This window comes from Ruditapes philippinarum, unplaced genomic scaffold, assembly GCF_026571515.1.
Source record: "Ruditapes philippinarum isolate M1 unplaced genomic scaffold, ASM2657151v2 ctg1223_1_1_1_1, whole genome shotgun sequence".
Taxonomy (NCBI): Eukaryota; Metazoa; Mollusca; class Bivalvia; order Venerida; family Veneridae; genus Ruditapes; species Ruditapes philippinarum.
Genome location: NW_026862375.1, coordinates 29667 through 101755, shown reverse-complemented (window position 1 = coordinate 101755; position 72089 = coordinate 29667). Strand labels below are relative to the sequence as shown.

Sequence of the window (72089 nt, the reverse complement as noted above, 5' to 3'; positions counted from 1 at the left end):
CGCTCTTTAGAAATTAATCGATCGACATTTAGATACAATATAAAGTATTACTAATAGTATACGATACTTAACCATCAAATCATGTATAATCATTTGAATCAAGCGGTTAAATTAAGCGTTCTTTCGTTTGATTTGCAAATAATATCGGAGAAAAGAATGAATATATCTACGGAAAAAGACGGTACACACGGTTATGAAAACTTTCCTGTTCCTTCTGGTACAGAGAATTTAGCAACACTGAAAATTTTTCGTTATTTCCTTCACAAAGTTCTCCAAAATTTACTCTCGCTGCGTCTTAGCCTTGTTCTAATACATTGTTAGCCTTGTTATACAACATAAACAAGCTCATGGTAAATTACATTTCGCTTTTGAGCAGCAAGCTATAATTTCAGCTCGTATAATTTAAGTTATAACCGTCTGTTGTTTGTTTGATTTTGGATACTTTCCATGTTCTTGAACCTCGCAAAACATATAGTTTGTCTACAGACGCACTATGTTCTTTTCCGTAGATTTATTTTTTCCCTCTTGAATTGTGATTTATTAAGTTACTTCTTTTATGTAATTGCCTTTAAATTTATAAAATTTAGATCATATTGATCAATGGTAATTTAATGTAGTCTACTTATATATCTAGTTTACATATTATTATAGTGGTTTGACAACAATTTTAATATAAGAGCTCAACAATTATTCCACACGGATTCCGTTTAATAAAACATCTAAGCGTATTTGTGAACTTTGGCATTTGACATGTCAATTGTTATGTACAACAATAAAGTCAAATAAGATTTTTTTTAATAAACGAGATTTATTGATGAAATAGTTTTAAAGATCTAATATTTCGAAAGAAATGGGAAAAAATTATGAAGATTTGAGAAGAATATTTAGATATGTCATGAAAACGGAAGGTAATTGTTTATGATATTTTCTAACCATGTTTATGTTCCCTCACGATACGTTATCCAAGATTCATGCGTCAGATAAATTGCTACATAAAATTTATTTTCTCCAAGCGACTCCATTGAGAGTTTATTTGTTTTGTTGTTGTTGTTTTTGTTGTTGTTGTTTTTTGTTGTTTTTTTTATGAAGGGACTAGAAATATGTCATCGTGATTTTTGCACCGTTTGATGAAGGCAGGGACCAATAATTTGTGCGCAGAGTTTTGTGTCATTCCCTAGCTACGTTTTTCCTAAAAAAATCATTTATTGTGCAAAGTGTTCCAAAATTAAACGCTTGTTTTCCTAAATCGGCTTAAAATCGAAAAAAAAAACTTTCTTTCATCCGTTTTCAGAAAATATTTCCGTTTGTTAGAATTTCAAATTTAATGTTTGTACATTTATGGACCTTTTAACATATTAATGAGATTTCTGTCGTATGGAAGGATGGAAAGTATTTGAGACTGTTAGTTTGTCTGTGAGATGTGGTATTCAATAACAAATTTCTGATTTAGTGTAATATCAAGTTTCTGATTGAAACCTTAAATACTGGGTGTTATGTCATTATCTTTTTAACCAACCAGCATAAAGAACATAATCGTATTTTTTTATAAATGTTTTTTTTCATTTTATATAATTCTTCGATGGCATGTTAAACAAAAATAAACTTTTTTCTTTGTGAATTAATTATTTAACTTAGGCGTAATAATTTCAAAATAATTATGAAGTAAGACGCAAACATTATTTCTAAAATGATGAAAACAACACTATCATGAAAATGTCAACAATGATAAATGTGATCATTTTACTATGTACATAAAAACTTACAGTCTGTTTTACGATAATTAGAAAAATATGGGAAACGAAGATTCTAAATTAGATGTCAGGTTTTGTCCAAGTGTAAAAACTCAACTTGTAGTAAAATCCATGCTCAATAGTGTCTGCCTTAAAATGATCTTTGTTTTTATAATGCATCTGGTACCTAGAGGAACCTCATATGCCAGAGATAGACAACATGTTAATTGGTCTTTTGACAGCTTATCTGTGATAAAGAAGCTTCATAACCTCTGATCCCCTTTCATAATCCCATTTTGTTTAGTTCTGTCCATTGTTTTCTCGTTAAGGGCACAAGCATTTTGTTATTTGGAGACCATACGATGCTTTACATGGAATGTCACTAAAGTTGTACAATGAAGGTTCCATTATCACCGCTGTATAAACACATATGCAGGTGTTTCTAAATTAAAAATTTTACCATTACATGTTTAAATGATGAATTCTGCTTTCCAGTAATGTCCATAAACAGGCTCAATCAAACCGAGCCTGCAATATTTTAAATTTTGTCGTTTTGGGCGTACTTTAAGCATTCCGCTTATCTCTATTTCAGTGGAAAAAAAAAAGATAAACAAGATCAGCAAGGAAAGGCGGCGTTCAATGAACGCAACCCCAACACGACCCAGCAACAAAAACCAGTGGCAAGGAGCCCAGGCGGACCCCAAACAAAAACAGGACAGGGCAACTTTCGACCTTTGATCTAGCCAGATAGCTGTATAGTTTTAAATTAGTGTCCATCATAAGGGAAAATTTTGTTTCAGAGTGTTAAATGAGAATGACATTTTTTACAAAATAGACCGGATTTTAAACCATTTTCTCCGTAAGGGTAAAAGTACGAGTTATCAGTACTTTACAGTTTTACAAGACTCTTTTGTTGAAATAATTCAAGTAGCATAAGATATTTTCCATCTCTTACCATTTAACCTATTAATCATATAGAGCATTCACCGTAAGTAATACATGTTATCAAAGGTTTCGTCTTACCAGTCACGTGAACACGTGGGTGGTATATATTATTTTTCGCAACTGGTCAGTTATGAAATGCTTTTAGAAGGTATAAATAAAGAAAGAAATAATTCTAACAGGTATACCAGTATCTGTTTATCGAGCAACATCACAGTTATCGTTAAAATCTGATTATTGGTTATGTCAGGCGTATAATTATGTTGCCCTTATCATATCAGTTTAGTCTTTACTGCCGATTTGTTTTCTGTTATAATAAATATGTGACCAGAAATTATGAAACATCTGTATAAAAGCTCGTCTATTGAAGCTAGGCCAATATATACTGAATATACAAATTAATAGTACAATAATATCATACAAAGTTCTAGGTCAAGGTATCAAAGCATGTACTTTATCTGTACTTTATCTACAGAGACAGCTGTGTTTGTCATACAGTGGCTCTTTAATTTTTATACATAAAGAATGATATGACTTTCTATAATAAACCATTATATTTAATAGAAAGAGCATCGAGCGTAGACCCTGAGTATTAATCAGAATGCCGAGTGTTTTGATGTTCTTTCTCTTCTGTATCATAGTCAAACATAAAAACACGCGTTCCCTGTTGTCACAATATATGAAACCCCAGAAAAAAAGGAAGCAATGAACGAGCATTTGAATATGATATTTCTATCGCTATCCCTTTCTCTGCCGTCAAAATAAGTAAACCCCAACAGAAATGAGCCAATCAATGGGCATGCTCTGGAGTGTGGGTAACTAATGCCTGCACTCCGGTTAACGCACTGTGCGTGTATATGTATAAGATTTAACTTTGACCCTTTTTTTTAAACAGAAAGGTCCCCAAACTATGATACAACGTGCGTATTATTGCACATTTATTACCCCCTTTGTCCTTATTCATTGCTCATTTTAGGGCGGACACCACTTTGTCTATTTGGGTTATTTGTACCTTTATAAAAATTACTTTACACAGGGATGTAAAATAATGGTTATGTTTTACAGATCATGTTGTATCATTTTTTGGTCTTGTTTTGGTATATAAACAAATTCATTATGTGTTGAAGAGTTTAGAGAATATACATGACCCGCTTACAACGGTTAAATTGATTATATTGCAAACACCTGCTTACATCACTTTATATGCACGGCCGTGTGATACCGTAAAGTGGCTCACGTATGTGAAAAAAAAATATGTATATTACCGTTCTGATTGTTATTGGCGTCATGAGTCCGCATAAAATCGTGTAGACCACCGTCGTCCTCATTCAATAGAATATTTCTCGAGTCCAAAAAAACTTTATAAAATTCACCACTTGTCTATAATTGTTTATAATTGAAATATGATTAACACTTCAAAGAGAATCCTCCGCGATTACGTCGGATCAAACGTTTCTCATTTTTCACTCGACAAATTCACTGCCCATATACATGCAAAGTATCATAAAATGAATCATTAGTCGCTCAAAAATGCAAATTTTATGTCATATGACGCTTCAGTTCGAGAAATAGAGGCCAGGCATGGAGGGTATTGAGGAAGCAGGAGGGTTTCAAAAGGAGGAGGTAAAATCGGACAAATCCGTGTTATTTGTGCCGTGTGGCGGCTGTGGAAAGTCTCCCCGTACATTTAATCAAAGATGTTATATTTTCGATCCTTGAAGATCGTTCAGCACGACATTATTGTTGTGCTTGTGGTATTTTTAGTTTCAACTTTTCGGCATTTTCTAGTTGGGTGGTTCCAATATTCCTACTTGAATAATGTTGAATCACCCTTAGGATATGTTGCCTGCTTTTTAAATTGTCTTTAGACGTCTTATCTGTGATACGCAGGCTTCATAACCTCTGATCCCCTTTCAAAATTCCATTTTATTTAGTTTCGCCCATTGTTTTCTCGTTTAGGGCACACGCTTTTTATTACTTGGGGACCATACGCCGCTTTTCATGGAATGGCACGGAAGTGTCACATTGAAGGTTCCATGATAACCGCCGTATGAACACATCTGCGGATGTTTCTAAATTCAAAATTTTTACCATTTCATGTTTAAATGTTGAATTCTGCTTAAGCCGGTGCTAGGGGGCGTGGACGGTAACTTGCACTTTCCAGTACCGTCCATGAACAGGCTCAATCAAACCGAGCCTGCAACATTTTCAATTTTGCCGTGTTGGGCTTTCTTTAGGGATTCTGTATTTATCTATATTATTAGCTGGAGCCTTATCGTGATGAAGGAAAACACTAAACAAATCCAGGTTTGGTATCTTCTTATGTAACGGTTGCAACAAATTACGCACGTTGCAGAACCGGAAAACGTCCTTGAATAAGTCTCTAAATGTTTTATATCTCATTTTCATTAACACTGTTATTATCATTATTTCTTATAATTGTTGGTGGTGAAGGTGCATAATACTCTGCGTTTACACTCTGTGCCTTTGGTACCGGGTGTTGTAAGACCATGTGTCGCCTGTCTTCGGTTCCAGGTCATGTATGTATCAATAATCAAAGTGACCATCGGAAATTTCTATAACATCGTTCAGAATGGATCGGTAATGCTCAATTTTCAAATAAAGTGGGGCAATACTTTACAATTAGATAGTTTTTATTTAATTGAACCATACACATTTTCATTGTCAATGTTTTTTGTCAAGCACAATTAAAGACATACTATGCTCATTCTTGAGTAAAATATTCTAATCCCAGAAATGTATTGAAATTCAAGACATTCTTACTGAATATGTCTAATTTGAATAAAAGAATGAATAAACGTATGTACGGGAAGCTGCGTTCCTTATTACAGATCAAGTAAAGTTGGCCTTTTCTTTAAACAAACTGCCAGTTTTTTAATGGCACTATATATTCATATTGTGAGACCCTTAGTGTGTAGAATTTTAAACATAACATATATACTTTGCATGAAGTCAGAGAATGTTGATTTTATGTTTATAAAGAGACTTTGTATCTATTATCAATATTTTATGATATCAAATATGAGCATAATATTCAATATATATAATAAATTGTATTTTGTTAAATAATTGTAATTTTTAAAAAATTGTGCCTTTTCTGCAAAAATAACTCCAAATATTTTCGAATTCAACAAATCTTCAACAGCTGCAAAAAGACCTCTCGCATGCTTCTCTTTAAAGAAGCAAACTTGTTGAGCATTTCTATATAGCTTTGATACAAACGTATTTAGATTGAAAGATATCCTTCAGTTTTCAGATATTATCAATGAAGTAAGATAAATGTGCATAATAAAATAATAGAAAATTTGATCATGAACTTGCAAGTTGTAGTTGATTCGCAAATAAAAAATGAAATAAAACCTAGTGGGCAAATTTGGAAACCTGTACCCGTTTGATAATGTCAGACCACAAGATGTCGTGGCACATACTTGCAAATTCATTTAAACAATTTTGTTTAGGATAAAAAGTAATTGCTACATAGAGTATAAAATGACTGTCCAAATCTTGTATATTAACTGAGCGTAACCGAATGTAAGTATCAAATGTTTGTATTTTATAATATAATGACGGTTTATCCACCCTTTAAGACACTAAATGCAGCCAGCTTTCGCTGCCCAGGACATGTCAACAGTGATAATTTACCTATTTACAATATAAAAAAGGAGGAGGTAGCTCTGACAAATACTGTTATGCGGCCTGGCTTTCATCCGTCACTCTCTGTTCTAGTGACTCATGCACCCTATCACTTGTCGTCCTTGCCTACTTTGTAGGGTCACTTCCCTCGGCTTCAGTTAGGACACCGGCAGCTGAGTTGTAGGTTGCGACAGATGTCTAACTCACCAGCGACGAAGGGATAGTTTGGTTTCATGAACCTTCCCTATATGTACAACAACAGCGCTCGAATCTTAAATTGTCCTTTGTGATAAATAAGCCAAGTTTTAAATCTTCTGTTGCCCTGTGCCTTTTCTGCGACGTGACGGTGCATGCACCAATGGGAAGGGAAAAGTAAGCGTAACCAGTAATTAGTTTGATTATTAAAATGTATATGATACAAAGAAAAACAATAAAAAATTGTCCACTCTTTTTAAGAATTGAACATTATTGATATTTTGTTAACAATACGTATTTAAAGAATTTCCCGTTGGTCACGTGGATTATTGATTATTGTTTCAAAGTAAAATATAAAATTGAATGCAATTGTGGTAAAATGTCAAGTTCTTTTGATTTTCACACGTCCATTGACCATTTACACTTAAATGTGCATCGTGCCACTTCAATAAAAAATGGCTTGTATTAGAGTAATTAAAATCGTTCAGTATTTTATCAATAAGTATTTTATGTTTGCTGATTAATTACTTTATGGATGTTAATTAATCTATGGAATTTTAATCAAGAATATTAAATAACTACAAGTTTTAATTTGCAGTGGGTGGATAGATTGATCAACTAATTGAAACATATTCAAACAGCCGTCTAACACTTAAAATAGAGTTGGAATTTTACAAGATTGAAAAGAAATACGATATGTCTGATTGAGAGGTCGTAAAAATTGAAACCGATCGTTGAGAAAACGCATTTGTTCAATATGATACGGCAGAATTAGTAAATTAAAACAGACCAGTCAATAAATATGCATTTATGAATCAAAAACAAATTAATTGATGGAATGGATTTTAAATAGCTGCACAATAGTTTATTACAGTGGAGAAGGCGGTTTGTTTATTACCAATTGCATCTAAAAGCTATTTCAACTGTTTTAGAACAAACAGGGAGAACAATGAGAGTAAAGAATCTAGAGATTATCTTTTAATTTTGTATAAATATGTAAAATGGATTTGAAATACAGCTTTGTTTGTAGAATTGTTTGTTGATGGTATAATGTTTAGATTATGTCATCAGACCAGTTGCTTGAATGAAAAACGATCAAAGGAAGTAATTATATTTAAACCTAAAATAAACATACGGGAATATTCTATTATTGCCGCTTTAAAACAACAGTATCTGATATCTTTGGGGTTTTTTTTTCATTCTGGCTATCAGATTTCTCCTTTTATTGGAAGGATGTTGTTGCTGTTGTTGTGCTATTTTCGAAATGTAGTTATTTGATTTTTCAGGGTTTTTTTCTCTCTTTTTTCTTGCAGCTTTGGTCTGGTCTACATAATGTTTATAAAACGTATTGTTGCTTAGTTCTTAACAATTTAATTATTTGCATATTTACCTTAATGGGGTTAAAATTTATTAGTAAAGGTGAACATCCGGATATTTATATCTTTTCTTAATAAGATTAATATTTTATGTATTTGAAGAAACAATTTAATACTGTGGTCATCATGAGACTTCTTTCCTTTGTTAGAACTAATTTACACACTTTATGCTCCAACTCAATATAAAGGTGATGATGCACCCTTACCCATTAAAGGGTTAAACTAATCCGTATACATTTAATGTGAATAACCTTGAATAACTTTCAAAATCATAATGCACGGCATAATGCAGGGGCGCCTGAGGTCTTCTTCGACCAATAAAGCCATGCTGGAGATGGTGCGACGTAAAACCAAATTACATTTGCAAAAACATATGCTTCCAATACTACTTTCCATTGTATTTCCAAATTTATTCACACCATTTAAAACCAAACATTGCTTATAAGTTATCATATATTCTATTAAAATGATATTTTTATTCCTAATTTTCTACCATAATTGTATCATTTGTACATACCTGTTAACTAACATAGAATAGATATCTTCTTTATTCACAATATACTACATTTTTTAGGGGATCGAACGTATAGCGGTTAGCTTTTTTGGCGAGATGCGGGAAAATTGCAGCGGAAAGTGACAAATAACATAGGTAGAAGCATGTTTGTTGCAAATATTTGTTATATGTTGTATTTTTGTTTGCATAATATTATTTATGCAGAGCAGAATATATAATTGTATCTAAAGGTAAAAAAGAACATATTTCATAATAAAGAGAAAAATATTGAGTATTTGTAACTTCAAATGCAAAATGGCAAACTTATCGAATGAATACAATATCAGATGTATTGGAACATATATTTGATTAGTTATAGCACCAGCAGGTTAACTATTGAAAGCTATAATAAATGCAAGAAAAGTTTTGACTTTATATTACGCATATGTCTAAATATATTCTTATTGTTTTCGAACTGTACATATAAATTAATTATATAACAATTGTGGTTCCTAATGATGAGTTTTCATGACCGTCTGATCTCTGTCGTTTGTGCAATAGCAATTAGTTACTAGTCTGGAGAAAAACAGTTTCAGTTAATGAACGATCAACTATATTATACGTCTATACGTATGGTTACAGCACTCAAAAATAGATACAAAGGAATGCCAACTCTGATTAAGGGAGAGGTCCTCCCTGCTCTGAAACGAAATAGTATTAAATTGATTTTTTGAAGGACTATTTAAATAGACATGTGGTTTCAAGTTAGTAAAGATAGGTGCAGTGTGCGGAAGAAAGCTTAACTTTTGGCACAGCTTAAGAAATTATCCTTTATTTCATACTGAAGATTTGTGACACATCCTGCAATATATGAACACCAATGTAATATCAACATTATCAACATAAAAATGAGAAAAAGTGTTCAGTATTTTTTGTATTCTTTACACCAGGTTTTATGGATTTGCAATAAAAAAAAAACACTGTCAGTTGTGTACAACATATGACTTACAAAAAGCAAGCTGTTTGAAAAACTAATGTCATCATCTGACCGACCTTACTCCGATTGTTTGATATAAAATTTACAGAGATTCAAAGATTCATCTCCCTTGCTACTTTTATTTCTTTATCGTTTGTCCTTTTAGATTTAATATACTTTCCATATTTGAGTCTACACTTCACTACCATCATATCCATCCATAAATAAACCTTAACACAAAGTGACATACACAATGCCGATACCACGTGGTATTTCACCATTCAATAAAGAATACAACAAACATTACGATTGTTTGGTTGCATACATTAAGAGAGGACTGGCATTTGCATTTGTCACAAATTATACTTGTTTTTCAATGTGCCTCCAGCTTTGAACTTGTTTGACTCACTCTTCACCTCTTGTAACCGGTTTATTCCGCTCGTGTGGCGTATGAAGGAAACCGGTCAAACATATCATTCCAAGGTAATATCTAATAGGCAACTTTTCCCTTGACCTTATATATCACACCAAAGGTGTCTGATAAAAAAACATGTACATGTATGTATCAATTAAATATAGAAGCAGTATACCAAGGCCACATATGCTTTTATAGTCTGTCCCATCAAATTTGAATATTTCATTATTTATTTAAAATAATAGTAATATCATTTAAATTTATGTCATGTTAACCCTGACGTCAATATCTCAAGGCATGTCTTTCATTTTTTTCATAAAGTCAGTCGTAATATGGTCAAAATGTTAAAATTATATTTTTCCCGTTGACAAACGTTGTAACCTGACGTGACGTCCATTTCAAAATGGCGGCGGCCATATAGACGTCATTTAGGGTTCGTCTCACAATTAGCGTGAAATGTAATCGGTAGTTATAAACGAATATTATTCTTATTTACTTACTGCTCAATAGCTAATTGTTATCATTAAAATGAAAAATGACAACAAAGTTGGTGTCAAAAAGGCAATTTTACTAGCAAACCATTAATTAAAATAATCAAAATCATTTGAAGTGAAAATATCAGTAAGCTTTATAAATTCTAGCGCACAAAGATTTAATTAATTACCATGATCTACTGTCGTATTATATATTTTTAAGAGAAAAAGAACAATGAAGTGATTTGATTAGATAGCTTTTCAATCAAGCGCGTATCTTGAATACCGCAACGCGTCGTAGGGGAGCGGGAACACTAGCTAGGAGACTATAAAAAATGGTTCTTCGCTAATTAACGTTTAATTTACATAATTCTGTAGTTGTCGGAATTCTGTCCATAAGTGTGTATCACGTCTATTCAAAAATAGATAAATTGACCAGGTTCGATGCGATACAAAAAATGTTATCCTTTTTATTTCGGGTGCGATGTTCGTGCGCTAAAAGTTTCCGTAGGTTTCAACTTGAACAAGAAATCGCCAACAAATATATAACAAATCTGACAAAAATATAAAGAAAGGAAAACTGATTCATTATACATTCAGTATTGGTTTGCTTGTTGAGTGTCTACTTTAACTAACCCCCTCGCTAACGAGAGAATACAGACTCGCGTTCGTTATAAGAATATAATATCATGCTTTCTAGTGTAAGCAATCAAACGTAGGCCTATACTTTAAATAAGCTCGTAAATACAGATATAACTTTCCGTCTCACAATTCAACAAAATGTCCAGAAATACCGGTTGTGATTTGATATTAATAACAGTAAGTTTGAATTTGAGCGTTCAATAAGCGACAATTTAAGTGTTTTTTTGTAGACTCAAAGTGTTACAAATAATTATTTTGATAATATGAAGGGGATATCGAGTCAAAGAGAATCACCGAGTGACGTTCTTAATAATTTTAGCCTTCATAAAATTTGAAAATATTCAGTGAAAAAATAATAGATCTAACATACTTTTCGCGGGAGAAAAATACCGCGTATTGTATATTTTATATATAGCTAAAAGAGTAAGATTTACAGAAGTCTTGAATAACAAGATAATATGTACGGAAATTATTTCTGAGAAATATATAAAATAGTTTAAAAACATAAAATCAAAATGAATGTTATATGTAATTAATGGAAGAAGTATTGTTCTGTTGTAGATTCTTGTAATTAAGTGTGTTTAAAATTATTTTTAAATGTTATCAAAAGTTTTATATTATTAATATATTAATTGAAGGTGTAATTTTTACAGTTAAGTTGCAAAATCTGGGTATACACAAATTATTTTAAATGCCATCAAATTTATCTCAACGCTTAAAACTATCTGTTTGAGGTTACATATGCCTAACCACCCTCTGTCAATGCCGCAACTGGAATCATCCATAAAAAGCGCGAGGCATTTTTGTTACGTTATATATTTCGTAAACTGTTGTTGACATAATAAAGTTTTTTTCATCAGGAATCCATAAGCATTGTGATGTTGACAACTAAAAGTTATGGGCCGTTCTTGAATTATGGATTTGGGACATGCTGAATTACGATGTGTTTCATTTACATATTTCAATTGCTAACCCAGATAACTCCACAAATTAAACAATGTTTTAATAATAAACCAGATTATCAGTTTAAAAAATCTGGATCATCAAAAGTGTAGGAGAGTCATGTCATTCAGGATTTTTGAAGTACAAAAGTGGGATCTACGGAACTGGATAGAAACTGGCAATGAAGGAATCTTCAGAATGCGAATTTGTCGTGACGTTTGTAAAGTTCATAGGGATTCTATTCAGCTAAAAAGTAAGTGCAATTTCTAGATCTACTCCATGTGACTCGGTGTTCTTGTTGCTTATTTTTCATTTTTTAAAGTTTTCCATCATGCATTGCAACTAAACTGTTACATCTTGTAGATCCAGCTTTGTAAAATAATCATGAAACCAACCCGAGAACCTCATGTATATTTTAGAAACATGACACGTGCTTTCTCCCGTTCATCTTCAAATTAAGAGTAATTCGGCAATGGCTACGGAAAATAAACAACAGAGATTTACCATAGAGAAATCGAAATTTGCTTTCACAAGAAAAGTAGACACTTTAGAGTAAAATCCAGACAAATCTCGGGGGTGACTTTTTTTTAGTTTACAAAAAAGTTTTGTTTTTTATTCACTGTCGTTTTGTTAATTCATACCAGGCAATCATACCAGGCAAAAGTTCATTTCCATTTTTAATGGGACAGACTATAGGTGATATTTTCATTTAATACGTCATTTCAACCCCTGCAGTACACATTCTACAAATGTCACACATAGTGCGATTCCGACAGATATTAATTAAAGAAAACGTGATCAACGTGCTATGGAAAAAAACAGTTTCGTCACATACAATGACGACAAATAGATCTTCGTCACCTATACATATCTATATATATTTTATTTTTTATGAATATCAGTATGCATGCCGCCTTTCGTATAGTTTGAAAATAGCTGTTATAAATGTGCTCGTTCGTCCTTAAATAATTCATGTAGGTACTAATTAGGTCTTCTTCGAAATGTAAAGGTGAAATGTTGTCATATGATCCTTAAGGTGACGGAATAGCAGGGTGAGAAGATAATTGTCGAAAATTTGATTGATGTAAATTTAATAGATTGTCTTTCTGTGAGTCATGCAGTAAATTCTTTATAATCCGTAAGAATATTCATTCCTGCATACATTTCCGTTGTATGTTTGATACATTCCGTTTTGATGGAGAACGATTTTTTAATTGTAAAACCATTTTAATAAGACGAAGCAACATTGACAGATTAGCGTTTGTATTCATTTTACATGCTTTATTCATTTGATTATAAAAGCTCTTTGAATTGTATTTGAAAAGCATTTTTCAAGAGACTGGTGATTAATCAAACATGTTCTGTGTACCATTTGAAGATGTAATTATGATATGATAATTCATAATACCAAAAGTCACTGTTTGTGACCATTTAAGTTTTACTGTGTTCTTTATGACATGTATATATTGTATGAAGAATATCCCAATAAAATGTCAAAATTCCGTTTAACTTTAATTACAAACTATGGAAGGAACAAAAATATAATAAGTTTGTTTTTTTAATTTGTAACTTTATTTTCTGATTTTACATACAAACATTATAACATATCTTGAAATTCACAAAGACATACAATAGTATATAAATGCATATAAATTCACAAGGACATTACATAATTATAGTATTTTCTAAATGTATATGAACAAACATTAGACATTTTCGGATACTTCTTTATAATTTACATTTAACATTTGACCTATTCTCTATTTTACTATAAATGAATATAGCAATGTTTTTTTTTGAGCTCGTAAAATCAAAAATGAACATTGATTTTCTTATAAACAAACTATTCTCTGAAATTGTTACAGTCTAAGTCTAAGTTCGATTGAATATTCAATATCACCTTTTCTAAGTATATAGGAAATTTAACATGTTCTGAGACCTTGTTACAAATTCACAAGTACATACAATAAATTATAATCATATACAATTCTTAGTCATTATAAAAGACATTTATTAGTTTATGTATCTATTACTTATACAGAACTAAGAAAACAAAGATGGCTAGATAGAATATTACATCCATTTACTGGAAAGGAAAAAACAACAACAATAATATGCCTTCTGAACAGTCATGAATAATGACTAATGTCTTTGTTAAAATTATTATAGTATATATACCTTGTTATAATGATTTGCCTGTAATTCCAGATTGAAATTTTTTTTTTTATATACAAAAGAGTTATCTAAAATATGAAAAAACATATGCGTTAAGGGGTCAATTTAAATCTTAGAATTATCTACATGAACTCAAGCAGAATGACACTATTCTTGCATGGTCCTAACAATATTAGATGTTCAATGCATAGTTCTAACAAAATCATATGAATGTTTAAAGTTTGAAGAAAAAAAAAATAAGAAAAATAAAGGTTCAAGAGTGTCAGGTGGATGTTTTTTATCTAGCTTGTTGAACAAAAAAAAAACATTTAAAAGATGGAGCAAACCAAAAATCAAGCAAACCATGATTTAAACAAAAATCACAGCATTAAGTTATACATTAATTAAACACATATATAAAGTAAACAAATATACTACCTGTCCTGTGTCGGTGTAAGTGATGCTAGTGGGGCCCAAATTATATTAAACTTATTTAAATTAAAAGTTTGGACAGCGACCAAATGTTCTGCTTTAAAATATGAAAAGAAATGCTTTTTAAAAGTTGAAAAATCAGGTACTGTCATTTTCATCTTACTCTGATATATATAGTATTTAGCAAGTATGATTAACTGGTTTATCACTGATTTATTTGTTTTATTACCAAGAATGATATCAAGTTTAGACCAATTAACATTTACCGAAGGGGAAGATTGGTTCAGCCATGTCTTTAAATTTTGCCAAAATATATTCACAAAATTACAGTCAAAAAACAGGTGTGGTATAGTTTCACTCACTGTGTGACAAAAAGTGCACAAGTCATCTTGTCGTAAACCCATCTTAAACAAAAGTTGATTGGTGCCTAATATTCTGTGATTTATCCTATATTGAAACCATTGTAATTTAGTTTCATTTAAAATTTTAAAAGGTAACTTATATATATTTTTCCAGTCTAAATGATTGGTGTTAAGATCTCTTAACCATTTTGATTTAGAAACAATATTAGTGGATTTATATACAAGTGTATCATAGAATATTCTGCAACCCTTTACTGATGTATTCATCATCTTAATAAATAAAGGTTGTAATGGATTTACTTCTTTTATTGATTTATGGGAAATTCTTAAGGAATCTAAATATGATCTAAAAGAATGTATGATATTATTATATTGTAAAAAGTTTGTGGTAAAGAAATATTTGTTTTGAAATTCCTGTAGAGTATAAAAGCTGCCATTTTCATTCATAAAATCATTTATAAATATTATTCCTCTGTTAAGGTAAGATTTATCAATGAAGGATTTTCCACTTATCTTAAACTTATGATTGTACCAAACAGGTAGAGATAAAAATTCCTTCCATGACTTTATATTTAAAGATTCCATATAGGAAACATAGCCAGACCAAACATCTTTCCAGAATATATTTTTGATGTCCTTTATTTTATATTTTACAAAATCAGAACCAAATTTATCATATGATTTAATAAAAGGGCATATAGCTTCAACTAAAGATAAGTATTTACCTTTACTATTATAAAGTCTCCTGAGCCATGTAAGTTTTAAGGCTGGTAAGAAGGATGTAAGATCTACCATTCTTATTCCCCCATCTTCATAATTTTGAGTTATTACAATTCTTTTTATTTTATCAGGATTATTGTTCCATAAAAATTTATAAAATAAGTTTTGTATCTCTTTAATCAAATTGTCTGTAGGACTAGGAAGACCCATTATTAAATGGTTTAATTTTGGAAGTGCTAAAGTTTTAATTACTGTATTTTTCCCCAATGGTGTAAGAATTCTTTTTGACCAAATAGAAAATAAAGTTTTGATTTCTTCGATTTTTGAATTATAGTTAACTTTAATAATTTCATCCAGATTCAGTGTAAATATTACCCCTAAGAGTTTAAAAGATTTTTTTTCCCATTTTAAATTTAGTTGTGGACATAGTTCCATGTTATTATTTTTCCTAGATCCGATCCAAACTGCATTTGTTTTTTCAATATTAACATGCAGACCAGATATTTTAGCATAAAATTTTAAAACATTTATAGAGGTATTTAAAGATTTTTCTGAACCATCCAAAATTAATGTAGTATCGTCTGCATACTGTGATATAAGAAATTCCTTATTATTTATCTTAACACCTTTAATGTCTTTATTTTGTTTGATTAGCATTGACAAAATTTCTGCGCAGAGAATAAATAAATACGGTGATAGGGGATCACCTTGTCTACAGCCTCTATGAATGAAGAACCAGTCAGACAAATGGCCATTTACAGTGACACAAGACTGAATGTTATTGTAGAAAATTTTTATCCAAGACTTAATGTCTTCACCAAAATTAAAAAACTCTAAAACCTTTGACATAAATTGCCATGAAATAGAATCAAAAGCTGTGGCAAAATCAATAAGTAAAAACATTGCTGGACGCTCATTTTGTTCAGTAAAATTCATTAGATCATATATTAATCTAACATTTTCACCAAGGAACCGACCTGGAATAAATCCTGTTTGATCTTCACTTATTAAAGAACTTAAAATAGGTTTTATTCTGTTAGCAATTGCAGCAGAAGCCATTTTATATGAAACATTTAAAAGTGATATAGGTCTCCAATTTTTTAATATTTGTTTATCTTTATTACCTTTTGGAATACAGGTGATCACACCTTGTTTTTGGGAGATTGATAATTCACCCTTTGTAAAAGCTGCATTCATTGAACGGGTTAAAAATTGACCAAGTTTTGACCAAAATACTTTATAAAAGGCGGCAGTAAACCCAGAATTGCCTGGTGCTGAATAATTTGACATTTTCTTTAAACTCAATAATAATTCATTAGATTTTAAATTTCCTTCCAGAGATAATTTTTCATTTTCTGATAATTTTATTTTGAAATTAGGATGAATGATATTTTCAAGATCTATATCTTCAGTCTCTTTATAAGCATATAAGTTTTTGTAATGATTTTCCGTTTCTCTCAAAATTTCATCTTGATTTTGTAACAATTTACCAGACTTAGAGTATATCGAATTCATTAGTTTTGAAGTAAAATTTCTATTTTCTAAGTTACAAAAATATTGAGTTGGTTTTTCACCTTCTAGAATCCATTTTGCTCTTGACCTTATTAGTGCTCCTTCTAATTTCTTTTGTCTTATTTCAAAAAGTTCTTTCTTTTTTTCTTCTAGCAAGGTTAAATTACTTGAATTTGAATTTTGGAGCATTGAAATGTCTTTTTCAATTTTTTCTAACTGTTCCCTTTGGTCTTTAGATTTTTTTGAAGAATATGCTATGGTTTTGCCCCGTATTTCCATCAGTAATGTTTCAAAAAATAATTGATCACTTATATTCAAAATAATATCTGTATCGCTTATAATATCTGGGTTTAAATCAGATGTTTGAAACTCTGAAGTATACTGACTTCTTACACATTTAATAAGATTATTTATTTCAGAAACATATTGATGATCTTTAAGAAGAGAGTTATTAAATTTCCAGTAAGAATTTCCTTTTTTAAATTTCACAAGATCTAAAACTAAAACTACAAGTGAATGATCAGTCCTATAACCAGGAAGGATGTCTGTGCTTTTAACACTTGTATATAAATAACTTGAAATCAAAAAGAAATCAAGACGGGCTTTTTTTGACAGGGTTATTTTTGAACCATGTATATCTGTTAAGTTTAAGGTTTTGTTCTCTCCAACAGTCAATCAAGTCATTTTCCAAAATCATCTGTAAAACTACTTCCCTAGCTTTAGGATTATTTATTGATTTGTAATTAAAATAATCTATAAATGGATTCAAAACTAAATTATAATCACCTCCAAGTATACAATAATGATCTATGTTATTAAGTTTTTGTTGAATTTGACAATAAAAGTCTGGGTTGTCTCTATTAGGACCATATAAGCAAAATAGGCTAAATGTTTTTGAGTAAATTTTACAATTCAAAATCAAGAGATTACCATCAGTATCAGATTCTTCAGAAATAAATTCAAAATCAAAATTATTATTTATCATTATAGCTACCCCTCTAGACTGACTATTAAAATTGCTGCAATAACATTCAAATCCCCATTGACTTCTTATTATTTTCATTTCTTTATCTGTAAAATGAGTATCCTGAAGAAAATATATATTAAAATGTTTGGCCCTTAAATAACTAAAAACATCTTTTCTTTTTAGTTTATCCCCAAGTCCTTGCACATTCATAGATATAAAGGAAACATTCTCAGTCATGGTCTAAAATAATTAATACCTTAGTGTTCATTGGTCTAGCATCACACACTGACACACAACAGGTCCTTTTCAATATACTGTATATAATCAATGATCTCACTAGATTTGTTCCATCTGTAATAGTAAAGAGTACAAAATAGAAAAAAAGCCTAAGGAAATAACAAACATGTATACATAGAAAAAAATAAACATTTAAACACATGAGAAAAAATATATATATGAGATTGAAACAGCAAATCGAGGATATAATCATTTAACTAAAGGAAAACACCAAAATATTAAATCAAAAAACAAAAACCTAAGAAGAATAAAAAAATATAATAAGTTGATAAAGCAAACTAGCATAAGATCTTATCAATGTTCCTGGACCATTGCTGGTAGAATGCCTGAGTAACTAATGGGTGCTCTTGCAAACTAAATGCCTGGCGATTCAACTCTGTACATCGTTTCATGGTTACTTCTGTCATTTCGTTCATTCTTCCAAAATTTGAAGTGAAAGCATTTGTGCTGATGAACTGATCAAGTGCAACTAGAAATAATTAAGAGCATGAGTTATTTAACTATTTTTAATATCAAAGCTTAAAGACAATGTTAAATTTAAAATGAAACCAAAATGGCAAATGGGATATTTATTTAGCACAATGGTCGCTCATGTGAACGGAAATAGTTGCTTGCAAACTTTGCTCCATATAACCTCAGTAATCGGGTTTGTCAGACAATTAAAACCTAGTGATTGAATTGTCTTTGGCTGTAGACTAATTAGCTGAATAAAAAGGTCATATGTCAATGTATATAAGGTTGTAGAAATGAACGCAGTGTATGTTCTCATATTGTGACAAAGGTTGAAAGAGATTGCTATTGTAATGAGCATTGCTCAATTAAACCCGACAATAAGGAACGGCGTGATTGCAATATGGTAATTTTCACTGGCTTTATGGACCAATTAAAGGTCAAGCTAACAATTAGACCAGAAAGTAAGCCAAAATAATCGTAAAGTTTTTTCAGGTGTAGCTAAGAAAATAAATGCATGTTTTAACTCGATCAAACTGATTCTGTAATTTTCATGTAATTTTGTTATGATAATTGCTTCCGGGTGATCACTTTTCTTCCAGAATTTTCGTAATTTATCCTTGAATTTTATGTATTATTTTTTGTTTAGGACACACAATTCAAAATAAAGGCTAGTAATGCGTTTATTTTCTGCTTTCTTTATGTAGCTAACTTCCTTTTGAGTGAGTATATAGCAAACAAAGCAAAGGTTAGGGGAACATAATTCTAAAACGAGGTCGGTGACTTCAAATTTATTTTTCCTTTAAACTGTTTGGAAAGTTAAAATATATATTTTCTGTTGCGTAATTTCAATCTGCTATGTCTCTTTGTAACCTTAGCAGCTGGTGTCAATTGTCATGTGACACAAATAACATTTAATTTAATAGAGCAATTCAAAATAATCGGAAATTTTTCCGCGTTAATATTAAACGGAGCAAATAAGCAATCATATTCGCTTAAGCGATACACATGGATTCCACGTGTAAAGTATAGAGTTTTTGAACGGATTAGTACATGTTTTGTTATACAGTCAGTTTTAATTCTATCTTGGAAGTGTTTACTTGAATACTGTATAATCACCCTTAGGATATGTTGCCTGCTTTTTAAATTTGTATTTTGACGTCTTATCTGTGATATGCAGGCTTCATAACCTCAGATCCCCTTTCAAAATTCCATTTTATTTGGTTTCGCCCATTGTTTTCTCGTTTAGGGCAAAAGCATTCTTTTACTTGGGGACCATACGCCGATTTTCATGGAATGGCACTACTGTGTCACATTGAAAGTTCCATGATAACCGCCGTATGAACACATCTGCGGATGTTTCTAAATTCAAAATTTCACCATTTTCGTGTTAAATGTTGAATTCTGCTTAAGCCGGTGCTAGGGGGCGTGGGCGGTAACTTGCACTTTCTATTACCGTCCATGAACAGGCTCAATCAAACCGAGCCTGCAACATTTTCAATTTTGTTGTGTTGGACTTTCTTTAGGGATTCTGTTTTTCTCTATTTTAGACGAGTAAATCTTTATTAAATTATCATAGAAGGTTATAAATGTGATACCTGTGATAAACAATACAAACACAAGAGGAATTTAAGTAGTCACTATATTCAACAGCATATGGACTTAGAACACTGGAATTGTGTAGTTGATAGCTGTCGCGTAACGTTTATTAGAAGAAGTTATTTGTGCTCTAACGTGTGTAATATACATGGAATTAACAGAGCAGAAGCTAGAGAAATGTCTTAGGTGCTACACTTGCTCGAGGAAGATGAAGCGGAGGCTTTTCAAGATGTGAGTGAGGATGAAAGCATCTTTGAAATTTTGGAAGAACGAAATATTTAAAAGAACAAAACGAGCTTTAGCTTATGATGATGAGTACATTTCTGAAAATACAGTAACTTTAATTTAGACGAAAGAAAAGACGAGCAAAACATTGAAAATCAATCTCATATTGAAGTTATCGATACTGATCGTGAAACTGTTCCAAACGCCAGTGATGAGGTGTACGAGTTTGAATCTTCGGAACCTGTTGTAATTATCGACAGCGAGAATGAGTCTTATGACGGGAATTATAGTGATATTTCTGATTATGAACGGCAGCACCAAGTAAGTAATGATGATTCAGATGTTAGAGTGGTTACCAAAGATATTTCATATGTTTTTAAAAGAAGCACTACTACCGAGGAAACTAAATCGTGGGCTCCATAGATCATTTCTGTAGTGACTATTATCAGACAAATTACCGGTTAACAGTGCTCAGTAATGTAATTGGTAGTTAAATTTTCACTACAACAGACTTTATAAAACTGAGGGTAACATATTATGAACATTACTTTTTTAAGTGTGCAATAAGCAAATGGACATTCATATATTTGATATTTACTTTATGACACACTGTTACAAACTCTTTATTATGACATCAGGATAAGCTGGGAGATAAACTATATTGTTGTTTTGTTAATTTTATTCTTAAGAATTTAGGAAATTTATATAGGTTATTTCTTTCTTTGTGGGGGTATCGCTATTTCGAGCGATTTTATATCGTTAAATTCAGTTAATCTACTTTTTACTTTTTGCGCGAATCTAGCATGTTTATTTCAAGTAACTTTTACTATAAGTTCTCATATTTCACGTGATTTAACTGAGAAGTTCTGCTTATCTAATATTATTTATGACACTTTCACTCCGTCTTGCTCTTATTTATTTTTGGCGGGAAACATTCACATGTTCACAAATTCATGATTATCATGCTTTTCTTGTAATTATTAAGTTCTTTTGACGCTAATTTCTGACTACTATATATATGGATGTTATTGTGTTCTAGCCAGTTGTTGTTAAAAAGAGTTGTTAAGGTTATTGCAAAAGCGGATGTTAAAAGGAGTTACTAAAATTGTGTTGAAAGTCTCTGAAGGAAAGAGCTTTGTACAAAGGAAAAATAAAAGTGAAAAAATGCATTTTAAGTGTTAGTATTATTTCAGTGTAGTTGAAAATTCGCTACAAAAAATGTGTTTCCATATGTTTTTACTGTTACATGTAGATGAGCTCCGAGACATAAACACGCCGTCTACTCGCAAAATTTTAATTTTAATTTTATTTCTCATACGAAGAGCAATCTGCTCATCTAAAGTGACATTATACTCAATTTTTCGATGTTGAAATGAATCAGATATATATTTTAAAGGATTAACTGTATTTATGGAGATTGGTAAATTGAATAAGAAATGTTTAGGATAAAATGTAAAAACTGCCTGCCCCTCGCTTTTTGTTAAGTAACCGTAACCGAATTTGTATGTGCGTGCGTGTGTGTATGTTAAATGAAGGCCCATCCACACGTTAAGGCACTAAATGCAACCCACGCCATCTAGCACACTTTCCTAGTCGCGGGCCACTCTCTTCAGCATTAGTTAGGACAGCAGCAGATGAGTCGTGGGTTACTCCCCAGCGGTGAAGAGGTAGTTTGGTCTCAAGGATCTTCCCTATATGTACAACAACAGCCAATCAACGTACCCGTCTCCCCGGTGATAAATCAGATAAATTCCAAATCTTCTGCCCTTTCCCTGTGCCTACGCAACGAGGGGAAGAGAAAAATGAGCGTATTGAAATATTCAATTAACGTAGAATAAGAAATTTTAAACAAATAATTATGGGAAAATCAAAATTTATTTTGACTTTTACCAGTACTCTAAACAATGTCACTTTCAGGTAATTTGCATTCCTCTTCCTTCAAAAAGGTGTTACGCGCTGTTCATATAATATTAGATAAGTAATTTTTGTTTCACAGAAGAGATTTTAAACTTTTCAAATTTGAATTAAAACTGGGCTCTCTAACTAAAACATTAACAGTGACGTAGGAAGTACAGTGATCTTACAAGTGAATATTCCCAGGATTATAACATACAACATGTCTTTACTTGCAATATTAGGTTGTAAATAAAATTATTTTATATTTTTGTTATCAATTATATTATACACTGTTATAGTTACATTATGCTAATTTTTCGTTGTCATGTTGAGCTGAATTAGTAATATATTTCTAAATGACTGTTATAATTGTGATTGATAATTACATAATGTATATGATATAAAGAGAAACATTGAATACTATAAAAAGAAACTACGCACTCTTTTTAAGAATTAAACGTTCCTGATATCTTCTTAACGATATTTATAGAACTTTCCGTAAGCGGATTACTGATTTTTGTTTCATAGTAAAATATACAATTCAACACAATTGTGGCAAGAAGGTCAAGTTCTTTTTTATCTGTTACCTGTCCACTGACCATTTACACTTATATGTGAAAAGTATCACTTTAATTAAAAAAACAACCATATTTTTGGCTTGTTTTACAGTTATTAAAATCGTTCAGTATTTTATCAATAAGTATTTTATGTTTGCTGATTAATTGATCTATGGATGTTAATTAATCTATGAAAAGAAATACGATATGTCTGATTGAGAGGTCGAAAAAATTGAAAACGATTGTTGAGAAAACGCATTTATTCAATATGAAACGGCGGAATTAGTAAATTAAAACAAACCAGTCAATAAAATACAAAAAACAAATAAATTGATGGCATAGATTATAAATAGCCGCACAATAGTTCATTACAGTGAAGAAGGCGGTTTGTTTATTACCGATTGCATCTAAAAGTACATATCGACTGTTTTAGAACAAAAATATTTACAATATAATACAGCTGGGGAGAACAATGAGAGTAAAGAATCTAGAGATTATCTTTTTATTTTGTTTAAATATGTAAAATGGATTTGAATTTCAGCTTTGTTTGTAGAATTGTTTGTTGATGGAATAATGTTAAGATTATGTCATCAGACCAGTTGCTTGAATGAGAAACGATCAAAGGAAGTAATTATGTTTAAACCTTAAAGTAAACATACGGAAATATTCTAGTATTGCCGCATTTAAAACAACAGTATCTAATATCTTTGGGGTTTTTGCATCTTCGCTATCAAATTTCTCTTTTTCAATTTTTAATTGAAGGATGTTGTTGCTGCTATTTTCGTAATATAGTTATTTGATTGTTTCGGGTTTGTTTTTTTTTTCTTCTCTTTTTCTCTTGCATGCAGTTTTGGTCAACATAATGTTTATAAAACGAATTGTTGATTAGTTCTTCACAATGTAATTATTTTGCCTTTACCTTAATGAGCTTAAGAAGTATTAGTAAAAGTGAACATTTATCTTGATATTTATATCTTTTCCTATTACGATTCCTATTTTATGTAGTCAAATAAACAGTTTAAAACTGCGAACACAAGGAGACCTCCTTGGTTAGAATTTAAATTACAAATTAATTGCTCAAATTCAATATAAAATATAAATTACTGTCATTATTAATGTATAAATGTATACATTTACTAAAAAAATGAATTGTGCTTTCTATATCGCAGGTAATTTATGTTAAAAGAATGGTTTGTCTACTCAACACATAAATATAAAAATCTGGAAAGTCGCCATATGGCCTATACTGTGTTGTTTGATATGACGATAAAGCCCTATAAAAAAACTGATGATGCACCCCTATCCCTTAAAGGGTAAAATTTATCCGTATATATTTAGACTGAATAAAACTTGAATAACTTTTAAATTATAATGCACGGAGGGGAGCCTGATGGCTTTTTCAACCAATAAAGCGATGCTGGAAAATCGCCATATGACATTTTCAGAGTTGGTGCTACTCAACCCCCCCCCCCCCCCAAATGGTTTTAAATTACATCTGCAAAACCTTTTGCTTCAAATACTACTGTCCATTGTATTTCCAAATTATTCACACCATTTCAAAGGAAACATTGCTTATAAGTTTCCTTCCATAATTGTATCATTTGTACATATATGTTAACATATAATATATATTTTTGTTATTCACAGTATACAACATTTTTCAGAGGATCAAACGTATAATGGTTAGCCCTTTTTTGCGAGATGCGGAAACAATGGCGACGGAAAGTGACAAATAACATAAGTAGGAGCATGTTTGTTATATTTTGTATTTTTGTTCGCATAATATTGTGCATGCAGAGCAAAATATTTAATTGTATCTAGAGGTCAAAAAGAACATATTTCATAGTAAAGAGAAAAATATTTGAGTATTTGTAACTTCACATGCAAACTGCAAAATGGCAAACTTATCAAATGAATACAATATCAGATGTATTGGAACATATATTTGATTAGTTATAGCACCAGCAGGTTAACTATTGAAATCTATAATAAATGCTAGAAAAGTTTTGACTTTATTTTACGTAAATATCTAAAATATATTCTTATTGTTTTCGAACTGTACATATGTTAATTGGTTTGATAAATTAATTATATAAAAATTGTGGTTCCTAATGATGAGTTTTCATGACCGTCTGATCTCTGTCGTTTGTGCAATAGCAATTAGTGACTAGTCTGGAGACATACAGTTTCATTTTTAATGAACGATCAACTATATTATACTTCTATGCGTATGGTTACATCACTCGAAAATGGATACAAGGAATGACAACTCTGATTAAGGAAGAGGTCCTCCTTGCTCTGAAACAAAATAGTATTAAATTGATCATTTGAAGGACTATTTAAATAGATATATGAATTCAAGTCGGTAAAGATAGCTGCAGTATGCGGAAGATAGCTTAATTTTACGCACAGCTTAAGAAATTATGTTTTGTTTCATACTGAAGATTGGTGTCACATCCGGCAACATATGAACTTCAGAAAAAGTGTATAATAATAAATTTATTATTTTCTTTATTCTTTACACCAGGTTTTATGGATTTGCAATAAAAAAAACACTGTCAGTTGTGTTTAACATATGACTTACAAAAAGCAAGCTGTTTGAAAAAACTAATGTCATCATCTGACCAACCTCACTCCGATTGTTTAATATACAGTTTACAGAGATTCACAGATTCATCTCCCATGCTACTTTTAATTTCTTTATCGTATGTCTTTTTCAATTTAATATACTTTCCATATTTGAGTCTATACTTACTACCATCATATCCATCCATAAATAAACCTTAACACAAAGTGACATACACAATGCCGATACCACGTGATATTTCACCTTTCAATAAAGAATACAACAAACGCTACGATTGTTTGGTGGCATACATTAAGAGAGGAGACATTTGTATCTGTCACAAATTATACTTGTTTAGCTTTGAACTTGTTTGACTAACTCTACACCTCTTGGAACCGGTTTATTACGCTTGTGTGGCATACGTATGAAGGAAACGGCTCAAACATACCATTCCAATGTAATATTTAATAGGCAACCTTTCCCTTGACCTTATATATCACATCAAAGGTGTCTGATAAAAAAAACATGTACATGTATGTATCAATTAAATATACTCGTAGAAGCAGTATACTAAGGCCTAATATGCTTTTAGGTGATATTTTCATTTCAACCTCTGCAGTACACATTCTACAAATGTCACACATAGTGCGATTCCGACAGATATTAATTAAAGAAAACGTGATCAACGTGCTTTGAAAAAAACAGTTTCGTCACATACAATGACGACAAATAGATCTTTGTTAACTATACATATCTATATATATTTTATTTTTTATAAATATTAGTATGCATGCCGCCTTTCGTATAGTTTGAAAATAGCTGTAATAAATGTGCTCGCTCGTCCTTAAATAATTCATGTAGGTACTAATTAAGTCTTCTTCGAAATGTAAAGGTGAAATGTTGTCATATGATCCTTATGGTGACAGAATAGCAGGGTGAGAAGATAACTGTCGAAAATTTGATTGATGTAAATTTAATAGATTGTCTTTCTGTGAGTCATGCAATAAGTTTTTTATAATCCGTAAGAATATTCCTTCCTGCATACATTTCCGTTGCTTGTTTTATACACTCCGTTTTAAAAGAGAAAGATTTTTTTATTGTAAATCATTTCAACAAGGTGAAGCTACATTGACAGATTAGCGTTTGTATTTATTTTAGATGCTTTATTTATTGAATTATAAAAGCTCTTTGAAATGTATTTGAAAAGCATTATCCAAGAGAATTTGGTGATTAATCAAACATGTTCTGTGTACCATTTGTAGATGTAATTAGAATATGATATTTCATAATACCAAAAGTCACTGTTTGTGACCATTTAAGTTTTACTGTGTTCTTTATGACATGTATATATTGTATGAAGAATATACCAATAAAATGTCAATATTCCGTTTAATTACAAACTATGGAAGGAACAAAATTATAATAAGTTGATAAAGCAAACAAGCATAAGATCTTATTAATGTTTCTGGACCATTGCTTGTACAGCACTTGATTAACTAATCGGTGCTCTTGCAAACTATTTGCCTGACAATTCAACTCTATACATCGTTTTATGGTTACTTCTGTCATTTCGTCCTTTCTTTCAAAATTTGAAGTGACAGCATTTGTGCAGTTGTACTGATCAAGTGCAACTAGAAATAAATAAGAGCATAAGTTATTAATTTTTTTTAATATTATATTAAATGCTTAAAGACAATATTAAGTTTAAAATGAAACCAAAATGACAAGTGGGCAAATGTTTTGTAGCACAATGGTCGCTCTTGTAAACGGAAATAGTTGCTTGCAAACTTTTCTCCATATAACCTCAGTAATCGGGTTTGTCAGACAATTAAAGTCTTGTGATTGAATTGTCTTTGGCTGTAGACTAATTAGCTGAATAAAAAGGTCGTATGTCAATGTATATAAGGTTGTAGAAATGAACTCAGTGTATGTTCTCATATTGTGACAAAGGTTGAAAGAGATTCCTATTGTAATGAGCATTGCTCAATTAAACCCGACAATAAGGAACGGCGTGATTGCAATATGGTAATTTTTTACTGGATTTATGGACCAATTAAAGGTCAAGCTAACAATTTGACCAGAAAGTAAGCTAAAAAAAATCGTAAAGGTTATTTAGGTGTAGGATTATTTCTTTTGCTAAGAAAATAAATGCATATAATGACTCAATCAAACTGAGCCTGCAATTTTCATGTAATTTTGTTGTGATTATTGCTTCCGGGGGGATCACCCTTCTTCCAGAATTTTCGTTTATTTATCCTTGAATTTAATGTTTTTATTTATTTTTTTTTGTTTAGGACACAACATTCAAAATTAAGGCTAGTAATGCGTTTATTTTCTGCTTTTTTCAGTAGCCAACTTCCTTTTGAGTGATTGTGCCCAATTTCAAGAGCAAAAAAATACAAAGATATGGGGAACATAACTCTTAAACGAATTCGGTGACTTCAATTTTAATTTTCGTTTAAACTGTTTCTGTAATTATATTATAATATAATGCAAAGTTAATATATATCTTTTTTGTTCCGTATTTTTAATTTGCTATATAAATCTATGTTACATTAACAGCTCGAAAAATACGCCGTCGACATCAATGTGTGGATGAACAGAAACAATTTGAAAATGAATAACACAAAGACTGAGTTTATTCTTTATGGAAGCCTTCAACAATAAGAGAAGTGTAACACAAAATAAATTGATATTTGTGATAATAAGATCGAATCGCAACATTGTATAATATTTATTGGTGTCTTTTTATATGGATCTTAAAAATCAAAGAACATATCAAACGAAATGTAAAACTGCTATGCTTAACTATTTTAAGATCAAAAGCATTCGGCAGTATTTGTCTTCTGATGCCAATTAAACACTTGTTTTTATCTCTTGTTATATCTCACTTGGACTACTTTAACGTCATATTGTACGGTATTTCGCAAACTTAGCTATCTAAACTTCAACGTATCCAAAACATGTGTGCAAAACTTGTATTAAATAGGTCAAAATTTGATAGCTCCAAGCTAGCACTTTTAGATTTACACTGGCTACCCATTAAAGCTCGTATAAATTTAAAGATCCTAGTGTATATGTACACTTGTTCTGTAGGAAATGCACCCACTTACTTAATTAATTTGTTGACTTTTCAAAATCTGGAAACAAAGTGATCCCTCGGAAGCATTAATCACAACAAAATTACAAGAGAATTGCAGGCTCGGTTTGATTGAGTCTGTACATGAGGGATAATGAATACGTGCAACATCCCTCACGCCCCCTAGCACCGGCTTGAGCGGTACCAAAACAATGCAATCAGATCTCTGTCGAGTTTCATTGTTTAACAGATTACCTCTAGTGTTGTTTTCTTAAAGAATATTTATTTTTCTAAGATTTTACACCAAAATTGTTACAATCGTTGAAAATTTGATGCATATATCAGCTGAAAATTGAGATGGGGATATAGTGTAAGTCATTGCCACGAGCCGGACACCTGTTGTTCTCTCCTCGTGTTTCTTGTGTTTTTTTACTTCGGCGACCTCTCTCGTAAAACTGCGGTCTGGTTCTCGGCTTCATTTACAATGTCAAAATTATTACGAGTACAATCGAAAACAATCGTATTTGTTGCAATCATTTTTATAAGGACCATTATATATAAGATTATGCTAGAATTTTTATACTTCACAACAGATGCCAAGTGATGTGTGGCAGCTGTAAAAAGTAGCCCCGTACTTCACTTCGGCGTTGTTATATTTGTCTGGTCCTTCGGGATCATTGATACTAGCACTATTAAGTGTTGAGAAATACTAGCACTATTAAGTGTTGAGAAATACTAGCACTATTAAGTGTTGAGAATTGAGTACCGCTCAAGCCGGTGCTAGGGGGCGTGAGGGATGTTGCACTTATTCATTATCTCTCATGGAAAGACTCAATCAAACCGAGTCTGCAATTCTCTTGTAATTTTGTTATAATTAATGCTTCCGAGGGATCGCTTTGTTTCCAGATTTTTATATGCATATCTTTCTGAAAGCAAATACATGTATATATTTGATAATGGTTTTAGAAAATAGAGAAAACAAGAGACCCTAAAGAAACCCCATACGACAAAATTGAAAATGTTGAAAATTGTTACGCGGGTTGATTTAGCCTGTTCATAGACGGTACTGTAAAGTGCAAACTACGCCCACGCCCCCTAGCACTGGCTTAAGCAGAATTCAACATTTTAACATGAAATGGTAAATTTTTGAATTTTGAAATATCCGCAGATGTGTTCAAACAACGGTTATTATGGAATCTTCAGTTTGGCACTTCCGTGCCATTCCATGAAAAGCGGCGTAATGTCCACAAGTAATAGAAAACGTGTGCCCTAAACGAGAAAACAATGGGCGGAACTAAATAAAATGGAATTTTGAAAGGGGATCAGAAGTTATGAAGCCTGCATTTCACAGATAAGACGTCAAAAGACAAAGTTAAAAAGCAGGCAACATATCCTAAGGGTGATTCAACATTATTCAAGTAGGAATATTGGAACCACCCAACTAGAAAATGCCGAAAAGTAAAAACTAAAAATACCACAAGCACAACAATAATGTCGTGCTGAACGATCTTTAAGTAAAGAAAGTTAGAAAAATACATTCCTAATGATAATTCAAATATTTGCATGTAACGTACATTAAATTATTTATAACTCACCGATTTTCATATTATTGGTATAGTAAGCAAATCAAATGCTTAATCATTATAAACATATCTGCATATGAATTCTTACGATAAAATTATAAAAATCATGCTAGTTTTTAATTGTTGGAACATTAAAATTAGTGTTTATTAAAATATCGCAATTTACATACAAACATGGATAATGCATTTCTAAAAAGCAACATGGAAAATGAATTAGCAGCGTTGAAAAGAAATTGGCATATTGAAATAAGGAATATAATAATGTGCGAAATGGCGGATATCCCCTTCCATATGACAAAAGATCAAATATTTTCAGGTAATTTATCATTTGTAGCTTATTGCAACACCTTTGTCCAGCCTAAAAGCAATTGCATTTCTCCTCAATGAGTTGCCCGCTATTGATATTAACAAGAACGTATGTGATAAGTGGCGACTGATTGTTATCAGCTTTAATGTGTATCAATTGCAAAGAACGCATATCAAATGCTGCAATTACAATATACATGTTATCAACTCTGACTCCTTGCTTTTATTGCTATTCAACTCGAAGCACTATTATCGGACTAGCTTGTGGATTCTTCATTCCATGTAGACCATTCTGCTTATAAAAAGTATAAAACATTTATCAAAATGGACCATAAGAACAGTTACATTTAATCGTGTATGTCACTTGTTAGACATATATAAAAGCACAATATGCCTCAGAAACGTTTTCCCCTTCCTTAGAAAGGGCAAACATGAGTTCTTTTTTACCATTATTAAATGGTTTTAGTGCTTGATAAATTTCCGTTTACGTAAAGTATGTTTAAACTGTCTAATCATTTTTCCCTTGAGTATATAGTAAACTTTATTTCATGTAAATGGGGAACATTCTTGCATTCATTTTGAGATATGTATATGAAGACATACTTTTATTCTAATGTAGGCTCTTCCATCTTATGAACTACAAAATTACTAACAAATTTTTATTGTCAGAAACATATTAAAAGTAGGAAATCTCATAAAAAGTCCAAAACCCTAAAAACATAAAACTTGGATAATCTAACATTCATGTATATATCAAAACTGGGGCACTTAAAACGGAAAAAAGGAAAAGAATACATTATTTTTAGAATTAAATTGAAAATCGATATCAAGTGTTTTTTCTTAGCAGATTGTGTTTCTTTGTCTTCCTTTTTCGTTCAACTGGAAACTCTTAATTTGAATATTTCTATTTCGCATTAACTGTCTCTTATAGATTTTAATTTAACCGTCTATCTGTAAATGTAAAAAAAAAAATGCGCGTGCATACGAAAAGTTGGTCAACAACGAAGTTAGTAAGACGGTAATAAGAACAAAATTAATACTAAACGTCTTTAACAGCCACAGTCGCTTCTTCGTCTCCCCTTTTGAGTTATTTAAATCGTTTATTTTGTTCTTTTTAGCGTCAAAAATAGTTTTTTCTGAATAAACAGTGTGATCAAATAATCTGAAATTCTGCAAACAACTTACTTATTTATACATACATCAAGCGGTATAAATATCTCTGAAGAAAACCTCCAGTCCATTCATGTCAATAACTCTCAAATGTTTTAATGATAATGACTTGACCAATCTGACTAAAGAACAGATCTACTTATATCTTCCATGTAGATCTGATGACCACCGTATATGTTTTGCCTTCTTTATAATTCGGATTTCCCGAGAGCTATTTTAGCCATGCAATCAAACCGGTTTTTACAGATATGAATTGAAGAAGTATCCAAATGGAAGTTAAACAAATTGTTGATTTTTGTCAAAAAGAAATGTGTTTGAAGTAATTGTTAACAAATTAACTTGAAATAATAGAGTCAATTCTTAATGGGAAAGATTGTTTTGCCAGATAACCTGTCGGCTATATTGACAACGCCATATTTGTTCTAGACATGGTAAAAATTACCTACTCAGAATTGGTTTTCCAAGGATTAAAATTAGAAACCGCATCGCTTTAAAAATAATGAAAGATCGCCTATAATTGGATGTTTAAAAGACCACGAGAAGGTGACTACCTATGAATGGATGTCAGATCCTAAGTCGTAGCGTTATTTAGGAGCTGATTTTAATCAGATCGATGACTTGACTTGTATCATAGACAAAGATATATTAATTCCAATTCTTCATATAAGAAATATTAAGGTATATTAACGTTCCTGTTATAAATAATTAGGAAAATTATTTAATGTTGCACACTGTAAATCCATACTTCTTAGGTTTAAAACGTTGATTACCCAAAGAAACTAAATTTATTGACCTCGTTGAATAAAACAATACTATTTTCGCAAGAGGTCTTGTATAAAAATAAAAGAAAGAGCACCAAAACGCGAGCCTATCTGATTTTTACGAGGGAGTTGGGCATAACTCACGAGTATTAATCAGATTGCCAAGTGTTTCGATGTTCTTTCTCTTTTGTATCATATGCAAAAAACACGTTCCCTGTCGTCACAATATTAAACCCAAGAAAAAAGTTACCAATGCAAGAGCATCTGAATATGAACTTTTAATCTGTCGTCGGAATCAGAAAAAAATGAGCCTGAAAATACCAGCAATCCAGTTAACGCACTGTGCATGTATTGGTATACGATTTAACTGTGACACGATTTCAATAGTAAAGTATCCAAACTACGATAGAATGCGATTTTATTCAACTCGTTCAACAACCTTCACTCATTCAATATCCTCTATGTCAGTAACACTTTCAATTACGGAACGTCGTTTGTTCTACTCAGGTGCCAGTTCGTGCCTGAAATAATGAACGAAAGGGCACCTGAGGTCTTCTTCCAGCAGTAAAGCTGAAACGTCGCCATATCACCTATACTGTGTCGGTATGACGTAAAACCCAATCAAACAAACAAACACTTTCCATATATTTGACTTTTTTGCATGGGTTCGCGTTTTTGTTGTAATTCTGCTCGAGTGCTAGTCATATATGCGTCATAATAATATATGTTAATCAAATGTTTTCAAATTTTACAAAAGGTCCACGATAAGGTATATTATGCGATACTGCTATGATTGTTATCGACATGAACGCCAATGAATTATGGCGTCAATTCATATTGACAACGTGGAACATTGAGGTCTAGACAAGATTAGTCAGTAATATGATACTTTACAGACACAAAACATTATTCAGAATTATGGCACTGTTTATGTTTATATATTCTTTTAGAGTTATGAAACTTTGTTCTCCATGTTATATGTACAAGTATTACTTGCTTAGATGACTTAAGTTAGTCTGGGTTCCCGTCTGTAGAATTTTTATGTGCTTCTGTTCGGCAAATTGTTGATATTATCAAAACAAGAACGAATATGAAATAGCGCGTATGTTGTGAATAAGTAAACAATATCAATGCCTGAATCCCAGGATAAAGTTCGTTTTTCCTCTTATTTTCTCAATTTTTTAGAGTCGTTAAATACTGACTTTCATAGTAATAATATTTACGCGTCGAAGTGGAAAAGGGAACCGAATTTTTCTTGATTAAAGAAAACTAATGCCTGAGTCACAGTTCCCTGATAATCATGCTAAGTATTTAATTAAACCGACTTACTTGATAAATTCCGAATGAATGTATTCCTAGCGTGGGTGTTGATTGAATTCCAAGTATCGAGATTAAAAGTGCTGAGTTTAAATACAATTATATATTAGGTCTTCATTTGTCAATGATAATTCAACAGAACTGACAAAGAACAATCAAAATCGTTTTCAGAGAGATAACTTTGCCGTGCTGTTTCGAATTCGATACTTTAACCGATTTTAATACTCTATAAACATTTGCTTACTGTTAATATTTAAAAACTCACCAATTACAAAATAAAGATTACAGTTTGAAAATGAGTAATTGTTTGCAGTTTGAATATTTGTTCGTAACATTCATTAGTTTCGTAGGATAAAGTACAACCCATTATTATCATTGTATAAGATTTTTTGCAAGGGAATAGACGCCTAATTTATTTATTAACCATTGGTCACATTTCAACGTCAACCTAATGCAGAAAGTTTTGTCAAGGTTTATTTCCTGATTCTTTCCCCTATTTTCACATTCAAATAATATATAAACTATAAGATTCATAAAATCGTGACATCTAATCGTTTAATGTTTCTTGCAATAAAATGTAAGAAATTAAGTAGATTGTGATATTCTGCTATATTACCTATTTAGAAATAATGGTTAATTTTACAGAGTCTTGATACAATCCGATCATTGAAAGTCGGCGCCGGAAATCAGCTAGTTAAATTCAATCTTAACTTCTTCCGAGATATGATGACATATTTTTACTGCGTCTTGATACAATCTGTTCATACACAGGAGGCGTTGTCTAGCTGTTTCTAAAACGAAACATTAAAGTAGAGAAAATGATATTATTTCATATTCATTCAGTTGTAAAATTGCAGGACACGTCTTGATCTCCAAATCCATCATGAATGTGTCAAAAGTGTAGATATGTGATTTAATAAGAGTAGACTTTGATGCATGACTTCTGCTGTACATCCTGTATGTCCTGGGCAACCTCAAAGTACAGTCAAGACGATATTATGTATTTGATAAAGAAAATAACCATAACGTTAAGATTTATTTCGAATTTCATGCGTCAGGTTTAGATAGAAAATGTTTTTTTATTTGGCGAGTCAAGTTGACAGCCAGCCATATTAAAGACACTTGACTCTTACAGTTACCGCTTCTAGTGTGCTCACTGCATCATTAGTGACACTGGAATGAAGTCAATGAACCTGAAATGCTGTCTGTAATGGCGTTTATTCATTCAAAGATCTAACTATGATCGTGAGAAATTGCAAAACATGAAACTTAATGAACATAACAATATTTCAAAGATACTAACAATTATTTATTGATCAATGTTTATCATATATACATATTAAATAAAAACAATTACACCATGGTCATGTTTACATATAAGTATAATTCTTTCCACAATATATTACTTTAAATAGTTTTGTGTGTTTAAACTTAATTCAAACACTGTTCACTGTCTTTAATGCACATGTTATATATCATGTTGCACATTGGGTTTTGACACTGGTTGTAAGCTTTATAATAGAAGTAATTGAATATAATTATATCTAATGTATGTAACTTTATTTTGCAATTACACTCTAATAAAACAATTCTGCATGAAATGTATTAATTTACATTGAAAATACAATGCATGGAATAGCACTTACGATCAGTATTTTGGCCAAAAATGTAGTCAGGATGTTTTAAAATACAAAGTTTCCAAAAATCGACACAAAATTCTTTATAATTATATGAAAGAAATATGAATAGTTCTACGAGTACTAGTAAACTGAATGTATATGTATACTATGTACTAGTATAAAGAATTCAAATCACTTTTTTCAGAATTTATATTGAAATGAAAACTTAAAAATACAATTATGACAGTAAACATTTTGGATTAATTTCGCATTTAATGCGTTCAGCACTGTAGTTGTGTTTTGAACTGTCTGTAGGTGTGTTTTGAACTGTCTGTAGTCGTGTTTTAAACTGTCTGTAGTTGTGTTTTGGTGTATTTCCGTAACGAATAACTTGCCATTTAACCAGTAGTAAGCGATGCAAATACGCTATTTCATTAGTGTAACCTCTACAACATGTCTTGTACCTGAAATTTTAAAAAGATAATTAATGAAATGTCTAAAATATTCTATCACATTATGAAATACATTGTCTATATATATATCATGCATAATATTATATAAGTAGTATAATTTTTAAAAAGTTCTTTAATAAGATTTTATATTATTAAACAACTCATGAACGATTGTTTATGTAGTATATTATAATCAATACAATTAAATCATTTACAGTATAAACAACGTCTTATAAAATATGTCTTGAATCGATAAAAGGGGCGTGATAGTTGTTGCACTCATTCATTATCCCTCATGTACAGACTCAATCAAACCGAGTCTGAAATTTTGTTTTGATAAATGCTTCCTAGGGATAACTTTGTTTCCAGATTTTTATGAGTACCTGTAAGGAACTTGATGATATGCCGATTTCGTTTAGAGAATATACACATTAATAAAGCAAGATCAAACTTTTATCATGACGCTTCAGCCGTTATGTACATTCAAAATCCACATTGCATTATTACAACTACACATGAAATAGATTTGGTGACGCATAAAAGACGCATCATACGTAGTTCAAGTCAAAGAATCGGTAGCATACCTACTTCCGGTATTCAGGGGGGAACAAATTATTTTTAAATCACAAACTGTCTTTGGCATATTACGATGTTACTTTGTTTGTCTCAAAAACTAATTTAGAGAGGCATCGTTACAGATTTTGCACTTGGGACAGATTAGAACACATGAAGGAATAGAGATACAAAATTCAACATACCCGTTAGAAGTCGAAACCAAGAATGCTGTAACTTCACTGGTCTACCCAAACTCTTCAGAAAGAAGTGCTAACAGGAATTCTTGGTTTATCATTTCACATCGAAGACCCGTGTACCCTATCTTACACCTGTAATATAAAAATAGAAGCTCAGATTTTATTATTCAGTCTCGTACATATAAATGAAACAAATATTTACAAAAAGTTATGAAGATAAGGTTAAAATATTCATGAGTTCTCTTTTTATAATAAATACGGTAATTTCCCTTAAAGGCTAGACCAAATCTATTGTGGTGTTAAGTGTTCATGTTTGTCTTTTGTCCTTTTGTTATGGGTGAATTGAACTGGTTTTGCAAGTTGAGTGATGGATGATTAATTTTGGTATGCAAGTTATTTTTAGATGACTTGGTTCTGGGATATCATATATTTCTTGGTAACTGACCACTCCTTGTCTCCCTTTCGAAGAGAAAACATTAATTATTTCGTTTAATTTCAGTAATTTACTTATAGAAATACTTGGTATTTTCATCAATTATTTTTACATTAGATTTTTTTTATTACAAAGCCTGGTATGTATATATTTATTTATTTGTGAAATTGATTCTACTTTAAATTTTGATTGTTGTGTAATTATGATGAATTATGAATTTTGTGAAATGTATTTGTCTTGTAAAATATTTGTTTTGTAATGTGATGTCCTATTGTTATTTTATTTGTTACAGGTTTTATTCTTTATAGAATAAATATTTATATAAACCACATTGAGTGTTTGTCAACCAAAAGCAACCACTACAGTTATATAAAAGAATGCGATTAAAGTGACGTTCAATAGAAAATCATATTGTGATATTTTCATTTTCCAATTTCCATGAAGATTATAGATGTTATATATTTCTCGTAATTGAATTCATACCTTACTTGTATTTAAAGTGAATGTGAATTTTTAACAATTCTCCCAGATTATGAAATAAAACAATAGAAATGGTTTTGATAAGCAGTATGTTAGTCTTGTCAGAACCGATTGTCTATGTATAAACGTTTTCTCTTTTGCATTAATTTATGTGGATAGATCTTCACAAGTTGGTTCAATGTAATCAACTACTCTTACCCTAACATTAAACTTATCAAATACATCATTTCTAGCAAAAAGCCATACTCTCATATCACGAGGTAGCATTTTAATGACAGGTTTAATTCTCCTTTTATATGATATATAGGTTGATTAACACCTCCCTCGACGATGCTTAAGATATGATTTACACAGAAAATATCTGTCAATTTACGACTTCCCACGAAGAACAACTTGTAACTAGACTACCGTTATTCGTGATATTTGTGTTAATACTTCACGCTGCTCTTGGAACGGTACTCGACCATCAATCGCAGTTGGATCTGTAAAGATCATCGATTCTCTTTTTGTGTCAAACAGGGTACTACGTCATCACCCTTCATATTTTCTTTAGATATACTGATCCAAGAGACGGTTTAATAATGTTGTTAGACACTAATTACAAGAGATCTTTCTCTATGACTCACACTAGATTACCTGTAGACTCAGAAGGTGTTTGATAAAAAAATGTTATTTTTTTAAACAAATTTCATTATCATTGAACACTACACACTTCTTTCTAAAGTTGATTAGTATTATATATAAAATAATATCAGTTTTTTATTGTTTTGTTTTTTTTGTTGTTGTTGTTTCAGAAGGTAACGTTCTTTCTTTACAAAATAAGCCGTTTGACGATAGTAAGATGTGTACAGTTACAAAGCATGGCCGAGTGTCAGAATTGCTGTCACTGGGAACTATAACATGTTACAACTTCTGTTTGATTTATCAATCTGTTAAACTATCAAACTAGTTTTAGTGCTTGTATTCAAACAATTTATACTTATTTTAGTATTAACTATTCCTTATATAACTAAAATTATGATGAGCGCTGGCACAGCATTCAAAGTAAAGATAATTACACCCCATAAAATGGTGCCAACTGTTCTAAATCATTGATAATTTATTATGTTTAAATCGAATTTGCATTCAAACGCTTCACGATGGTGTGCTTATATACTTAAATATGTCAATGCTTTTTAAAGCATGCTCGTAGAGGCACATTTATTCCGTAAATTCATTCTCGATTGCACACAAAGATCACAAATTCCTTTGGGTTTTGAAAAGTAATATCTTGCAACTGTTTACTGGAAATTACTTCACTAACTTGTTTAGAAGTTATTTCTAACTCAGTTATTTCCATGTCATGCATCGTTTACATCTAATTATAACGCAATGGTGTAGGCTTTTGATTGCATAAACACCCCATCGGCAAAAATAACGCTTCTTAGAGAATTTTCCAAGCATAAACAAAAATAGAACGAATAACATAATAATTGAAATAATGAATATTCATTGCAAGAAGTACCTTGATATTAACTAGTAATGCCAAACAGATGATTGTAAATTTTAACAATAAACAATACAAATCATTACTATCACAGTGGCCTTTATTAAGGTACAATTGGCGCTTTGATAGCGTTTTTAAACTTCAATCATGGGCCGTCATTAAGGCTTGAAAATAATTACAAGTGTGGTCATAACACTACTTCATCTGTAAACATAGTGCGGCAATAAGCGAAGATTTACAATTACATTGTTTCAGTTTTGAAAGTGATTGGGATTCTTCTTGAAATATTTCATTTTACTTTGTGATTTTACTCGCAGACAAAATACAAGTACTTGTAAATATCGAAATTACTAAATTCCTTTTGTTTTCTATGCTTATCAGATGAAAATACCTTATAATGTTATTCAAACGTTATTTAATTGGTATATTTGACAAACAATATATATTGTCTGCAAGTATTTTAATTGGGTATAAAGCAAAGGTTCTATGTCACACATTTTTATATTTTAGATTGCTATATAAATTCCTATGTATCACTTTTTTTAATCAGTTTCCATCATTCGTTCTTACTCTTCGGAACTTTTGGATATTTTGCTAACCAGAAAAAAGTAATTAAGCAGTAAGAACATGGGAGCTGATTGAATCGTAGCGGATTAATTACTACCCTCCGTTCTTCTCTTACACGAATATAGAGCAGGGTTGTACTTATGTAAAACCTAAGCAGGTTTGTCTTAATTATGTGCCATAGATATAGCAAGAAAAGGATTTTGTCAGAGTAAGAATATCAATGTTGGGTCAAAGAAGCGTGCGGTATCTTACACATGGGTATAGATCGAGTGTATTATAGAGACAAACACCAAGATATATACACAATCAGATAATTAGACGCTGCAATTCACTATAATGATACGATACAACTTTGCAATTGTTAATTTGAAGGAAACGTTTTACTCCAAATAACGTTTCGACTTTGTCATTTGAATTATATTAAACTTGAAATAATCATACGATATATAACAAGATGAATATATACAATTCTAAAGGTACCTTAGCTTAATGCTGCTAGGGAAGGGATTTTCATTGCACTACATTAAAGTCCTGCATTGGAGAACGTTAGAATCTTAAAAGTCCATTTGAAGGTTCGAATACCAAAAGAGTCAAATAAACTTGATATTCGTACGCTAGCATAAAAGCACGGCAGCTAGCATTACGTTTGTTCTTTTTTTTAAAGATGTCAGCCGGTGACTACGAAATTTCTGCTCGAAGGGGAAATGGATATTTCATGTTGTTTTTCAGAATATTTGTGAATTGAACCACATCTTAATGAATAAAAGGTAATTAAATCTGGAAAATGGAACTTCTCTCGAAGATTGAAATAGATACTGAATGAACATCATGCTCCCTTTCCACCGGCTTTAGTAGTATTTAGAATTTATTAGTCTCCCCTTCGATTGCTTTCTTATTTTACCAAATTATGATACATGTTTTGAAAAAAGAACAATGTTTGTTTTAGAGAGACGCAAACGTGGCGCCATGTTAATTTTTTTCTTAAATTAACAAAGGTATGTATCTTAAAAGAGATTCTTCTGACATTCCATGTATCTAACCCACTCTAAGACAAGTATAATTTGAAGTATCAGTGTTTGATACTCAGTCTTCATGGAGACATAAATTAACTGGAAAAAGACTTCATTGTATTATTTGTCTTTAACATTTTCTCTAAAAATAACTTCGATGATTTGTATTGGCAACTTCTAACATATCCTTGGAATGAGGTTTTGAAACATTTTTTAGATCTCATAATTACAAAAAAGTTACAATACATTATTCTTTGATGAATAAGAATATGTTTATTGTATATTTATTATTTATCTTCATGATTCCGACTAAAAGTCAAACTTCAAAGTCAAACTTCATTGCACCACATTGTTTCACGAAATAATCTGGACTTGTGTTTGTTTTTGTAATTCCATATGCTTAATTTTAGTTTACTCCATTACAAAACTCGTGTTACATTAGAACTGAATACCGCAAGGGTGTAGAAATATTCTTAAGGAGTTCAAGTAGACAATTCAAAAAGTCCCGGGAAAGTAACTAAATAGGTCGTCGAATTATTTCCTTTATAATAACATTTCTTTAGCTTTTTGACCTTGTTATTGTTTCTGACAGGGTTGTTTTAAGCATACTGTTTAATTATTTAGCTATTTTAAGAAAAGTGTATAACAGGAAATGATTTGTTCCTTACACTATTTCAAAACTCTATCGGCATAAATTACTGACTTATCTATTTATTTCATTTACATTTGACTTTGGTAGCTTGAGCCTACAATTTATTCAAGATCAAAATCAATACCGAAATTAAAATCAATTTCGAATAAATGTTAAATACTAAAGGAACTGCACTGAGGTCTGAATGCCTAAAGCCATGAAATTTGAAATTCTTACAAAAATCGTCTGTGACACTTACAACAAAAATAAACGCGAAAAATAACATGAAAATAATAATACGATTAAAATTTAAATCAAATTCGTTTTTGTACGATTCTAGCCTAATCTGGATTAAAAACATTTAACGTTTCTATTTAGGGTCATTTGACACATTTAAAATTTTTTTTTCGGAAATACGGAATGAACAAATGACCTGAAAGTCTGCACACAATTTATTACAAGCCTTCATCAAATGGTACATACATTGTAAAACTAAACAATAATCAGCCCCGCTATGTCAAACATGGAGCCCTTTTCATCAGATGATTTTCCATAATTACAATATGATCTTTTACAGAAATTAATAATTGTGAAATAACTCTTGGAATGAGGTAGGTCATATCAATGAACTAATTGTTATTAGGTTATATACCTACCATATTTTGGAAACGTAATGTCATGGTTGGCCTTTTTCAACCTATAAGGAACTGTTTTTATATCAAGATCCATCATTATGATCCTCACTTTATTACAACTTCAAATGTCAGGGATAGAAGACTTATAAATGGTCTGAGATTTGTGTCTTAGTAAATCATTTGTAGCCTCTATCAATCAACTGTAAGTTGACAATTTGCAGCATAAATGACACTGCGTCTTGTTCATCGCATCATTATCATAACATATGACTAATCATAGTACAATCATACTCTGCTTTATTGTTAGAATTCCGAGATGTTGAATAAGACTTTAATTACAAACTGTATTACAAAATCAATATTAGTGACTTTATAAGGTGCCAGCAAAGACACCTTTCAAATTTTGAAAAACAAAAAATTTAGTAAAGAAAAAAACCGATAAAATCAACATAAAATTTATGTAATTTTGGAAATACAATAATAACGCTTGCACCTATACGATATAAATGAAACTCAACGTTTCCCTAAAAACATCTTTAATACCATTTAGCTAACATGTTAGAAACGAGCATGGTGTGCATGTTTGTGGTTTATTTGTTATTCAGAAATATATCTGCTCTTTTTCTCTTTAATTAACGTTAACGACCATTTTCTCACCATCATTGCAAACGATTACCAATTTTATAGACATTAAAACAATGCGTTTTATCACTTCCAAATGCATTGTTTATATGTTTCACGGAAATTGAGTATAAAATCATATGTTTATGAGATGATGGTTCTATTTTTAAACCCTCATCGCCAGATTGGTATTAATTATTACTAAATTGATTTCAGAAGTACAGTCTAATGCATAAAACAATCTTATTTCCCGGTTATAACTTAATTGCACCGGTTGGCACACAGATTTATGAAAACGCATAATACAGTTTTAAAACATATTCTATGGCCTTCTTGACCTTGACCCTTTTGGAACGCATGAGTGGACTCATTAAGGATATTGATACTGATATTTCCAGATTTTCCAAAAATAAGATGAAGTTTTGACCAAATTATCTTTACAAATCAAAAGAAAATAATAGTCATGAACTGACATATGTAAATCAATGATTACGATAATAATTTTAAATAAACAATTCAAACCAAATTCATAACCAGGTGATCTGCAACACAAAGATTGAATTAAAAAGAAACCATAAAAGACGTATTTTTTAAAGTTGTTCAGCCTGAAGTTAAAAATATTTACATTCATATATCCATACATGTTTTTAAAATCGCGCACTTTATTATTTTTTATTTCTATTATTTTTTTATCATCACTTTTTGTTTTGTTTTCTTTTCTTTCTTGTAGCGCTGATTAAGAATTCAATCATTTGTCAGTCATTTGCGGTGAAATCGGTAATTACTGGTTAGTTACATGTACCTAGACATGATGGTTAGGTGGACAAGCTGGCGAGATATGGCCACAAACAAACAAAACTTAATTTTACGAATTTTGATATTATTACATTGTTAATATTAAAAATCAATCAATTCAATTTAAGCAAATTGAAGTTTATCTTCATACATAAAAGTTACATTTAATGATATATTTGTTTGGTATGATTTTAATGACATTTTATAATATATTTATCTGGTACGGGTTCTCACAGCGTACATATCAAATTGTAACAATTCCGAAAAAAATGGATGATATCTCAAGGGTTATGAAACCAAAGATAAATAGGTGAAAATCGCAAACTTGGAAAGTTAATGGTAGCAATTAATATACTACACGGATATTCAAAGAGTTTCGGCAGTCATACAACTGGTTGTTTTACTACCTCACATGTGGTGTAACGCTATTGTATACCCTATAAACTAGATATTTGAAGATGAAGCTATTCTAGTATAGACTTTAAATACAATAGGTTACGCAATAAACAAGATCTGACATTTTTATTTTCATTTTGAAGCTCCGTTTTATTGAAAGGAAATAAAACTCGCACTCAGTATTGTAGCTTAACTGTACTTAAAAGAATGTTTTTCTAATAAATATTTGTCTAAGATACGTAAAATTCACTTTTCTGGGATCGTAACTAGTCTTTGAATAAATCAGATCGAATTAATTGGTAAATTAATAACTTATTTGATATTTTTATTTCAAACATGAAGTAATGAGGGTTCTCCAAATGAATTTAAATACACACTTTAAGACACTTTTTTTATCAATTCCAACAAAAAAAATCAAAGACGCATATAATTTGAAATTGTACCGTTCGATTTAATAATATCAGTGTTAATCAATCCGAACTAAAATCTAAAAATATCTACATTAATTGTACAAAAAGTAACTTTATTCAAATATACATAATATGATTTTACAGAAAAGTACAGAAGATACACGTTGTTAACGGGTCAAGCCACTAACTCGTACATAGAATGCACATCAAGTTCCTAGATAATTCATGAAAGGGGGAGGGGTCCCTAATAAGAAATCAATAGTTATAAATTCGCTGTCTCGGTTCATAAGAGATAATGTGTTAAGTGCAACGTGTCCGATTCTCCTTAGGACTGACTTTTCGTGGACATTATATTCAATTCTGAAATGTAGAAGGACTATCATAAACTACAAACATGTTGATTTTATGTATCTGCTGAATATCGAATTAGGGGAAATGCCTTAAGAATTTCACACACAAACATTAGCACCCCAAAACTGATTTTCAGACGGATTGTTCATTTCTAATTAAGGAAAGATACGGTAAAAGCAAAATGTTCAAATACTTCATAGAAAACATTTCCTTTTGTAAACGTATATATGTATGTGTGCCAACCTTAAGAGCTTGGTGGTATCTGTCATGCATTGCAGTTCAGGTCGGAACATCTGGTCCAAATGGTATCTTTGAAACTTTGAAACTTTTTATTTACTTAAACGCCTATTTTTACAAAACATTCATATTCAATGGCGTTGTACAGCAATAATAATGATAATAAAATACTTCTAATAAAATACTATTAAGAAATGGTTACAGTGTTATGAGCAGATATTAAGAAATTATTGAATGATTTTAAATGAAAATGAGTAAAATGGTATCAATTCAAGTTAAGAACATATCATGCATCAAGAATAATAAAAAATTGATAAAAGATAATTAATATCACATTAAAAAATCACTTTTAGAATATACTACATATCACAGCTATGAATTTTAAAATTTCAAACGTCATTTGCGCTTTTTCACTTTTGAATTAAAACAAGTTGAAATAGTCCCTGAACATGTGGGTCTTAAGATTTCTCTTGAATGCTTCTATAGTGTTACTGTTTCTGATTTCTGTCGGTAATTGATTATACAGTTTAGGTCCAATGTAACTAAAGCTACGGTCTGCGAAAGATTTTCTCTTATTGAAAGGAACATTGTAACAATTGTCAACACATTCTGATGATCTGAGAACTCGTTTTGCAGATTTGCTTTCTAAAAGTTCAGTTAGATAATCTGGTGCGTTTCCCTTCGAACAATTGAACATGTAAGTTAAGATTTTAAAACTTATTCTTGCCTTTACTGGCAGCCAGTGAAGATCGAACAAAGCTTGCTTAGAGCTATCATATTTACTTCTTGAAAGAACTAACTTTGCGCACATATTTTGAATCCTTTGCATCTTTTTAAATCACAGTTTGCGATACCGTATAAGATGGAGTTACAGTAGTCTAAGTGAGACATTACTAAAGATAACACAAGAGTCTCTGTCGCTTCCTTTGTGAGGTATTGTCTTATGTTTTTGATCCGCATAAAATTTATCATGGCAGTTCTACATTTCCGCTTTACGTGTTCTTTGAGGTTCAAATTTTCGTCGAGGAAAGCACCAAGATATCGAATGCAGTTTTCTCTGTTGATGGTATCGTTTACAATTTTGATAGATTTAGTTTCACATTTGGTAAGTTGTTGCTTACTCCCAAACATAATGAATTCGGTTTTTGAGGTGTTCATTTTCAACTTATTAGAATTCATCCAGTTGTTCGTTGTTTCGCCAGCGTTTCTAAATCACTTATTGTATTCTTTTCACTGTTTTGTATATTTGGAGAAAACGATTTGTCCATAGTATGGTCGTCTGCGAAGCCACGAAGTGTGACCGTCGGCGGAATGTCATCGAAAAGTGTGCCTGCATAGGCGAGATACAACCAGGGCCGAGACAGGATCCTGAGGAACAAACACTCCAGTGCACGTGACGTCGAATATGCCGAGTTTACATTAACCCGACAACTGCGTGGGTGAAGGTAGGAGTCAACCCAGCTTAATGCGGTAGAGGTAAGTCCGTATTGCTTGTTGAGCACGTCGATCAAAATGCTGTGGTCGACCGTGTCAAACGCGGCGCTCAGGTCAATGGCGATTAAAGCAGTCACTTCCTGTTTTTCCATTGCGCCGAGAAGGTCGTTCACAAGACGCAGAAGCGCAGACTCACAGGAATGATTTTTCTATAAGCACTTTGATTTGTGGGTAGAAGTTTATGTTTTTCAGCATGTGAATTTAACACTAATAGGGCTGCTTTTTCAATAACTTTTTGAAAGAAACGGAAGATTACTGACTGGGCGATAATTCGAATAGATCAGATCAAGTCCAACTTTTTTAAGCAATGGTCGAACTACAGCCTGTTTCCATTTCTCAGGAAAGATGCCTTGACTGAGCGATAGGTTCACTAATTTAGTTATCAACGGAAGTAATTCAGTCAAAAACATTTTCAAGACGACAGTTGGTAGTACGTCGAGTTCACACGATTTCGATTGCATATTGTTTATGATTTTCTTCACATCATCTTCGGAAAGTTCGTCGAATTTTGGTAGATTTTCCACATTTTTTGACCGAAGGTTCGTAGTTCGGGTAAGTTTTCAAAGATTCTCTGATTTTAGAAATTTTGTTCATAAAATGGTCCGCAAACGAATCCGCAATAGCATTGTCACTCTCGCCGCTCGGCATAGGATTTTGTACTTTACTTCCGGTAATTTCTGTCACAAATTTATATAATTTCTTTGAATCGCCTTTAAACTCCGAAACTTTTTCGCTGAATGTTTGCTTTTTCACTTTTTTAATTTCCATAAAGTATTTATTCCGGGCATTTTGAAATGAATGATAGTCCTCGGGTTTTTTGTATCGTTTCCATGTTTTTTCTGCTTTCCGAAATGATTGTTTCTTTTCAAGAATTGAATCACTGAACCATGGCTTTGGAGCACAAGTAATACGAGTTTTCTCTGTGACTGGGGCATGTTTGTCCAAAATAACTTGAATTTTATTCTCAAAATCACATACATATTCGTTTATGTCTATTTGTTCAATTTCTAGACTTTTCAGATCTTCTGAGAAAGCGTCTTTATCAATATTTTTATAGTTCCTAAACGAGACTGTTTCACTTTTGATATTTTCCTTTTTTATTTCAGTCACAATTTTGACAACACAATGATCTGATAAAAATGGACCCTGTTCACATGATTTTATTTTAACCCCATTTTCTTGTTCAGTTATTACAAGGTCTAGTACGTTGCCCCCAATGTGTGTACTGAAGTCGACATGCTGATGAAGCCCAAGCGAAAATAAACAGTTTTTTGAATTCTGATGTTGCGTGTGTACCGTCGTTTAAATGTAAGTTGAAATCGCCCATTAACATCAGGTTAGAGTTTTGCGGTATTACATCTTCCAAAAATTCACAAAATTCTGACACAAAGTTAGTGACTGTACATAGGTTTGGTGGTCGGTAAACACCCACAATAGTCATTGAAATGTTTCGTAAAACTACCTTCCATATGCCATGTTCGAACGAATTTCTGGTGCGGCTATTGATTTTACGAACGTTAACCCCAGTCCGAGATACGAGACCGACCCCGCCACCGATTCGTTTTGGACGATTTACTAGACTTAAAGTATAACCACTTTGATTCAAGTCAGAAGTATCGATATGATGTTGCTTATCGTCGGAAAACCATGTTTCAGTCAATATTGCAAAGTCAATTTTCTCCTCTCGAAGATATTGTCCAACAATGACATCTTTCGTAACAACGGAATGGCAATTTAAAGTCATGCACTTGATCTTTTCATCGTGCCTCTTTAGTGTATTGGTGATCTTTGGATGGATTAGATTTGAATAATCGACGCCTCTGGGATGATCGATGACCTTTTTTTGACCACCCCTTTTACCACGACGTTTTCGATGTTGAGCGATGTTAAGTTCGTTTATTGTATGTGCAACGGAGGGATCAATTTTAAAACTGCTTCTATTGTTTGATACATATTTACCGATATCCAATAATTTTTCTCGAGGGTATATCCGATTTGAATAGGAATAATCCAATTTTTGACTTTCTGTTTGATTTTTATGATAAAAGTTTTGAATATTTCCAAAATTTTCTCTTGATTTTACCCATTCCACAACTGATATTGTAAAGAAATAAAAACACAGAAAGATGCACAATATATTCATTATTCCAGATATCACTTCTTATCAAAATCCAAGCTTTAATAATCGAATATCACAATTTAAACACAGAGCGAAATTAACACGTCTGCCTCAACCGGCGACTACACATTTACTTCCGCCCATTTGGCAGTAAAGAGGCCTGCCGAATTGTTGCCCAAGGACGGATATCAGTGGGACTGATATTCCTATCCGAACCACAAGAACATGTCATATAATTGTTCTTGCATATTATGTTTCATCGAAATAAATGAATTTGTCATTTCCTCCGTTACTTAGTTCTTACAATCTGTCCATCATTTCACCCTCCCCCGTCTCCCACCCCATACCGGATGCAATTTCCGGTATGTGTTAACTAATGCAAAAAAAAAATAGAGAAAAACGGAATCCTGAAGAACGCCAAAATTTGCAAATTGAAAGTGTTGCAGACTTGGTTTTATGGAATCTATTCATGAACGGCAGTGGCAAATGCAACCGCCCCCGCCGGCTTAAGCAAGACTCAGTATTTCAATATGAAAAAAATAGAAACTTTAGCAGATGTGTTCACAAGTCTGATATGCAATTATGCCATTGCTAATATCAATTAGTACGAAACAAATTCAGAATTTTCCACGGCTCGAACGATGTCAATAAGCTTTCAAATTAATTAAGAAATATTACTATGCTAACCTTCTGACATCCTACCAACATACATATTTATAAAGTTCATTTTATTAATCAATCACAAAAAGAAAGTCATAAATTTAAATATATTATATCTGATTGTTTAACATTAGACAGGCATTCAATAGAACCACTGAACAAAGAACACTAGCGTCAAGAGTATCTTTAGAGTAAAAGAGAATATGTTAATAGATTTTAAGTGGAACTTGTTTTCGCAACATATGACGCAAATTGTCTTAAACTGTTGAAAGTTTATTCCGGGAAATTGTTCTACGAAATTTCTGTTTTAAGTTAAGGAAATTTTCATTGAAGACTTTATGTCCTCCTATTATTCACCGGTGATTTGTACTTTTTCTTAATCAATGTTCGTAAAACGTAACTAACGTTAATATTATTTTATAAACATAATGTATTTCCAAAACTAGTAATAGCCTAGCATATGTTTATGTTCTACGTGAAAAGGTTCTTTATTAATATGAAAGCAGTTTAGATACAGAGGGATGCTGAAGATTACAGAGAATCTTGCGTTGAAAACTACTGACAAAGCTATTTCAAATTAATCCTGGCTCATAAACAACCGACTGATCCCCTGCTAAATGAATACCACTTAGCATATCAATCGGTTTGTTAGCGAGTACAAAATCATTAAGCAAGTTGGTATCAGTCTTTTCAGAATTAGGGAGATAAATCACGTTCCTCATTCCTATATTTAGTATTTATGTTAAAAGGAACTTCCTACGGGTTTCAATTTTATTCGATAAAAATGAGTAAGTAGATGAATTATTCATACGGCTAGAGTTAATACCTGTCTGTCTAATAGTTAAATGTATTGGATCGCCATGATTCAAGAACTTCTTCAGATTATCCTTAAGACAACAGCATTTTTTTCTAAATTATTTACATTGACAAATCGTTTACTTCATCTGTATTTTAAAGCATGCGACTTTGACATGAAAATGATGAAATGTTTGACTATTTGACGTAAACCTGCAAAACCTTATCAAACTCTGTTCACATTTGTTCCTACATTTACTTTTTATAAACAAGATTGATTGTTAGCAAAACGAACAAGAAATGCTATGCTTTTGGGGAAAGCTGTAAATGCTATTGCACGAGATGCTGCAACATTGCCTGAAGGAACATCTGGAAGACCTAACAACACATGCTCGACATTTTTATAAGTCCTGTGGCAAACAAGTCTTTCTAAACATCTCCTTTATTACCGTTTATTATCCTTTTGTCGGCGTAAATATTTACAGGGAACAATGAAGTATATGACTTGCAAATGCATTGCGTGTCTGTTTTTTTCCGGGAGTGAAGTATAAAAACATGCGTTTCGGAAGCAACGTGTTGTGCACTTTTTTTCAGAAACATTCAGTAATTCATAACACAACGTGTGTGTATTTCATTGATAGATGATGTTGTAACCCACAAAAGCTGATTTGATAGGAAATTGGCAGCAGAGGGTGACGGTGTGCGACTTCTAGTAAAATGGTTTACATACGCTGTAAATATACTCAATGTTGATAAATGTATTTGGCTTGATAAATATGTTTCTCATTCATTCATCACTATACGTATTTGTTTTCTTTCTTAGTTTAATTATAATAAAATTATCAAAATTCAGAAAAAGTTAATTTAATTAGCAGCAAAACTAATTGTTATGATGATGCCAATAATATCCAAATATTCTTGGTATTGCAACGCTATATATAGTAAATGAAATGTCTTAGGTAATTATTAGACGTATAGTATAATCACTGAGTATATTAATTCTTGGAATTTTAAAGTGTAGTTAACGTTACACTTTCTCAAACATTTTAAAATCCTATTTATATGTTTACATGTTTAAGCAGTGAAACAAATGTTTATATAAATAAACTTGGAAGCTAGGTATTTCTTGTTGCATGCGAGAAAACATGCGATGCATTACGATATGCAAACTTAAAGCAAAATAACAAAAAAGGAAAATTGATATTACTGAAAAGAATTAGTTTTTATACCGTTTAAAGTGTCACTGAGAATCAATTAATGAAAATGTGTATTAGAATTAATAATTCAGACATGTATCAGCAAGGATAAATGTCCCTCTGCCCCACACGTGTGTAATAAATAGCATTTAACCTTTCGTTAATTCCTTTTTATTTGCATAATTGTTACTCCTGGTCATATAGGCGCTTGCAAATACGTTTTTTATGTGTCAACGACACCCATGAGAACGGTGCCGCTTCGGTTTTGTAAAAGTCATTTTGATTGGTTGACTAAATTACAAGTACAATTAGTGGAAAATGAACGCTAATTGCATTTAGAATTATGAAACGCATGTTGATGCCTGTAATTTAGGAAATAAATGTCAGATTAAATTTATTAAAAACATATTTATTTTTAAAAAAAAATATTCAGTTTCTATTTTATCATTTTTGCAGTAAATGTTAAAATTAACACCAATTTATATAATCTCATATAAAGATAAATAGTTAAAAACATATAAAATGTTTTAAATATCTTTCCTGATATTTCTTTCATATTTTTGTAAGACATATTGCTCATAAACATCTGGAATACATAAAAACATATTAAAAGTATTTGTTGTTTACGCTTATATTCCAGCGTTCATTAATGTTTATTATCTGTTTCACGCTATCATAGTTTATGATGATAGTGTAATCTCGACATTGAAACATTCTAGTTTATTGCGATTCGATGCATTTTTGCATTCTCCGTGTGAAAATTGTAATAAAAATGAGAAATGTTTCTATATTTGACGCTGAAATTGCAGAGATAGTGTTATAAATTATTATGAACGTGTTCGATGGTTATAAAAATATTATGTTTGCCTCTATCAAACGAAAAACACACTATAACAAATATTTTAGCAAGCTTTGCGGAAGGACACACACGCTATGTTTGCTTTTTTATGTCTTTGATCCTGTTAATATTTTTGGTATGATGTCACGCATTTCCAGCGATTAAAAATAAAAAAAGTTTTGATACACAAAAGCGCCATAAAATTTGTTTCTTAGAGATGTGGGGGCGGTGATGTAAATAGGTTACGTCATCACATGGGAGTTAAATGGCATGGGCTTATTTACATATTTGTGTCATCGTGTTCGTTTGCTTCAGTATGAAAAAAGTAGTGCAACAAATACAAGAAGAAGGTCATGGTCTTTGTAAAAGCATTGTTTTGTAAGCAGACGAGGACACTCCTTCTCTTCATTGTCACGGCATAAACAATTCACTTGATGTATTAGAAGTATAAATGATGATAAAGGCACATAAATATATCGCAGTTATTCTAAGATAAAACAAAAATCCTTTACAATAAAATAATAAAAGTTTTCATCAAGAAATATATTTCTATATTTATATGTGACTTATTTCAAATAAGTATTGTTTTAAATAAATTGTCATCTATTTGTTCATAAATAGATATTAAAAATGTTCTTTTTATCACTTAAGAAAATTATTTCTAGGTACTGTTTTTTCTCAAACTTCTGTAAACATTTTATTATGTGTTAAATTCTCAACGCTAAGTATAATCAAAAATTGAAGAATTCAATTCTTTTGAAACAGTGCAATGTCTTATGTTACATAAAATAAGCTCTGATGTTGTTTTTGTTGTTGCTGTTGTCGTTATTTTTTGTGTTTTTATTTGTATGCTATTTATTATTTTGTTGTTTTTTTTGTTTCACTCATGGCAATAATTATATGATACCATGAAATGGCAAGTATTTATAATTATACTGAAATAAATCATTATTATTACTAAACATTTTACCATTGTAAAGAAAAACAACAATGTTTAACTAGTAATTGGTCCTACCCTTCATCGCATACAGGAAAGCAATAAACAATCGCTAAATGCTGTCAGCGCAAATCATTTTATCTATTCATCTTCTATTTAAAGGACTGATGCCTTCCTTCAAAGTTTTCAACGGGGATATAAATATGCTTGTTAGAAAGTAATAAAACCATTACAGAAGATTATATCAGAAGATTTGAAACTGGGCGATTAGTCACGAATTGCCTACGAAAATAGTTTATATGTTTTGAGAAAAAATAATGATAATGGGACTACTTATATAAATGATAAAACCACTTTTTAAGACTAGCTAGGGATATGAATGACTCCTATTGTAAGCAAAGATTTGCTTACTGATCTAAAACGCAGAAAGATTCTATTAAGAATGGAGGGTAGGGCATTGTATAAATAAATAGTTCTGATTTGAAAATTATGCATGGACATCCAACAGATATAATGCATCGAGAGCAAACAAATGCACTTTTATATAATGAAAAATGTTGGTTCTTCATTAACGTATAATCTAGTCTAAAACATGTTATGTGTAATTTTCCGTTCCAGATTGATTTCTTTCACTTATTTTATTTGAAATTTGATAATGTTGTTCAGACGGATGTAATCATTTTTCTAATATTAGGATCGTGACCGATTCTATGTCCAGTGCAAATGAATATTCGAAATGATCGATAAAATGTTCTTAATGTCATTATGAATAGTTTTATATCGTAACAATTTATATGTACTTCTTACTTCGTGTTCTTCTTAATATCCGATACACAAAAAAAAACATTGGTTGATATTTATATTCGTGTCAGGGTTAATAAAATAAATAAAGTAATAAGCGTTAATTGATATTCTAATAAAGATCCATTTAGATCCGGGTAACTTGGATTGTTAGTACTATGATCGTAACAGCATTACTGTCTAATGTATTATTATTACTATCACTTGATCAACCTTCTTGTTTTCTGGGTCAACTGAGCTCTTTTACTATCTTTACATTATATGTAAACTTATCAGTCACTCAGCGTTCATAAGCGTTTACCCTTTAGCCTCATTAGGCGCATGTCAAACATTTCTTACAAGTCCTTGTGACACACACATAGAAACAACTATCATATAATACTTCTCATATAGTACTACAACATGTTGCTACACTCTGTGTGGTATGAAATGTTATTTGTATTATTAGTATAATTGTTTGGTATTATCATTTGTAATACTATTGTTGTTATGACGTCATATATCTGTGAATAATTATAGATTTCGAAGGTTTAAATGTTCATTTGTAATTTTTATAATTTATAGGTATATGCTTTTGATTTTTTGATTTGTACTCGTATATTATTTATCACAACGATTATGTTTGAAATCAAATAGTTTATGCTTCAAGTTACTTTTTTCTGATCCGTTCATGGAGAGTTCATGCATGTTGCACATCAAAATAACTTCTACACAATTATGACGATTCATCATGTTACATGCTAATCTATTATCAAATATCACACGGAATTGAGTTGATTGTGATAACAATAATTGAATTACAAATGAAAATGTCATGATTGAATTGCAATATGTATCGCTTTCACTAGCTATTGTTATTGATGAGCTGAGAAATTTCTTATTCCATTTAGGACTATCAGTTGTCTTAATTCGCTTAAAGGTCAATTACCACTCTTCGAAGTTCTCCTGTACCAACAGAGGACCTTTAGCCAGCCTTTTGAAAAGTACAGACTTTCGCGAAAGAGTGATTAATACGTTTTTCGCCATTATACAAAACAAATTCATTTAAGACAGGCATTGCATACTAGTAATGCATGTCATTCAAGCATTTAAAATCTTTTTTTTTCTTTTTTTTTAATTTATTTATTTATTTATTTATCTCTAAAATAGAGCCCATCCAAAATAAGTATGACACAACAATACTAAGTTCAATCAATATAATGCAATCAAGGCTAAAAAGGGCAACACAAACAATAATAACAGCACAGAGGGGCATCGCATAGACGGTAGTATTAACAACCATTAGAACACACGAACAAATTATAAAGAGCTTGGCTTTTAGCACCTAAGCAGAGTATCGCTGTTTGTACATCTGCAATGATTCTGTGTGGTTTTGCCGTTAAACAATTCATCATTCGTCTGTCATAACAAAGACGAAAATAACATCTGTGTAAACTATAGGACCTTGCTATGAATCATCACATTTTACCTTATTGCAAAGTCTACCTAGATAAATGACATTGCTAAAGATATATATACATGTTTTAAACATACAGGCGCGTTTGGGTATGTTTGAAATATAAAAAAATTAAGTGTTTTCTGTCTGATAATTTATATTTTTGATTCCTCACTAAATTATTGTTTTATATATGTCATGTTACTTTATAACATTATAAATAAATCAAATAGCTAATTGTTTTACGTTTAATGTTATTGATATATATATTTTTTTTGTTTTCACATTTAAAGATGTCTTAATATATTTGCTTTGACAGAGTTTTTTGTCTTTTCCACTATAAATTTACCACTTTAAAGAATTTGTTCATGAAATGTCTATAAAATATGATATGATATCAAATCATCTCATATGGCTGCGAGAATTCTGAAAAATAGGGATACGATAGGCATGATATTTTTCATTGAATGTCATTGATATTTACCATGTAAATGTTTTGTTATACGTTTACGAAAATAAATGGTCATTTTGTTAACTTATGAAACATTGTACCTTTTTATCTCACGAAAAATCGAAACATTGAATATTTTGCAAGCTTATAAAACATTTGACGATTAAATGATAATGATAAAATAGTTGGCCTTTTACTAACTAATTAAACATTGGACTTTTTGTTGAAAACTATTAAAATATTGAATCATTTGCTAACTGTAGTGAAGCATTGGACCTTTGGTTGCTTACTAGTAAAACGTTGGAACGTTTACTTAATGATAAATATTTGACTTTTTATTATCATCATAAAACATCGATCCTTTTACTTACTAATAAAAAATTGCATCTTTTACCTTCTTATCAAGGATTGGACCTTTCACTTACTAATAAACAATTTGACCCGTTACTTAGTAATTAAAGGTCGGACTTTTTACTAACTTATAAAACATTGGACCTTATACTTATTAATAAAGATCGGGCCTTTAACTTACTAATAAAAAAAAATTCATCCTTTTCCTTACTAATGAACAGTTTGACATTTTGCTAACTGACATTTTACTAGCTTTCTACAATGAAATATTTGATATTGTGTTAAATATAATAAAACATTGGACCTTTTGCTAAGTATATTGTATGTTAATTTTAAAGAAATATAAGACATTTCGCTTACTATAAGAAAACATTGGACCTTTAGCTAACTTTAATAAAACATTAAATTTTTTGCTGGCAATTAAACAACATTCGGCAATTTCTGTTAGAAATATTTGACACTTTACTATAATTAAAGTAATATAAAACGTTGAACCTTTTGGCAAACAAAAACTCATTGACCCTTTGTAAACTATAAAAGCACATTGGACTTTAAATGAGGTTTGTTCTTTTTCATGAACTATTTTATATTACTTGGTTTTTTTATTAATTTAAAATATAGTTACTACTATACCTACTCTTTATTGTGTGTATGTTATTTTTGTTTTGTTGAGAAGCTACTTAAAAAAAACTCTGAAAAATATTTGTCGCAAGTTACGTATATTTGGTATATGTCATACTGACGTGTACACATCACATCCATTCACGATCGTAAAAGGATGGTCGTTTAATTTACACTATCTTTCTCAGGGGTAATTATAAATGATAGTTTTTGCTAAAAATCTACTTGTTTGAAGTATTGTTTCTATTTATAACTTTGAAACTAAGCGGCAAACAATGTTAAGTGTTTATGGCGGTAACCCTTCTGGTCAAAACAGTCATTTTTAATTAAAAGGAACATTATGTTTTCATTAATAGAGAAAAATTCAAACGCATGAATGAAATAGTATACGCTACATTAACGCTTTCGTGACATTTTGTCATAGATTGTAAGAAGATATAAAATCAAACGAACATTCATTTTATGATATGATATAAGAGGTTATAAAGCATATTGCTGAATTTGCCCCCTGGTTAACTGTTACTATTTTAAGATCATGTCTGTCTATAAACTATAATATTAAAAAGGCATATTTGGTATTATAGTTGACAGGGCAAACCCGATTGACAAACGCATCTTAAATACCCTTTTGTAGTTCATATACTTCTTTTGACAGAAGAGAAAAGGATAAGACTTCTATTTACTTCTTAAGTACCGATTTTCCGTATCTTCATATAAATATTGTACCAGATCCAGCATACAAAATATTTGCACTAAGTTATTGTGATTTATAGTTATAGGTGCCAATGACTTCAAAGTCTTTAGGCAATTAATAAAACAGCGTTTTTGACAATAAGTTAAAGTACCTGTACGTTCACTCAATAACGACGTATCTTGCAATTAATGATGTTATAATTATACTTTTACAAGTACGCATAAACTTGTATTAACATGAAAGAAACCAGCATTTTCATGCTCTTGCATCTAAATTTAACGTGGTCTATATTAGTCTCAAAATAATTGCCTTGAAACAGTGTTCCTCTTTTATAATTTGGTGATATCATGCAATACATATTTGTGTTGCAAGAACTATAATTATCCTTAAATACTTCATTTATGTATGACTCACTCAAAAGCTGCCTACACCAATAATTGTTCTACGTTGTAAAATACAAAAAGAGGGTTTCATCTCGGATTGAAAATACTGCTTTTACATAATGATTCTTGTTGACGTTTTTATTTTAATTTATTTGTATTTTCTATTTTTTTATTTTTTTATTTTGGAATAAAGGGTTTTTAAATCATTATTTGCCAACAGTTTCATACCATGTTGAATGTAGAAAAAGTATCAGTATCTAAACAATAGATGTTTACTTTTAATGTTCACTTAAGTAGAAATGCCTGTAGCATTTCTTGAAGTTAATTGATTTATCAAATATTATTTCAAAATGTTATTTGGCATTCTAATCTTTTTTGCAATAAAACGAATATAACATTCTCTACAGTAATATAATTTTACAAATAACGCATAGTAAATGTATTTATATCTCACATTTTTATACATTCTGTACAAGAAAAAGTCTTGAAAAATGGAAGAGAACAAAAAGCCTTAACAAGTTTGTATATCGATAGTTTTACACTTGTTGTAACTAACAGACTTCCAGAAACAAATATAGGTACACGTTGAACGTTCTACGAATAGCTAGTTTATAGAAATAATCCTATATTTATTTAAAAACCCTATAAAATCCCGTAAACATATCTGCGATCTTCAGTATTTCCTTAAATTTAGTCTATCAGAGAAATTGTCAGATCTTCTTATCTAATATTTACAATTACTCTGACCCAGCACTGTAATTATGTAAACAATAAAGCTAAAGTATTGACAAGTGTCAATTCTGTTTTTTCTCCATTAAAGAGCTCTTAATTGCTTTCAGTAACATTGTATTTAACAAAGTCAAGTAATCTATATAAAACTATCATAAGACTCCAGTCTGTAACGGAAACCTTCAAAAGTAGATAGTGTGAGATGCGAAACAGAATAAAAAGCTTCTTTTATGTAAACCCAAAGATAATTTACCTTGCCTGAATGGGAATAACAAAATGTTATTTTGTAACTTGAATTTTGCAATTAAGTGGTTTGCCCTTTCGTTTACTTGCCTTTTTTAATGTAACATTGGAAGAAACACTTATATATCAAATGTACTTACCGACAGGTTTTCACCTCCAAAGCTCCAAGAAAAACACATGTGCCACCATTTAAACAATAGTGTCTGTCAACATAATCACAGGGGGAAGTGTGAGCACCAAATACAACCTCTGTATCGTCATTTTCAAAAGCAGACTCAAGCCCAAATCCAAAATCCGAGAAAAACGACCGCCGGCGTCGGTAATTCCGAAGTCCGGGAAGCCATCGGTCCACTTTTGATTTTGCCGGTGCCGGCATTTTGATAGTGTCTACACCAAATGTTTCCTCAGATTTTTTGCTAACGCCTGTATATTTAGTAACCGACGCTGGCTTTGCCAATGCAACTACAGGCATTGCCGTAAAATTATTTTGCATCTTTTGATTTGTTTTACTATCACCTAATATAACATCGGCATTGTCGATGATCGTCTCGTGATATCTTCTTTTATTCTTTAAATAATATTTTAACATATTTGCTATAGTTTTCTCTGTGAAACCACGGATTGTCCGAAATACCTTTTCAATTTTTGGATTGAAAGTATTTCTTTTTTTAAATTTAGCACCAATTATCTCCAACACGTAGTTATCTTCATTTTTGTCCTCCTGTTCAATAGCCTCCGCTTTATTCCTAACCTCGCTGATTATTTCTTTAATCATCAAGTTTTCCTTTTTATTTCCACTCCGTAAATTACGGTCATTAATCTGTGGAAAGCCTTCACTAAATGCTAAGAGAACCGAAATCAAAAGAAAACCAAGCATTTGCTGTAAAATTTTACCCATTTTACAATCATTTTGAAAGTTTAAATTCACTCTGACATTTTACAGTTTTAACGTTCATTATTTCGTTCTTCAAAGATTGTTGAAAACGACCTGTAGCACAATTCTCTTTAAGTGACCGGTTGGTATGAAATTTTCAATGTTTATATCCAATTTTATATTTCTAACAGTTGTCACTCTGAAAAAAAATCCAATAGTTATGATTTCCAATTTTCGCGCATTAAAGTCTTCTTATATGCTTTAATAATAAATATTTAGAAAAAAAATTAATTTTGTTTATTTTTATTTATTTATCTTAATTAATTTCGTTTAATTTAATCCTAATATTGTCAGTTCCATTGCCTCTTGTTGTATTATGACATGAAGTGAGAAATACTATAATCGACAATCAACGTTGCGAGACCTTTTTTCCTAACAACAGCAGAAATGTTTCTCTCTGCTCTTTTATACTGATCCGTTTCCAATTATAGCTACTATTTTCCCATTTTAATAACGATTTCTATTTTGCCATATTTATATATATATATATTTACTATATCAACATTTGAGAGTCAAGTACTTAATACGATAAAGCAAAACCTCATTCTGTATGACTTCCGAATCGCTCGAATAATTGTACCAACTAAAAACAAAAAAAGAGTAGATAATTAAATGCCTCCCGTACGAAAAACCACTAAGATTTAATCATAAAAGCACGCGCTCAAACAGCGAGCGTACATATTTACTTTTTGTTGCATAGCTTTTATCACGCTGCTTTGAGAGTATATCATAACCGAAATGCTAGATGTTTGAAACAATGGAAACATTGTTAAATGCTAGTATAACTCTCAATATATCATCTGCTTTGACTCGAACGTTTTTTGTAGTTGTTTTTTAGAGTAAAAAACAACATTTTCACTGAAAGAATGAGATAGCTGTTTCGCCATTTTTGTTCTGTCAAAACATCTTCAAGAATAATTATTAACTGACTAAACGATTCTTTATTCCAGTAGCTGGATATCTTCGTCGAAAGTCTCTATTTTATTTTTTTAATCGAATTATCTCATAGAATTCACGATATATTATTAATTTTAAATTATTTATTCAGAAAAGTTATATGTAACGACTTTTTGATGAACTTAAGTTTATTTCTTAGCAACCCATGTTATATACATGTACGTATCCGCTTTATTTCTATGTTTTAACGTATCTTTTTATTGTATAATTTGTTTTGTTTTAGTATGGTACTGTGCTCTTCGTCAGAGTGTAGACAAATGACAAAATTCTATATAAAAAACTACATAGTTTCGCAGAAATTATGATTACGTTTAGTTGAGATGAAAATTCATTGTAAAATTTGATTAATATCATTGCATGCAATTATACAGTGTTTTATCCTGTAGTGTTTCATAGAATCACCGTTAATAGAGTAAAACAGGTCAAAACCATTTCTACACATATATTCCATTGGCTGGTATTTGAAATGCATTTTTCCATGTACTTATCAGTAAAAGATGCGGATATCAAAAATTTATAAGCGTCATAAATGAACTTGTTCGTCATATCCTACCATATAAACAAACAAATCTAACTTCCGAATATGTGGTGTATTCATGACTATAAAACATCCGTTTAGTTTCAAATCATAGGGGGAATATGCTTTTTGACGTATGCAAATCTAAACCAGTTATATTTTTTCAAATGCTCAAGGATTCTTTACCTATGACGAAGAGATAATTTCAAAATATATTTTGATATTTTTTTATATTTCATAAGGAATTACATACTTTTTGTATTAGTAAGTCTCAAATACAGAAGAACAAAAACAGACAAATGAAAAAAGAAAGAACTTTATCCCTTGGTCACATACAAACAAATGGAGAAAGAAACGTGTGGGAAAGAGATTTTATCTCGCGCCCATGTAGAAAAGTACAGAGAAGACATTAGACAAAATACAAAATATTATCTCGTTGCAACGTACAGAAGCACGAATAGATTATGTGATAAAACAATGCAATAGTATTGCGTGGCCATGTTCGGAGAGGGCACCTGAGGCAAAGCAACATAATTATTGTTTCTTTGTTAGCTACAGGGCAGGGAGAGGATATGTGGGGGGGGACAATATTATCTCGTTCACATGCACAAAAGCATTTACAACTAACATTCACGAACAGCAACTCTTTACAAATCTTCCGTGTTTGGCGTTCCTTAAGGTTTCCATTTTATTTATTCTAAATCGTTACTTTATCTTTCACTACACGTTGTGGGTATGAATAAAGAAGATGAATTCTACCGCAGGCAAGTTGATATTGCACGGACTTGATCCTTTACCTATTCATTACAGTACCATGCAAGTGTAATTGCAAGACACGGTACACATTAAATTGTATTGATTTGCAAAATATATGGTACAACAATTTCAATTGCCACTGTGATCTCACTATTATTACAAGCAGTTAAATTGGGGTGGGGGTATAACAGGTCTGCGTTACAACTTATAAAATTATAAACATGTATATGTCTTTGGTTGTCAAAATGAGAAATGTGTTTAACAATAAAATGTAGATCGCATTCCATTATTCAAACGGTTTTGCACTGAATAAATCGGGTATCAATCTTTTTCTAAATTACTTTTTAATACTTTTTAAGTGACATTTTAAGTTTCAGTTCTTATTAATGAATATTGATGAAGATAGTACGTTGTTGTATAGAATTTGTCTGTTTTCATATCTTTTCGTTATTTGTTTTTATTTATGTTGATGTTTTTTTTGGGGGGGGGTTTGTAGTTTTATTGTCATGTTTTTGATATTTTCATTTTTTTCTTAATTTAACGTTTTCTTTTATTATTATTTATTGGCTTTTGGCTTTTGGTAAACTGAACATTTCTGATATACATGCATACAAACATAAATCGGAATAATTCTTTTGAAATCTAACGCTCATTTTATATTATATTTATTATTTGACTGAAGCTATGATATCGTTTTAGTAATACAATCCCTTTGAGATCCGTTGGAATCTTTTCATGGCGTTTCTTTTCATTTTAGATAATTTGCATAAATATATAACACCGCATGGTATAAAATATCTATGACATTCGTTTTTTTTTTGTTCAAATTAGCTTGTTTTGAAAGCAAAGAGTGCGGTATTGTATAGTCAACAAAGGTAAAAGTTTATAATTTTATATGTCCATTATAAAAGTCATTAAATTTTCAAATAGTTCTGTAATGAAACCAACAACCAGTGATATCATCAGAAATTAAGTCGAATAACCCTTCCTTCTAAAAATAAATATATAAAATAAAACAATTTCAACATTTCGGGTATGATTGAACGGAGTGTTATGTCTGTCACTCTTGATTTAGTTCTTGCCATTTAAAAAAAGAATATCCCATCGATTTGATTAATGAAAAACCCTTAACGAATTGACATAAATGGCGTGAATTGAATCGACTTTTAATTACTCATGCAGTCATATTCATCATCCGCCTACTTTTGCATACAAAGCCTCATGGGAAACCTTAAACCAAGTATTGTCATTGATTTCATTATGGTTATGTTACTTATTAATGCAATCGCATTTTCTGTCAGATAAAAAAGGATATGGATTCAACTACATTGTATACACAATTAGACTGAGCGCATGAAATATTGTCTGTAAAATACATTCCAACATCAACCCCCGCCAAATCGTTCGAAACACTGTTATGATGACAGGTTTTGCCAACTAATGACTTGGTTCTTTTGAGGGGAATGTAATAGTGTTTACTATCATATTATGTTGCAATTAACGTAAATTTTATAATCTGTGATATAGTGTAATAAGCGACCCTGATCTCTTTGCTCTTTTATCATTAAATGACAAAAAAAGACAATTAAATGACTCAGCGGTAAGGAAATTATTCATGTAATATTTCCAATGGACACAGAGGTATAAGTAAAAACGTTGAATATGTTTTACGTATAATAGGTTTTATGATTGATTGATTGGGTTTTACGTCACACCGACACAGTAAATATCATTTGGCGACGTTCCAGTTTTACTGGTGGAGGAAGACCTTAGGTGCCCTTCCTTGCATTATTGCAGGTACGAACAGGCACCTGAGTAGAACCACCGACCTTCCGTAAGCTATCTGGATAGCTTCCTTACATGAAAGAATCCAAAGTCCCTGTCGGGATTCGAAATCACAGCGATGAGGGGCAAGTGGTTTGAAGTCAACGACCTTATCCACTCGGCCTCGGACGCCCCCACGTATAATAGGTGTTTATTTATTAAATATAATAGAAAAACATGTGTAAACAAGATTCATCTATATATATAGTATATAAAACATAATGTCTCGCTACTTACTTGAATATCTCATTACAAGTAAAAGACATTCTTAAATATGAAACAGCCACATTTGCATTGGGTTTAATCTAAATATCAACAGAACTAAATAGAAAGTCAGCAGTAACATTTCTTAAAAGATATCCAATTACATTCACATATTAATACTGACCTGAAAGTACTTCAATTTTACATAAAAAAATACAAATATAACACCAATAGTTAATATATAATAAAATATGTTTAAAGTATATCAGTTAAATGTCAATCCACTGACGTAGGAAATATTAGATTAATTTCTTTATAAATATTTTATATTTATATTTATACATCATATGATAATATCCATATCAGAATCATGTGTAACACGAACTGTATATTAATTAACAAAAACATCAGAAAAGTGTAGCGGGTATTTACATGTGAACATAATTGGATTTTTTTCGAACAGGCCTCATACCGCTATTGTTTTTGTCAGTAAAAGAACAAACTGATGATGATAGACACACGTATTTAACGCTCTGGTAAGTAAAGTACATTATCTAAATGTCTTTTTGTAATTTATTTCAGAAAGATACGAATTGTATATAACAGTGATATCAGTTACAATCTACTTCTGTCAATTTAATGAATTTTGTGTCAAGTACATAAATTTTAAAGATATGCTATGCTCATCCTTGATACGGTGGTTCTACTCAGGTGCCCGTTCGTGCCTGAAATAATAAACGGAAGGGCATTTGAGGTCTTTCTCCACAAGTAAAGCTGGAACGTCGCCATATGAACTATATTGTGCTGCCCAATTAAACAAACAAAAATAAAAAATGCTAATCCTTGAGTAAAATATTTCAATCATGGACATTTTTTGAAATCTATAAAATTCTTAATGAATATTTATAATTGGAAATAAAGAATGAATAAAGTATGTATTGGAAACTGCGTTCTCTATTACGGGTCAAGCAAAGTTGGTCTTTCCTTGACAAACCTACAAGATTTTTTATGACACCATATATTCATATTGTGACCACCCATATTGTGTAGAGGTTAAGCATACGTCAAAATACGTTTTTTTACATTTACAAAGAGGCTGTGTAGCAATTATCACTATTTTCTAATATCAAATTTGAGTATTGTATATATTTAAGAATTTGTTTATTTTTTTGTTTCTTTTTGTTTTGTTTGGAGGGAGGATGTTTTAGTACGGCTTTGGTTTTGTTTTGTATTTTGTAAATATTTGTTTTCTTTTATAAATTGCATAACATTTGTTTTGCAATGAATACATTATTTTGTTTTAAAAGCTTGTATAGGCGGTCATCATGTTTCGATCGCTGTTATTGAACAGATCAACCTCGCTTATTGCAACTAAATTGTTTTCGAAACATGTTAATAAATGTCATAAGAATTTTAAAAAGGCTATGTTTCCAAGACATACCTATAATATGATGCTATTACGTCATTGTCTCATGGTATACTACTTATCCTTTGTAACAAAATGACATTTCCGAAAGTTGACTTCAATTTAAACATTTCTCTTTTGTGTCAACCAATGTATATTATTCGCCTTCTGCATGAAATAAAATATATTGACATTCAGAGTTATATTAAAAATATTAAACGACCATACATCATGCTGTGATATGACTGATGTAATTCTATTTAACATAAAGGTCTTAATTCTAACAACTTTATAAATATCAAATTCAGAGTATATTCAAACATAATTCATACATCGTGTATATGCAATGATTAGTTGCAAAAAAAATGGGAGAGGAATTGTATATATGCGTTGGCAGAAATGCTTTTCCTTCCTATTTAGAATTTAATCCTTATAAGGAAAAAAAGTTTGAACAGACCGCAACAAACACTTGTCATTGCTTTATATAAAATACAAAAACCGCGGTTAAAGCTATATCACTTCATTGCGTCATCTAAAATACACAAGTCGCGGATGAGGCTATGTCACTTAATTGAAAATTTAAAGATGATTCTTTACTTTGAATATGATTTCTTTTAACTGCTAATTATGTAAAGGATGAATATATTGTTGAAGTACAGGTAAATATTTTTATATTAATATGAATCACTTTACAGTTGTCGTTTAAGTATTAAAATTGATGTGGTTTCTTTTTAAACAAAATAGTATTTTTTTCCCGAAAATTGATCATGTTATATGATAATTCACTACTATGTATTTGCTTTTAAAGATCAGGGTGTTAAAGATAATTAATGCTGTAAACCATAACAAACAGAATAATATTATGTTATCGTTATTGTACAAGGATATATTTAGTAACTCTCAAAAAAGTTTATTAACTCTAGCTCCTTCATCATATCTTTGGGGAAACCTTCTTTATGCTTAACTTTACGCTTTGTGTTGAACAATTTTCTTGAAGGATTTACAATGAATTGTTTTGTGAACGGTTTTGCTGTCTTAGCAATGTAATTTGTTTTTACAACAAAACGCACTGAATGTGAACGCTATTTCATTATGTTCCAATTGGATATTTCCGCTCTCCTAAACCATGTTAATGACTTTTGTATTTATTTCAAGTGCAAGCAATCTTAAGGACTTTCTCATTCAGAGATCCCTCAATATCAGACGACGGATGCACTTGATGACCCTTGTGACAATGTAAACAAATTATAAAGAAAGACAAAATTGCCCGTGCATTGTAAGGTCATCAACATCAATGGCTTAAGTTTCGTCATGAATCACATAATCATTGCACTTGTTTATATAGAAAAAGACGAACAAGGACAATTTGTTTAGACATCACTCTTGACGAAATTGAATCATTCTTAGTTTTAAAATGACATTAATCTCATTCTTGGTTGAAATAGTAATATATTTCAAAAGATTGGCTATGATAACAAATAATATATAACGCAAAATGATTATTATACCTAAATCATAAAAGAGACTGTCTCACTCTTTTTAAGAATTGAGCATTACCGATACATACTGAACAAAGTTTAAAGAAATTTCTGTTGGCCACGAAGATAATTTATTATTATAGTAGAATATAAAATTGAGCACTATTACGGCAAATTTGTCGAGTTTTTTTTTTTATTATAACCACGTTGGTCTACCATTTACGCTTGGATAGGTATTCTGTCACTTTAAGTTCCATCTCTATAAATGCCCATTATTCCTAAGAAATGCTTTCAGTATTACTGCTCAAAAGCTTTTGAATTTTTGTGTATTTTTATAGTATCCAAAACAGTACTCATTGACGAATTACCTTAACAATCTTTTTTTCTTTTTTTTTTTTTTTTTTTTTTTTTTTTGTCTTTGCAATAAGCACACTTATAGTGGAAGTTTTAACACTACTTTTTTATATTCTGCTGCCTTTATGACAAATAATATTACATTTATGATTGCTTTCCGCATGTAACACGTATGTAACATTCTCCAAAACCATTATTTAAGCATTCTAAAATTCATGTTTGCCCTTTCAAAAGAAGTGAAAATTTATCTGTTTCGTGCTGAAACTTCGTATCAGAATGCACTTGCATCATGGCCAAAACTAAGTAAAGGCTAATATCTATAAAAACAAAGATCATATTATGGTTTGTTAAGGTTTTTGTATTTAAAAATTATTGAACCTAAAGGTATTGTCCATTTGGGATATTTCAATTAAGCATCAAAAAGCTATTTTATATATATAATGTAGTAATTTGTTGACACATGTAAAGGTAAAAATAAATGACTCTGCATGACAAGCCCTTTACATGTGATTTTAAATGAGATACAAAGGCAACAATTTTAACATTTAGTATGTACATTTATATTATTTGATACACAAGTACTACCAGCGTGTACTTGTACAAAGTCAATGATATTTTAGTTATATAGATACGTCGTTTCAAATGTTTATTGTTTATATGATATAATACATAAGGATTTGGCGTGCGAATTTTTAATCAAAACAAGGGCAACTATAGAACCTTCAAATTAATATAGACGTGGGTTTATCATGTTTAATAAGCATTTCTCGTGTGAATTTTGTAATGAAAAATTAGTAATTTTAGCAGCATTGACACTTTTTCAAAATCTTAATTTTAAAAGTTCTATGATCTAAAATTTAAAGGGCTTGGTATGTGAAGGTGTACATCTTTGAATAAGTGGATTAATTGTTATAAAAGAGATACCGAGTTAAGGATAACGAAGCTAAACATATCGGGTAACATCGACTTATGTCGGGTTATATGGTAAATACCCGAAGCGGCGACACCTATTTTAATTACAATTTTGGCACGTTAGGGTAATCTCTACTCTGACCAAATTTATTGCAGCCCGTTTATATGTGCTTATCATGGTCTGATATAATCAAAAATATAAATCATGCTTTCAGCACAAATATACATCTATATTTTTATAAATGTTAATACATAAATTTGCAAAAAAAACTTAACCGAATGTGATTGATAAAAATGTCAATGACTGCAGCTATCAAAAATCGAGGTGACTTGTTTTTTGTGAAAGGGAGGTAATACCTGAGAATCGCTTTTACAATAAACTGTGCGAAGTTATCTGCTGTATCAGCTATTATGCATGCCATTTTATTTCATCTAGTATATAACCTTACACATGTTATAGCAAAAATAATAATAATCAATTCGTCTACTATAAAAATGTTGTCATAATAGAAGCGATATTTGTTTAACGTATTTGAATTATTAACAAGATAAAATCAAATTTAAATTGTAGGTTCACAGACATTTCGGTAGAGCAGCATTTATAACACGCTCTTGAATTCAAATTTTGATCTTTTCATGTTTTAGGTGATCCAGTCAGGAAATGAAAGTTTGATGACCATTCAATGGCATTAAATCAAAAACAAATAGTTTGCTATTAAGTGCAAGTGTTCTCTCAAGTACGCTTGCACCGGCTTTAGCAATATTCAGTCCTCAGCACTGAAAAGCAATTTGAATAAATAACCAGAAAAATATCACAACACTGAAAGGTATGGTGTTAACAAACAACAATAGTCACGTAAAATGGAACGTACAACATTTTCACGGCCCTAGCACCTAGCTTTAACGGAAAATCATTATTTTAAATCTAGTCAATATTAATGAATTTCTTTACTAGATTGGTTTCATTTAACAGTTTCTTTTGTATTTTGGCTTCTGTTATTCTAAATAACTTGCTAGTTCATCTAAAAACTATGCTTGCCTTACTAAAATTCAATTCTAATTACTTTCACACACAAGAAAAAACCTTGAACAAAGAAGCTATAAATCTATATCATTAAAAGCAAAAACAATTTGTATCTTAATTATTGTGAATTGTGATCTAAAGGCGACTTGTCATCAATAAAATGTCTGGTCGGTTACATATTATCTCTTTAAGCAAAACTTTGCTGAATCACAATGTTTGTATTTCAACCACAATATGCGTTATTTATGTTTATGGAATCAGTATAAAACATTAAACGCGTGAACATGTGTAAAAACAAAAAATTGCTTTTTACGACCAAACCTTAATTATTTATTATTTACATCTTTTATGTCTTGTGTAATTTAAATTATAAGATATAGTTCAAAAATGAAAGTCAATAGAAATGTCGCTTTATAAATAGGCACGTATGTTAATTGCAAACATAACAAATTTTCACCAGCAAATAATAACGTGCTAAAAAAGCTTGGTAACACATATAATTGAGCCGCGTCACGACAAAACCAACAGTATGGGTTTGCAAACAGCATGGATCGAGACAAGCCTGCGCATCCGCGCAGTCTGATCAGGATCCATGCTGTTCGCTTACCAGCACTATTACAAGTAGAGAAACTGATAGCGAACAGCATGGATCCTGATCAGACTGCGCGGATGCGCAGGCTGGTCTGGATCCATGCTGGTCGCAAACGCATTATGTTGGTTTTGTCGTAACGTGGCTCATATATAACAACGAGTAAGAATCGCCTTGCAAATAATTAGCTTAGATACGTATAACAAATGATAGCAACGAAGACCGCAAATTAACAAGTTATGATTAAATTTAAGCATAGACGGGCGGGTTACTAACAAGACCTTGATTCAAGGATAAAAGAGACAAAAACAGTGAAAAATGAGCCGCGCCATGACAAAACCAACAAAATGGGTTTGCGACCAGCATGGATCCAGACCAGCCTGCGCATCCGCGCAGTCTGATCAGGACCCATGCTGTTCGCTTACAAACCCTATAGCAAGTAGAGAAACTGATAGCGAACAGCATGGGTCCTGATCAGACTGCGCGGATGCGCAGGCTGGTCTGGATCCATGCTGGTCACAAACCCATTATGTTGCTTTTGTCGTGACGCAGCTCATATAGACAATAACTACGATTATTCTATACAGTGGCATAAAGATACCGAAATATCATGCATTGATTCATCTCGACAAATATTGAGTATCTTAATTTCAGTTTTAAAAATAAGCATACACACGTTACGATAGAGAAGGAAAAATGAAGAACGTAAGGCAAAAGGGCCGTTAAATATACGAGTTCACTGATGTTTTCTTTTTTCATGAAGGGATTGAAAGTATTTTCTTCGAGAATCGTGTAGCATATTATGGCGGTCTTGCCAATAATGTGCGTGCAAACTTTCCAGTCATTCGCTCACTTCGTTTATTGTGCAAAATGAGCCAAATTTGAAAAGCGTTTTAGAATTGCATGAAAATAATTTTCAGTTTAAATATAAATATCTTTTTTCGTATCTCTTATATGTTTGTATTACTATTTTGAATGCACCAGTAAAGTCATGTAGGGAAGTTCAACTTATATGCTTTCTTAGGGTTGGATTGAGTTCCTTTTTAAACACATTTTACTTAAGAAGATGACATCTCTCAACTTTAACTGCAAAGCAAACATACCAAACGACTTCAAAAAATGAGCCGCGTCATGACAAAACCAACATAATGGGTTTATGACCAGCATGGAACCAGACCAGCCTGCGCATCCGCGCAGTATGATCAGGAATCATGCTGTTCGCTTACCAACTCTATTACAAGTGGAGAAACTGCCAGCTAACAGCATGGATCCTGATCAGACTGCGCGGATGCACAGGCTGGTCTGGATCCATGCTGATTGCAAACCCATTATGTTGGTTTTGTCATTGCACGGCTCGTATATTTTTGCTGTCTGCCGTTCTGTCATGAGTTTTCAAACCAGAATTTTTATAATACACTTACACATTTAAAACTTATTTAAAACGGGTAATATTTCCAGATATCGTATAATTCGTATTTAACCAAACATTCCTATACTTGAAACAACTAACATAAAATCAAATGTTATATTCAGATACAAAGTTATCTGAAAACAAAAATAATTAAGCATGTCAATATTTATTTAAGAAATAGAATACTTTGTTAAAAACAAAATCATTAAAATTATTGGGAAATTACATGAAAGTTACAGTCATGTTCTTGGTATTAGAATCAGTGAATTAGGTAAATTATGTTGTTAAATTATGTTGGAAAATTGATAACATTTTTTAAAATATTTTCAAGTTAAGCGTAATAGATATCTAATGAAAACTCTTAAATAAGTTGATACAATGGTTATAGTTTTAGATTCGCAATAATTCTTTAATATATAATATAAAACTAAAACTATTTTAATGGTGCAGGTTTTCAAAGATTTTCATACTTTTCTAACTTATGAAGGGCACCGCCATTTTTATTGTTTTAATTTTGTTTTTACGTAAATTGATACGGTGGTGTATAAAATCAACTCTTATTAAAATTCTTTTGATTGCTTTCCCTTTAGGAGTACATGTATATCTTGCAGTGAGAAAAATGGTAATCTTTAATAGACACGGTGGTGGTGCTTTCTGTAGAATGTGTACACAACATTCTATTTATAAATGTACATGCACGTCAAAAATCATGAATATTTTAAGTCTTACGAGGGACGGTCAGAAAATATCCGGACTTTTCATGCTCCTCTTTTTCCATGTGCAACTATAGATATACACACATTGTATATATTGGTGAAAACTACATTAATTCGCCAATAAAGTGGTCAGTTTATTTTCAATGATAGTTGTGTATACACAGTATATTGCCCTCTGATATATGATAAGTGTTTCGTCTATCATGGACTCTTTGTTAGAGGAACAACGCTCTGTAATAAAGTTTCTGGTTGCAGAAGGTGAAAAGCCCTGCCACATCTTTCAGAGGCATAAAAAAGATTTTCAGATAAATGTGTATCACGTTCAACCTTCTACAACTGGATTTCTCAGTTTCGTGAAGGCAGAACAAGTGTTTGTGACAGGCCTAGGACAGACTGGGTGGCCAACTGTGGCGATGACCCGAACAATGGTAGCAAATGTTAAAGCTTTTGTCAACAAAAATCGTCGAGTAACTTTGGAGGAGGTAGCCAACAAGTTTAGCATCGGTAAGGCAACGGCACACACGATTTTACACGAACACCTAGGCATGAGCAAGGTATGTGCCAGGTGTGCCTAGACAGCTGTCCGCATATCAAA

At 31.2% G+C, this 72089-nt stretch overlaps 1 protein-coding gene across 4 annotated transcripts; it reads right to left on the bottom strand.

Moving 5' to 3' along the window:
• Positions 1 to 35085: 35085 nt before the first annotated feature.
• On the bottom strand, positions 35086 to 60689 carry LOC132718921 (uncharacterized). 4 transcript variants are annotated; one of them, XM_060702625.1, is made up of 4 exons: positions 60614 to 60689; positions 58554 to 59486; positions 36621 to 36746; positions 35086 to 35874 (listed from the first exon to the last, which is right to left on the bottom strand). In XM_060702625.1, the coding sequence occupies exons 2-3, from the start codon at positions 59309 to 59311 to the stop codon at positions 36662 to 36664; spliced, it is 843 nt and encodes a 280-aa protein (XP_060558608.1). In that variant the 5' UTR covers positions 59312 to 59486; positions 60614 to 60689; the 3' UTR covers positions 35086 to 35874; positions 36621 to 36661. The 4 variants fall into 4 exon arrangements, with proteins under 4 accessions (XP_060558608.1, XP_060558606.1, XP_060558609.1 ...); XM_060702623.1 differs by lacking the exon at positions 60614 to 60689 and adding an exon at positions 59888 to 60027; XM_060702626.1 differs by lacking the exon at positions 60614 to 60689 and adding an exon at positions 59842 to 59962.
• Positions 60690 to 72089: the final 11400 nt, after the last annotated feature.

Excerpts from the sequence above, each read along its gene's own strand:
- LOC132718921 (XM_060702625.1), bottom strand. The coding sequence starts at position 59,311 with ATGGGTAAAATTTTACAGCAAATGCTTGGTTTTCTTTTGATTTCGGTT. Across the intron at positions 36,747-58,553 it reads TTGGAGGTGAAAACCTGTCG|GTGTAAGATAGGGTACACGG; the intron begins GTAAGTACATTT and ends TTTATATTACAG.